Source organism: Oncorhynchus masou, chromosome 20 (assembly GCF_036934945.1).
Source record: "Oncorhynchus masou masou isolate Uvic2021 chromosome 20, UVic_Omas_1.1, whole genome shotgun sequence".
NCBI lineage: Eukaryota > Metazoa > Chordata > Actinopteri > Salmoniformes > Salmonidae > Oncorhynchus > Oncorhynchus masou.
In genome coordinates this window covers 31,113,611-31,185,699 of record NC_088231.1, presented here as the reverse complement: position 1 = coordinate 31,185,699, position 72,089 = coordinate 31,113,611, and the positions used below count along the sequence as shown (strand labels likewise).

At 46.0% G+C, this 72,089-nt stretch overlaps 1 protein-coding gene across 2 annotated transcripts; it reads right to left on the bottom strand.

Annotated features, from left to right (window-relative positions):
* Positions 1-30,110: 30,110 nt before the first annotated feature.
* Positions 30,111-61,886, bottom strand: LOC135507252 (annexin A5-like). Of its 2 annotated transcripts, none has more exons than XM_064926849.1 (13): positions 61,649-61,886; positions 61,272-61,323; positions 54,551-54,635; positions 54,366-54,460; positions 54,033-54,146; positions 53,858-53,948; positions 53,677-53,756; positions 50,519-50,569; positions 46,458-46,551; positions 41,556-41,651; positions 35,805-35,863; positions 35,592-35,714; positions 30,111-30,505 (listed from the first exon to the last, which is right to left on the bottom strand). In XM_064926849.1, the coding sequence occupies exons 2-13, from the start codon at positions 61,272-61,274 to the stop codon at positions 30,443-30,445; spliced, it is 954 nt and encodes a 317-aa protein (XP_064782921.1). In that variant the 5' UTR covers positions 61,275-61,323; positions 61,649-61,886; the 3' UTR covers positions 30,111-30,442. The 2 variants fall into 2 exon arrangements, with proteins under 2 accessions (XP_064782921.1, XP_064782922.1); XM_064926850.1 differs by lacking the exon at positions 61,649-61,886 and adding an exon at positions 61,579-61,618.
* Positions 61,887-72,089: the final 10,203 nt, after the last annotated feature.

Here is a 72,089-nt window from a genome sequence, read left to right as displayed (position 1 = left end):
TAATGTAATGAACCTGTTGAGTCCCAGTACTAATGTGGTGTAGTCCCAGTCTACTAATGTAATGAACCTGTTGATAAAGTGGTGTAGTCCCAGTCTACTAATGTAATGAACCTGTTGACAGTATAAAGTGGTGTAGTCCCAGTCTACTAATGTAATGAACCTGTTGATAAAGTGGTGTAGTCCCAGTCTACTAATGTAATGAACCTGTTGATAAAGTGGTGTAGTCCCAGTCTACTAATGTAATGAACCTGTTGATAAAGTGGTGTAGTCCCAGTCTACTAATGTAATGAACCTGTTGACAGTATAAGTGGTGTAGTCCCAGTCTACTAATGTAATGAACCTGTTGATAAAGTGGTGTAGTCCCAGTCTACTAATGTAATGAACCTGTTGATAAAGTGGTGTAGTCCCAGTCTACTAATGTAATGAACCTGTTGACAGTATAAAGTGGTGTAGTCCCAGTCTACTAATGTAATGAACCTGTTGATAAAGTGGTGTAGTCCCAGTCTACTAATGTAATGAACCTGTTGACAGTATAAGTGGTGTAGTCCCAGTCTACTAATGTAATGAACCTGTTGACAGTATAAAGTGGTGTAGTCCCAGTCTACTAATGTAATGAACCTGTTGATAAAGTGGTGTAGTCCCAGTCTACTAATGTAATGAACCTGTTGATAAAAGTGGTGTAGTCCCAGTCTACTAATGTAATGAACCTGTTGATAAAGTGGTGTAGTCCCAGTCTACTAATGTAATGAACCTGTTGACAGTATAAAGTGGTGTAGTCCCAGTCTACTAATGTAATGAACCTGTTGATAAAGTGGTGTAGTCCCAGTCTACTAATGTAATGAACCTGTTGATAAAGTGGTGTAGTCCCAGTCTACTAATGTAATGAACCTGTTGTATAAAGTGGTGTAGTCCCAGTCTACTAATGTAATGAACCTGTTGACAGTATAAAGTGGTGTAGTCCCAGTCTACTAATGTAATGAACCTGTTGACAGTATAAAGTGGTGTAGTCCCAGTCTACTAATGTAATGAACCTGTTGATAAAAGTGGTGTAGTCCCAGTCTACTAATGTAATGAACCTGTTGATAAAGTGGTGTAGTCCCAGTCTACTAATGTAATGAACCTGTTGACAGTATAAAGTGGTGTAGTCCCAGTCTACTAATGTAATGAACCTGTTGACAGTAAAAGTGGTGTAGTCCCAGTCTACTAATGTAATGAACCTGTTGATAAAGTGGTGTAGTCCCAGTCTACTAATGTAATGAACCTGTTGACAGTATAAAGTGGTGTAGTGAGTCTACTAATGTAATGAACCTGTTGATAAAGTGGTGTAGTCCCAGTCTACTAATGTAATGAACCTGTTGACAGTATAAAGTGGTGTAGTCCCAGTCTACTAATGTAATGAACCTGTTGATAAAGTGGTGTAGTCCCAGTCTACTAATGTAATGAACCTGTTGACAGTATAAAGTGGTGTAGTCCCAGTCTACTAATGTAATGAACCTGTTGATAAAGTGGTGTAGTCCCAGTCTACTAATGTAATGAACCTGTTGACAGTAAAAGTGGTGTAGTCCCAGTCTACTAATGTAATGAACCTGTTGATAAAGTGGTGTAGTCCCAGTCTACTAATGTAATGAACCTGTTGACAGTATAAAGTGGTGTAGTCCCAGTCTACTAATGTAATGAACCTGTTGACAGTATAAAGTGGTGTAGTCCCAGTCTACTAATGTAATGAACCTGTTGACAGTATAAAGTGGTGTAGTCCCAGTCTACTAATGTAATGAACCTGTTGATAAAGTGGTGTAGTCCCAGTCTACTAATGTAATGAACCTGTTGACAGTATAAAGTGGTGTAGTCCCAGTCTACTAATGTAATGAACCTGTTGAATATAAAGTGGTGTAATCTACTAATGTAATGAACCTGTTGATAAAGTGGTGTAGTCCCAGTCTACTAATGTAATGAACCTGTTGATAAAGTGGTGTAGTCCCAGTCTACTAATGTAATGAACCTGTTGACAGTATAAAGTGGTGTAGTCCCAGTCTACTAATGTAATGAACCTGTTGATAAAGTGGTGTAGTCCCAGTCTACTAATGTAATGAACCTGTTGACAGTATAAAGTGGTGTAGTCCCAGTCTACTAATGTAATGAACCTGTTGACAGTATAAAGTGGTGTAGTCCCAGTCTACTAATGTAATGAACCTGTTGATAAAGTGGTGTAGTCCCAGTCTACTAATGTAATGAACCTGTTGACAGTATAAAGTGGTGTAGTCCCAGTCTACTAATGTAATGAACCTGTTGATAAAGTGGTGTAGTCCCAGTCTACTAATGTAATGAACCTGTTGACAGTATAAAGTGGTGTAGTCCCAGTCTACTAATGTAATGAACCTGTTGATAAAGTGGTGTAGTCCCAGTCTACTAATGTAATGAACCTGTTGACAGTATAAAGTGGTGTAGTCCCAGTCTACTAATGTAATGAACCTGTTGACAGTATAAAGTGGTGTAGTCCCAGTCTACTAATGTAATGAACCTGTTGATAAAGTGGTGTAGTCCCAGTCTACTAATGTAATGAACCTGTTGATAAAGTGGTGTAGTCCCAGTCTACTAATGTAATGAACCTGTTGACAGTATAAAGTGGTGTAGTCCCAGTCTACTAATGTAATGAACCTGTTGATAAAGTGGTGTAGTCCCAGTCTACTAATGTAATGAACCTGTTGACAGTATAAAGTGGTGTAGTCCCAGTCTACTAATGTAATGAACCTGTTGATAAAGTGGTGTAGTCCCAGTCTACTAATGTAATGAACCTGTTGATAAAGTGGTGTAGTCCCAGTCTACTAATGTAATGAACCTGTTGATAAAAGTGGTGTAGTCCCAGTCTACTAATGTAATGAACCTGTTGACAGTAAAGTGGTGTAGTCCCAGTCTACTAATGTAATGAACCTGTTGACAGTATAAAGTGGTGTAGTCCCAGTCTACTAATGTAATGAACCTGTTGACAGTATAAAGTGGTGTAGTCCCAGTCTACTAATGTAATGAACCTGTTGATAAAAGTGGTGTAGTCCCAGTCTACTAATGTAATGAACCTGTTGACAGTAAAGTGGTGTAGTCCCAGTCTACTAATGTAATGAACCTGTTGATAAAGTGGTGTAGTCCCAGTCTACTAATGTAATGAACCTGTTGACAGTATAAAGTGGTGTAGTCCCAGTCTACTAATGTAATGAACCTGTTGACAGTATAAAGTGGTGTAGTCCCAGTCTACTAATGTAATGAACCTGTTGATAAAAGTGGTGTAGTCCCAGTCTACTAATGTAATGAACCTGTTGACAGTATAAAGTGGTGTAGTCCCAGTCTACTAATGTAATGAACCTGTTGACAGTAAAGTGGTGTAGTCCCAGTCTACTAATGTAATGAACCTGTTGACAGTATAAAGTGGTGTAGTCCCAGTCTACTAATGTAATGAACCTGTTGATAAAGTGGTGTAGTCCCAGTCTACTAATGTAATGAACCTGTTGACAGTAAAAGTGGTGTAGTCCCAGTCTACTAATGTAATGAACCTGTTGACAGTATAAAGTGGTGTAGTCCCAGTCTACTAATGTAATGAACCTGTTGATAAAGTGGTGTAGTCCCAGTCTACTAATGTAATGAACCTGTTGACAGTATAAAGTGGTGTAGTCCCAGTCTACTAATGTAATGAACCTGTTGATAAAGTGGTGTAGTCCCAGTCTACTAATGTAATGAACCTGTTGATAAAGTGGTGTAGTCCCAGTCTACTAATGTAATGAACCTGTTGACAGTATAAAGTGGTGTAGTCCCAGTCTACTAATGTAATGAACCTGTTGATAAAGTGGTGTAGTCCCAGTCTACTAATGTAATGAACCTGTTGATATAAGTGGTGTAGTCCCAGTCTACTAATGTAATGAACCTGTTGACAGTATAAAGTGGTGTAGTCCCAGTCTACTAATGTAATGAACCTGTTGATAAAGTGGTGTAGTCCCAGTCTACTAATGTAATGAACCTGTTGACAGTATAAAGTGGTGTAGTCCCAGTCTACTAATGTAATGAACCTGTTGATATAAAGTGGTGTAGTCCCAGTCTACTAATGTAATGAACCTGTTGACAGTAAAAGTGGTGTAGTCCCAGTCTACTAATGTAATGAACCTGTTGACAGTATAAAGTGGTGTAGTCCCAGTCTACTAATGTAATGAACCTGTTGATAAAGTGGTGTAGTCCCAGTCTACTAATGTAATGAACCTGTTGACAGTATAAAGTGGTGTAGTCCCAGTCTACTAATGTAATGAACCTGTTGATAAAAGTGGTGTAGTCCCAGTCTACTAATGTAATGAACCTGTTGATAAAGTGGTGTAGTCCCAGTCTACTAATGTAATGAACCTGTTGACAGTATAAAGTGGTGTAGTCCCAGTCTACTAATGTAATGAACCTGTTGATAAAGTGGTGTAGTCCCAGTCTACTAATGTAATGAACCTGTTGATAAAGTGGTGTAGTCCCAGTCTACTAATGTAATGAACCTGTTGACAGTATAAAGTGGTGTAGTCCCAGTCTACTAATGTAATGAACCTGTTGATAAAGTGGTGTAGTCCCAGTCTACTAATGTAATGAACCTGTTGACAGTATAAAGTGGTGTAGTCCCAGTCTACTAATGTAATGAACCTGTTGATAAAGTGGTGTAGTCCCAGTCTACTAATGTAATGAACCTGTTGACAGTATAAAGTGGTGTAGTCCCAGTCTACTAATGTAATGAACCTGTTGATAAAGTGGTGTAGTCCCAGTCTACTAATGTAATGAACCTGTTGACAGTATAAAGTGGTGTAGTCCCAGTCTACTAATGTAATGAACCTGTTGACAGTATAAAGTGGTGTAGTCCCAGTCTACTAATGTAATGAACCTGTTGATAAAAGTGGTGTAGTCCCAGTCTACTAATGTAATGAACCTGTTGATAAAGTGGTGTAGTCCCAGTCTACTAATGTAATGAACCTGTTGACAGTATAAAGTGGTGTAGTCCCAGTCTACTAATGTAATGAACCTGTTGACAGTATAAAGTGGTGTAGTCCCAGTCTACTAATGTAATGAACCTGTTGATAAAGTGGTGTAGTCCCAGTCTACTAATGTAATGAACCTGTTGACAGTATAAAGTGGTGTAGTCCCAGTCTACTAATGTAATGAACCTGTTGATAAAGTGGTGTAGTCCCAGTCTACTAATGTAATGAACCTGTTGATAAAGTGGTGTAGTCCCAGTCTACTAATGTAATGAACCTGTTGACAGTATAAAGTGGTGTAGTCCCAGTCTACTAATGTAATGAACCTGTTGACAGTATAAAGTGGTGTAGTCCCAGTCTACTAATGTAATGAACCTGTTGATAAAGTGGTGTAGTCCCAGTCTACTAATGTAATGAACCTGTTGACAGTATAAAGTGGTGTAGTCCCAGTCTACTAATGTAATGAACCTGTTGACAGTATAAAGTGGTGTAGTCCCAGTCTACTAATGTAATGAACCTGTTGACAGTATAAAGTGGTGTAGTCCCAGTCTACTAATGTAATGAACCTGTTGATAAAGTGGTGTAGTCCCAGTCTACTAATGTAATGAACCTGTTGACAGTATAAAGTGGTGTAGTCCCAGTCTACTAATGTAATGAACCTGTTGACAGTATAAAGTGGTGTAGTCCCAGTCTACTAATGTAATGAACCTGTTGATAAAGTGGTGTAGTCCCAGTCTACTAATGTAATGAACCTGTTGATATAAAGTGGTGTAGTCCCAGTCTACTAATGTAATGAACCTGTTGACAGTATAAAGTGGTGTAGTCCCAGTCTACTAATGTAATGAACCTGTTGACAGTATAAAGTGGTGTAGTCCCAGTCTACTAATGTAATGAACCTGTTGATAAAGTGGTGTAGTCCCAGTCTACTAATGTAATGAACCTGTTGATAAAGTGGTGTAGTCCCAGTCTACTAATGTAATGAACCTGTTGACAGTATAAAGTGGTGTAGTCCCAGTCTACTAATGTAATGAACCTGTTGATAAAGTGGTGTAGTCCCAGTCTACTAATGTAATGAACCTGTTGACAGTATAAAGTGGTGTAGTCCCAGTCTACTAATGTAATGAACCTGTTGATAAAGTGGTGTAGTCCCAGTCTACTAATGTAATGAACCTGTTGACAGTAAAGTGGTGTAGTCCCAGTCTACTAATGTAATGAACCTGTTGACAGTATAAAGTGGTGTAGTCCCAGTCTACTAATGTAATGAACCTGTTGATAAAGTGGTGTAGTCCCAGTCTACTAATGTAATGAACCTGTTGATAAAGTGGTGTAGTTCCAGTCTACTAATGTAATGAACCTGTTGACAGTATAAAGTGGTGTAGTCCCAGTCTACTAATGTAATGAACCTGATAAAGTGGTGTAGTCCCAGTCTACTAATGTTGAACCTGTTGTATAAAGTGGTGTAGTCCCAGTCTACTAATGTAATGAACCTGTTGACAGTAAAAGTGGTGTAGTCCCAGTCTACTAATGTAATGAACCTGTTGACAGTATAAAGTGGTGTAGTCCCAGTCTACTAATGTAATGAACCTGTTGAATGTAAAAAGTGGTGTAGTCCCAGTCTACTAATGTAATGAACCTGTTGATAAAGTGGTGTAGTCCCAGTCTACTAATGTAATGAACCTGTTGACAGTATAAAGTGGTGTAGTCCCAGTCTACTAATGTAATGAACCTGTTGACAGTATAAGTGGTGTAGTCCCAGTCTACTAATGTAATGAACCTGTTGATAAAGTGGTGTAGTCCCAGTCTACTAATGTAATGAACCTGTTGATATAAAGTGGTGTAGTCCCAGTCTACTAATGTAATGAACCTGTTGATAAAAGTGGTGTAGTCCCAGTCTACTAATGTAATGAACCTGTTGACAGTATAAAGTGGTGTAGTCCCAGTCTACTAATGTAATGAACCTGTTGACAGTATAAAGTGGTGTAGTCCCAGTCTACTAATGTAATGAACCTGTTGACAGTATAAAGTGGTGTAGTCCCAGTCTACTAATGTAATGAACCTGTTGACAGTATAAAGTGGTGTAGTCCCAGTCTACTAATGTAATGAACCTGTTGATAAAGTGGTGTAGTCCCAGTCTACTAATGTAATGAACCTGTTGACATAAAGTGGTGTAGTCCCAGTCTACTAATGTAATGAACCTGTTGACAGTATAAAGTGGTGTAGTCCCAGTCTACTAATGTAATGAACCTGTTGACAGTAAAGTGGTGTAGTCCCAGTCTACTAATGTAATGAACCTGTTGACAGTATAAAGTGGTGTAGTCCCAGTCTACTAATGTAATGAACCTGTTGACAGTATAAAGTGGTGTAGTCCCAGTCTACTAATGTAATGAACCTGTTGATAAAAGTGGTGTAGTCCCAGTCTACTAATGTAATGAACCTGTTGACAGTATAAAGTGGTGTAGTCCCAGTCTACTAATGTAATGAACCTGTTGACAGTATAAAGTGGTGTAGTCCCAGTCTACTAATGTAATGAACCTGTTGACAGTATAAAGTGGTGTAGTCCCAGTCTACTAATGTAATGAACCTGTTGATAAAGTGGTGTAGTCCCAGTCTACTAATGTAATGAACCTTTGACAGTATAAAGTGGTGTAGTCCCAGTCTACTAATGTAATGAACCTGTTGATAAAGTGGTGTAGTCCCAGTCTACTAATGTAATGAACCTGTTGACAGTAAAAGTGGTGTAGTCCCAGTCTACTAATGTAATGAACCTGTTGATAAAGTGGTGTAGTCCCAGTCTACTAATGTAATGAACCTGTTGACAGTATAAAGTGGTGTAGTCCCAGTCTACTAATGTAATGAACCTGTTGACAGTATAAAGTGGTGTAGTCCCAGTCTACTAATGTAATGAACCTGTTGATAAAGTGGTGTAGTCCCAGTCTACTAATGTAATGAACCTGTTGACAGTATAATGTAATGAACCTGGTGTAGTCCCAGTCTACTAATGTAATGAACCTGTTGACAGTATAAAGTGGTGTAGTCCCAGTCTACTAATGTAATGAACCTGTTGACAGTATAAAGTGGTGTGGTGTAGTCCCAGTCTACTAATGTAATGAACCTGTTGATAAAGTGGTGTAGTCCCAGTCTACTAATGTAATGAACCTGTTGACAGTATAAAGTGGTGTAGTCCCAGTCTACTAATGTAATGAACCTGTTGATAAAGTGGTGTAGTCCCAGTCTACTAATGTAATGAACCTGTTGACAGTATAAAGTGGTGTAGTCCCAGTCTACTAATGTAATGAACCTGTTGACAGTATAAAGTGGTGTAGTCCCAGTCTACTAATGTAATGAACCTGTTGATAAAGTGGTGTAGTCCCAGTCTACTAATGTAATGAACCTGTTGATAAAGTGGTGTAGTCCCAGTCTACTAATGTAATGAACCTGTTGACAGTATAAAGTGGTGTAGTCCCAGTCTACTAATGTAATGAACCTGTTGACAGTAAAAGTGGTGTAGTCCCAGTCTACTAATGTAATGAACCTGTTGATAAAGTGGTGTAGTCCCAGTCTACTAATGTAATGAACCTGTTGATAAAGTGGTGTAGTCCCAGTCTACTAATGTAATGAACCTGTTGACAGTATAAAGTGGTGTAGTCCCAGTCTACTAATGTAATGAACCTGTTGACAGTATAAAGTGGTGTAGTCCCAGTCTACTAATGTAATGAACCTGTTGACAGTAAAGTGGTGTAGTCCCAGTCTACTAATGTAATGAACCTGTTGACAGTATAAAGTGGTGTAGTCCCAGTCTACTAATGTAATGAACCTGTTGATAAAGTGGTGTAGTCCCAGTCTACTAATGTAATGAACCTGTTGACAGTATAAAGTGGTGTAGTCCCAGTCTACTAATGTAATGAACCTGTTGACAGTATAAAGTGGTGTAGTCCCAGTCTACTAATGTAATGAACCTGTTGACAGTATAAAGTGGTGTAGTCCCAGTCTACTAATGTAATGAACCTGTTGATAAAAGTGGTGTAGTCCCAGTCTACTAATGTAATGAACCTGTTGATAAAGTGGTGTAGTCCCAGTCTACTAATGTAATGAACCTGTTACAGTATAAAGTGGTGTAGTCCCAGTCTACTAATGTAATGAACCTGTTGATAAAGTGGTGTAGTCCCAGTCTACTAATGTAATGAACCTGTTGACAGTATAAAGTGGTGTAGTCCCAGTCTACTAATGTAATGAACCTGTTGATAAAGTGGTGTAGTCCCAGTCTACTAATGTAATGAACCTGTTGAGTGTAGTCCCAGTCTACTAATGTAATGAACCTGTTGATAAAGTGGTGTAGTCCCAGTCTACTAATGTAATGAACCTGTTGACAGTATAAAGTGGTGTAGTCCCAGTCTACTAATGTAATGAACCTGTTGATAAAGTGGTGTAGTCCCAGTCTACTAATGTAATGAACCTGTTGACAGTATAAAGTGGTGTAGTCCCAGTCTACTAATGTAATGAACCTGTTGACAGTATAAAGTGGTGTAGTCCCAGTCTACTAATGTAATGAACCTGTTGATAAAGTGGTGTAGTCCCAGTCTACTAATGTAATGAACCTGTTGACAGTATAAAGTGGTGTAGTCCCAGTCTACTAATGTAATGAACCTGTTGATAAAAGTGGTGTAGTCCCAGTCTACTAATGTAATGAACCTGTTGACAGTATAAAGTGGTGTAGTCCCAGTCTACTAATGTAATGAACCTGTTGACAGTATAAAGTGGTGTAGTCCCAGTCTACTAATGTAATGAACCTGTTGATAAAGTGGTGTAGTCCCAGTCTACTAATGTAATGAACCTGTTGACAGTATAAAGTGGTGTAGTCCCAGTCTACTAATGTAATGAACCTGTTGATAAAAGTGGTGTAGTCCCAGTCTACTAATGTAATGAACCTGTTGACAGTATAAAGTGGTGTAGTCCCAGTCTACTAATGTAATGAACCTGTTGACAGTATAAAGTGGTGTAGTCCCAGTCTACTAATGTAATGAACCTGTTGATAAAGTGGTGTAGTCCCAGTCTACTAATGTAATGAACCTGTTGATAAAGTGGTGTAGTCCCAGTCTACTAATGTAATGAACCTGTTGATAAAGTGGTGTAGTCCCAGTCTACTAATGTAATGAACCTGTTGATAAAGTGGTGTAGTCCCAGTCTACTAATGTAATGAACCTGTTGATAAAGTGGTGTAGTCCCAGTCTACTAATGTAATGAACCTGTTGATAAAGTGGTGTAGTCCCAGTCTACTAATGTAATGAACCTGTTGATAAAGTGGTGTAGTCCCAGTCTACTAATGTAATGAACCTGTTGATAAAGTGGTGTAGTTCCAGTCTACTAATGTAATGAACCTGTTGACAGTATAAAGTGGTGTAGTCCCAGTCTACTAATGTAATGAACCTGTTGATAAAGTGGTGTAGTCCCTGTCTACACTACGGGTCGATGTGGCAGGAAGCGTCTGTCAGAGAACATCTGATTAATGACATCAGTAAACACACTATCTACTGTTTACTCAAACTAGCAGTGTCCGGTTTACAACTTCTCCCTCCCCGCTCTCTGTGTGTGTGTGTACGTACGTGTGTGTGTGTGTGTGTGTGTGTGTGTGTGTGTGTGTGTGTGTGTGTGTGTGTGTGAGAGAGTTTATCTATTTCACTTGCTTTGGCGATGTAAACATGTGTTCCCATGCCAATAAAGCCCCTTGAATTGAATTGAGAGGAAGGGAGGGAGGGAGGGAGAGGGAGAGAGAGAGCAGAAGAGGGGGGGAGAGAGGAGGAAGAGAGGGAGGGGAGGAGCGAGAGGAGGAAGAGAGGGAGGGGGAGGAGAGAGAGGAGGAAGAGAGGGAGGGGGAGGAGAGGGAGGAGAGGGGGGGGAGGAGCGAGAGGAGGAAGAGAGGGAGGGGGAGGAGAGAGAGGAGGAAGAGAGGGAGGGGGAGGAGAGAGAGGAGGAAGAGAGGGAGGGGGAGGAGCGAGAGGAGGAAGAGAGGGAGGGGGAGGAGAGAGAGGAGGAAGAGAGGGAGGGGGAGGGGAGAGGAGGAGGAGAGAGGGAGGAGGAGAGGAGGAGGAAGGAGAGAGAGGAGGAAGAGGGGAGGGGAGGAGGCAGAGCCCCACCCTGTCTGAAGAAAGGCCCACACACATGACTCATACTGACTTCCCCAAATACAGCCCCTCTGCTCCACACACAGAGACACTGTGGTTTTCTAGAAATGAAGAGGGCTGGTTTTCATTAGAAGGCCTCCAACTGTCTGAAGCAGTGTGGTTTTCTAGAAACTAGAGTTGTCTTTCATCAGAAGCATTACAAAATATTTGTGAGAAAATCATCAGAAGAGTTGAAAATGCACTGGGAACCCACATTGACTTGGACTTAACTGGGACGGGAACCCATTTAACTTGGATTTAAACGGGATGGGAACCCATTTAAACTTGGAATTAAACGGGATGGGAACCCATTTCACTTGGATTTAAACGGGATGGGAATCCATTTCACTTGGATTTAACCGGGATGGGAACACATTTCACTTGGATTTAACCGGGATGGGAACACATTTCACTTGGATTTAACCGGGATGGGAACACATTTAAGTGGGATGGGAACCCATTTAACTGGAATGGGAACCCATTTAACTGGAATGGGAACCCATTTAACTGGAATGGGAACCCATTTAACTTGGATTTAACTGGGAAGGGAACCCATTTAACTTGGATTTAACCGGGATGGGAACACATTTAAGTGGGATGGGAACCCATTTAACTGCTGGATGGGAACCCATTTAACTTGGATTTAACTGGATGGGAACCCATTTAACTGGGGAACAACATTTAACTGGATTTAACTGGGGTGGGAACCCATTTAACTGGTATGGGAACACATTTAACTGGGATGGGAACCAATTTAACTGGGATGGGATAACCCATTTAACTTGGATGGGAACCCACATTGACTTGGACTTAACTGGGATGGGAACCCTACTGGTCTAGTGTAATAACCTATTCTATAATGAACTCCCTCCATTCTCCTGGTCTAGTGTAATAACCTACTGGTCTAGTGTAGTAACCTACTGGTCTAGTGTAATAACCCACTGGTCTAGTGTAATAAAACTACTGGTCTAGTGTAATAACCTACTCTATAATGATCTCCCTCCATTATACTGGTCAGTGTAATAACCTACTGGTCTAGTGTAATAACCTGCTGGTCTAGTGTAATAACCTACTGGTCTAGTGTAATAACCTACTCTATAATGATCTCCCCCCATTCACCTGATCTAGTGTAATAACCTATTGGTCTAGTGTAATAACCTACTGGTCTAATGTAATAACCTACTGTTCTAGTGTAATAACCTATTCTATAATGATCTCCCTCCATTCTACTGGTCTAGTGTAATAACCAACTGGTCTAGTGTAATAACCTATTCTATAATGATCTCCCTCCATTCTACTGGTCTAGTGTAATAACCTACTGGTCTAGTGTAATAACCTATTGATCAAGTGTAATAACTTATTCTATAATGATCTCCCTCCATTCTACTGGTCTAGTGTAATAACCTACTGGTCTAGTGTAATAACCTACTGGTCTAATGTAATAACCTATTGGTCTAGTGTAATAACCTACTGGTCTATAGTGTAATAACCTACTGGTCTAGTGTAATAACCTACTGGTCTAGTGTAATAACCTATTCTATAATGATCTCCTTCATTCTACTGGTCGAGTGTAATAACCTATTCTATAATGATCTCCCTTCATTCTACTGGTCTAGTGTAATAACTTACTGGTCTAGTGTAATAACCTACTGATCTAGTGTAATAACCTATTCTATAATGATCTCCCTCCATTCTACTGGTCTAGTATAATAACCTATTGGTCTAGTGTAATAACCTACTGGTCTAGAGTGTAATAACCTACTGGTCTAGTGTAATAACCTACTGGTCTAGTGTAATAACCTACTGGTCTAGAGTGTAATAGCCTACTGGTCTAGTGTAATAACCTACTGGTCTAGTGTAATAACCTACTCTATAATGATCTCCTCCATTCTACTGGTCTAGTGTAATAACCTACTGGTCTAGTGTAATAACCTACTGGTCTAGAGTGTAATAACCTACTGGTCTAGTGTAATAACCTATTCTATAATGATCTCCCTCCATTCTACTGGTCTAGTGTAATAACCTACTGGTCTAGTGTAATAACATATTGGTCTAGTGTAATAACTTATTCTATAATGATCTCCCTCCATTCTACTGGTCTAGTATAATAACCTACTGGTCTAGTGTAATAACCTACTGGTCTAGTGTAATAACCTACTCTATAATGATCTCCCTCCATTCTACTGGTCTAGTGTAATAACATATTGTTCTAGTGTAATAACCTACTGGTCTAGTGTAATAACCTATTCTATAATGATCTCCCTCCATTATACTGGTCTAGTGTAATAACCTACTGGTCTAGTGTAATAACATATTGGTCGAGTGTAATAGCTTATTCTATAATGATCTCCCTCCATTCTACTGGTCTAGTATAATAACCTATTGGTCTAGTGTAATAACCTACTGGTCTAGTGTAATAACCTACTCTATAATGATCTCCCTCCATTCTACTGGTCTAGTGTAATAACATATTGTTCTAGTGTAATAACCTACTGGTCTAGTGTAATAACTTACTGGTCTAGTGTAATAACCTATTGGCATAGTGTAATAACCTACTGGTCTAGTGTAATAACCTATTCTATAATGATCTCCCTTCATTCTACTAGTCTAGTGGAATAACCTACTGGTCTAGTGTAATAACCTACTGGTCTAGAGTGTAATAACCTACTGGTCTAGTGTAATAACCTACTGGTCTAGTGTAATAACCTACTGGTCTAGAGTGTAATAACCTACTGGTCTAGTGTAATAACCTACTGGTCTAGTGTAATAACCTACTGGTCTAGTGTAATAACCTACTCTATAATGATCTCCCTTCATTCTACTAGTCTAGTGGAATAACCTACTGGTCTAGTGTAATAACCTACTGGTCTAGAGTGTAATAACCTACTGGTCTAGTGTAATAACCTACTGGTCTAGTGTAATAACCTACTGGTCTAGAGTGTAATAACCTACTGGTCTAGTGTAATAACCTACTGGTCTAGTGTAATAACCTACTGGTCTAGTGTAATAACCTACTCTATAATGATCTCCCTCAATTCTACTGGTCTTTTGTAATAACCTACTGGTCTAGTGTAATAACCTACTGGTCTAGTGTAATAACCTACTCTATAATGATCTCCCTCAATTCTACTGGTCTAGTGTAATAACCTACTGGTCTAGTGTAATAACCTACTGGTCTAGAGTGTAATAACCTACTGGTCTAGTGTAATAACCTGCTGGTCTAGTGTAATAACCTGCTGGTCTAGTGTAATAACCTACTGGTCTAGTGTAATAACCTATTCTATAATGACCTCCCTCCATTATACTGGTCTAGTGTAATAACCTACTGGTCTAGAGTGTAATAACCTACTGGTCTAGAGTGTAATAACCTACTGGTCTAGTGTAATAACCTACTGGTCTAGTGTAATAACCTACTGGTCTAGTGTAATAACCTACTGGTCTAGTGTAATAACCTATTCTATAATGACCTCCCTCCATGCTACCGGTCTATTGTTCTGTGTTGATATTGTCTATTGTTCTGTGTTGATATTGTCTATTGTTCTGTGTTGATATTGTCTATTGTTCTGTGTTGATATTGTCTATTGTTCTGTGTTGATATTGTCTATTGCTCTGTGTTGATATTGTCTATTGTTCTGTGTTCATGTTGATTATTTAATGACAGTCTTCTGGGTTGTGCTGCTGATAGCGTGTCACATTACAGGGAGAAAACCTACTGGAAAGTAAAACGTGAACATTTTAATAATCCTCCAGGTGGGGCAGTGAAAGGTTCCACTGTAGAGGGGTCTTCAGTGAAGTCAACTTACCATTGTGGTAGATTGGTGCCTGTTGGTTTAGTTAGGAGGAGGTGGAGGGGGAGGTGTCTGAAAAGAGAAACAGACTTAGAATCACATCCCGACCAGCCAAACGCTTCAAAACGCAGTCAAAACGTGTTCCACTTTTAAAGTCATGAAAAAAAAACTGCATGTTTCCATTCATACAACTGTTATAGAATATGTTCTTCTGTTCTGCAACACCCACAGCTCACCCACAGCTCACCCACAGCTCACCCACTGCTCACCCACTGCTCACCCACTGCTCACCCACAGCTCACCCACAGCTCACCCACAGCTCAACCACAGCTCACCCACAGCTCACCCACAGCTCACCCACAGCTCACTCACAGCTCACCCACAGCTCACTCACAGCTCACTCACAGCTCACTCACAGCTCACCCACAGCTCACTCACAGCTCACCCACAGCTCACCCACAGCTCACTCACAGCTCACTCACAGCTCACCCACAGCTCACTCACAGCTCACCCACAGCTCACCCACAACTATCTTCTTATCCACAGCTCACCCATAACTATCTTCTTATCCACAGCTCACCCATAACTATCTTCTTACCCACAGCTCACCCACAACTATCGTCTTATCCACAGCTCACCCATAACTATCTTCTTATCCACAGCTCACCCATAACTATCTTCTTATCCACAGCTCACCCACAGCTCACCCATAACTATCTTCTTATCCACAGCTCACCCATAACTATCTTCTTATCCACAGCTCACCCAATAACTATCTTCTTATCCACAGCTCACCCATAACTATCTTCTTATCCACAGCTCACCCATAACTATCTTCTTATCCACAGCTCACCCATAACTATCTTCTTATCCACAGCTCACCCATAACTATCTTCTTATCCACAGCTCACCCATAACTATCTTCTTATCCACAGCTCACCCACAGCTCACCCATAACTATCTTCTTATCCACAGCTCACCCATAACTATCTTCTTATCCACAGCTCACCCATAACTATCTTCTTATCCACAGCTCACCCATAACTATCTTCTTACCCACAGCTCACCCATAACTATCTTCTTACCCACAGCTCACCCATAACTATCTTCTTATCCACAGCTCACCCATAACTATCTTCTTATCCACAGCTCACCCATAACTATCTTCTTATCCACAGCTCACCCATAACTATCTTCTTATCCACAGCTCACCCATAACTATCTTCTTATCCACAGCTCACCCATAACTATCTTCTCATCCACAGCTCACCCATAACTATCTTCTTATCCACAGCTCACCCATAACTATCTTCTCATCCACAGCTCACCCATAATTATCTTCTTATCCACAGCTCACCCACAGCTCACCCATAACTATCTTCTTATCCACAGCTCACCCATAACTATCTTCTTATCCACAGCTCACCCATAACTATCTTCTTATCCACAGCTCACCCACAGCTCACCCATAACTATCTTCTTATCCACAGCTCACCCACAGCTCACCCATAACTATCTTCTTACCCACAGCTCACCCATAACTATCTTCTTACCCACAGCTCACCCATAACTATCTTCTTATCCACAGCTCACCCATAACTATCTTCTTATCCACAGCTCACCCATAACTATCTTCTTATCCACAGCTCACCCATAACTATCTTCTTATCCACAGCTCACCCACAGCTCACCCATAACTATCTTCTTATCCACAGCTCACCCATAACTATCTTCTTATCCACAGCTCACCCATAACTATCTTCTTATCCACAGCTCACCCATAACTATCTTCTTATCCACAGCTCACCCACAGCTCACCCATAACTATCTTCTTACCCACAGCTCACCCATAACTATCTTCTTACCCACAGCTCACCCATAACTATCTTCTTATCCACAGCTCACCCATAACTATCTTCTTATCCACAGCTCACCCATAACTATCTTCTTATCCACAGCTCACCCATAACTATCTTCTTATCCACAGCTCACCCATAACTATCTTCTTATCCACAGTCACCACGCTGTCTGTGTGGGTGGACCATTTCAGTTTGTCAGTGATGTGTACACCAAGGAACTTAAAACTTTCCCCCTTCTCCACTGCTGTCCCGTCGATGTGGATAGGGGGGTGCTCCCTCTGCTGTTTCCTGAAGTCCACGATCAGCTCCTTTATTTTGTTGACGTTGAGTGAGAGATTATTTTCCCTGGAACCACGCTCCGAGGGCCCTCACCTCCCCCCTGTAGGCCGTCTCGTCGTTGTTGGTAATCAAGCCTACTACTGTTGTGTCGTTTGCAAACTTGATGATTGAGTTGGAGGCGTGCATGGCCACGCAGTCGTGGGTGAACAGAGAGTACAGGAGAGGGCTGAGAACGCACCCTTGTGGGGCCCCTTTGTTGAAGATCAGCGAAGTGGAGATGTTGTTTCCTACCTTCTCCACCTGGGGGCGGCCCGTCAGGAAGTCCAGGACCCAGTTGCACAGGGCGGGGTCAAGACCCAGGGTCTCGAACGTAATGATGAGCTTGGAGGGTACTTTGGTGTTGAATGCTAAGCTATAGTCAATGAACAGCATTCTTACATAGGTATTCCTCTTGTCCAGATGGGATAGGGCAGTGTGCAGTGTGATGGCGATTGCATCGTCTGTGGACCTATTGGGGCGGTAAGCACATTGAAGTGGGTCTAAGGTTTCAGGTAAGGTAGAGGACATATGATCTTTGACTAGCCTCTCTAAGCACTTCATGATGACAGAAGTGAGTACGACAGGACGATAGTCAATTATTTCAGTTACCTTTGCTTTCTTAGGTACAGGAACAATAGCGGACATCTTGAAACAAGTGGGGACAGCAGACTGGGACAGGGAGAGATTGAATATGTCCATAAACACACTCCAGCCAGCTGGTCTGCTCATGCTCTGAGGACACGGCTAGGGATGCCGTCCTTGCGAGAGTTAACACGGTTAAATGTCCTACTCACGTCGGCCACGGAGAAGGAGAGCCCACAGTCCTTGGTAATTGTGTCCTTGAAACTGTAGAATTCCATTCATTCTTCTGTAGACCTCTCAATGGCCAATACTTAGAATCTGTAGACCTCTCAATGACCAATACTTAGAATCTGTAGACCTCTCAATGGCCAATACTTAGAATCTGTAGACCTCTCAATGACCAATACTTAGAATCTGTAGACCTCTCAATGGCCAATACTTAGAATCTGTAGACCTCTCAATGACCAATACTTAGAATCTGTAGACCTCTCAATGACCAATACTTAGAATCTGTAGACCTCTCAATGGCCAATACTTAGAATCTGTAGACCTCTCAATGGCCAATACTTAGAATCTGTACACCTCTCAATGACCAATACTTAGAATCTGTAGACCTCTCAATGGCCAATACTTAGAATCTGTAACCCAGGGTTTATATCCATCATTGGCAGGACCCATCTGCCTTCAGTTTGAGTTACTTAATGAGAGGGGGCGCTGACCGAGCCTGCAACGTCACTTCCTGGAGAAGCTACGTTATGTTTCCATGGCTGTATTTAGACAGGCAGCCCAATCAATACTTTTTTTCACTAATTGGTCTTTCGACCAATCAGATCAGCTCTGAAAGAGATCCGATGTGATTGGTCAAAGGACCGATTAATGGGGGGAAAAAAAGATCGGAATTGGACTTCCTGTGTAAACGTGGCCCATGAGACGCCATCTTAAACGACTTCATTTAGCTTCAATGCACTAACAAGTCTTCCCATAGGAATGAATGGTGGCATGCTATCTATGGGTTTGTCCAGTCATTTTATAGTCATTGGGTGCGTTTGCGTGTTAAGGCTGAAGCAGCCGACTGTAGATGCGCTAACAAGTCTTCCCATAGGAATGAATGGTGGCATGCTATCTATGGGTTTCATTGTAGAGTCATTGGGGGCGTTTGCGTGTTCAGGCTGAAGCAGCCGACTGTAGACGCGCAAACAAGTCTTCCCATAGGAATGAATGGTGTCATGTTATCTATGGGTTTCATTGTAGAGTCATTGGGTGCGTTTGCGTGTTCAGGCTGAAGCAGCCGACTGTAGATGAAAGTCGAGGAGGGAAGTCGGGGGAGGTGCCACAGCTGAAATCAGACACTGAGGTAGTTTTCCAACAGCAAGGCTCAGGTCAACATGTTTATAATGTTCTTTATCATATCTAAAACATGTCTCCAGCCTCCATATCTCACTAACTGATATCATGTGTTCATTGGTCAATCAATTAGTGAGAGAGCCTCAAACATCACATTCATGTGTATATATATATCCACTGGACACATGAATCACAGCAAAGTCGGTTCCTGTTTCAGTCACGTCTTCGGTGATGTTAGCTTGAGTTGTAAAAAAAAAAAAATATTGGTTGACAATAGATCCTCCCACAATGCAGGCGATGATTGGTTGACAATAGATCCTCCCACAATGCAGGCGATGATTGGTTGACAATAGATCCTCCCACAATGCAGGCGATGATTGGTTGACAATAGATCCTCCCACAATGCAGGCGATGATTGGTTGACAATAGATCCTCCCACAATGCAGGCGATAATTGTTGACAATAGATCCTCCCACAATGCAGGCGATGATTGGTTGACAATAGATCCTCCCACAGTGCAGGCGATGATTGGTTGACAATAGATCCTCCCACAGTGCAGGCGATGATTGGTTGACAATAGATCCTCCCACAGTGCAGGCGATGATTGGTTGACAATAGATCCTCCCACAGTGTAGGCGATGATTGGTTGACAATAGATCCTCCCACAATGCAGGCGATGATTGGTTGACAATAGATCCTCCCACAGTGCAGGCGATGATTGGTTGACAATAGATCCTCCCACAGTGTAGGCGATGATTGGTTGACAATAGATCCTCCCACAATACAGGCGATGATTAGTTGACAATAGATCCTCCCACAATACAGGCGATGGTTGGTTGACAATAGATCCTCCCACAATACAGGCGATGATTGGTTGACAATAGATCCTCCCACAGTGCAGGCATGATTGGTTGACAATAGATCCTCCCACAGTGCAGGCGATGATTGGTTGACAATAGATCCTCCCAGTACAGGCGATGATTGGTTGACAATAGATCCTCCCACAATGCAGGCGATGGTTGGTTGACAATAGATCCTCCCACAATACAGGCGATGATTGGTTGACAATAGATCCTCCCACAGTGCAGGCGATGATTGGTTGACAATAGATCCTCCCACAGTGCAGGCGATGATTGGTTGACAATAGATCCTCCCACAGTGCAGGCGATGATTGGTTGACAATAGATCCTCCCACAATACAGGCGATGATTGGTTGACAATAGATCCTCCCACAGTGCAGGCGATGATTGGTTGACAATAGATCCTCCCACAGTGCAGGCGATGATTGGTTGATTCCTGTTTCAGTCATATACATGCGTGGGTCAAACAAAACACCCTAATGATTGGTTGACAATAGATCCTCCCACAATGCAGGCGATGATTGGTTGACAATAGATCCTCCCACAATGCAGGCGATGATTGGTTGACAATAGATCCTCCCACAATGCAGGCGATGATTGGTTGACAATAGATCCTCCCACAATGCAGGCGATGATTGGTTGACAATAGATCCTCCCACAATGCAGGCGATGATTGTTTGACAATAGATCCTCCCACAATGCAGGCGATGATTGGTTGACAATAGATCCTCCCACAATGCAGGCGATGATTGGTTGACAAAAGATCCTCCCACAATGCAGGCGATAATTGTTGACAATAGATCCTCCCACAATGCAGGCGATGATTGGTTGACAATAGATCCTCCCACAGTGCAGGCGATGATTGGTTGACAATAGATCCTCCCACAGTGCAGGCGATGATTGGTTGACAATAGATCCTCCCACAGTGCAGGCGATGATTGGTTGACAATAGATCCTCCCACAGTGCAGGCGATGATTGGTTGACAATAGATCCTCCCACAGTGTTCAGGCGATGATTGGTTGACAATAGATCCTCCCACAGTGCAGGCGATGATTGGTTGACAATAGATCCTCCCACAGTGCAGGCGATGATTGGTTGACAATAGATCCTCCCACAGTGTAGGCGATGATTGGTTGACAATAGATCCTCCCACAATACAGGCGATGATTGGTTGACAATAGATCCTCCCACAATACAGGCGATGATTGGTTGACAATAGATCCTCCCACAATGCAGGCGATGGTTGGTTGACAATAGATCCTCCCACAATACAGGCGATGATTGGTTGACAATAGATCCTCCCACAGTGCAGGCGATGATTGGTTGACAATAGATCCTCCCACAATGCAGGTGATGATTGGTTGACAATATATCCTCCCACAGTGCAGGCGATGATTGGTTGACAATAGATCCTCCCACAGTGCAGGCGATGATTGGTTGACAATAGATCCTCCCACAATACAGGCGATGATTGGTTGACAATAGATCCTCCCACAGTGCAGGCGATGATTGGTTGACAATAGATCCTCCCACAGTGCAGGCGATGATTGGTTGACAATAGATCCTCCCACAGTGCAGGCGATGATTGGTTGATTCCTGTTTCAGTCATATATATGCGTGGGTCAAACAAAAACACCCTAATGATTGGTTGACAATAGATCCTCCCACAATGCAGCGATGATTGGTTGACAATAGATCCTCCCACAATGCAGCGATGATTGGTTGACAATAGATCCTCCCACAGTGCAGGCGATGATTGGTTGACAATAGATCCTCCCACAATGCAGGCAATGATTGGTTGACAATAGATCCTCCCACAATGCAGTGATGATTGGTTGACAATAGATCCTCCCACAATGCAGCGATGATTGGTTGACAATAGATCCTCCCACAATGCAGTGATGATTGGTTGACAATAGATCCTCCCACAATGCAGCGATGATTGGTTGACAATAGATCTCCCACAATGCAGCGATGATTGGTTGACAATAGATCCTCCCACAATGCAGCGATGATTGGTTGACAATAGATCCTCCCACAATGCAGCGATGATTGGTTGACAATAGATCCTCCCACAATGCAGCGATGATTGGTTGACAATAGATCCTCCCACAATGCAGCGATGGCTTCAGGGTCAACTGCAGAAACTTGCAGCCGACTGCAGTCAGAACTTCATGATCTTTGATCACATGATGTCAAGTCACCGACTTGATAAAAGTGATCCGTTGGAACGCGCCTTTTAGCAAACTCCAAGCGGGCTGTCATGCCTTTTACTGAGGAGTGGCTTCCGTCTGGCCACTCTACCATAAAGGTCTGTAGAGATGGTTGTCCTTCTGGAAGGTTCGTCACCTCCCTGACCAAGGCCCTTCTCCCCCTACTGCCTCTGGTCTGGAGGACTCACTAAACAGAGAACATCCCTGGTCATCCCTACAGCCTCTGATCTGGGGGACTCACTAAACAGAGAACATCCCTGGTCATCCCTACAGCCTCTGATCTGGGGGACTCACTAAACAGAGAACATCCCTGGTCATCTCTACTGCCTCTGATCTGGAGGACTCACTAAACAGAGAACATCCCTGGTCATCCCTACTGCCTCTGATCTGGAGGACTCACTAAACAGAGAACATCCCTGGTCATCCCTACTGCCTCTGATCTGGAGGACTCACTAAACAGAGAACATCCCTGGTCATCCCTACAGCCTCTGATCTGGGGGACTCACTAAACAGAGAACATCCCTGGTCATCTCTACTGCCTCTGATCTGGAGGACTCACTAAACAGAGAACATCCCTGGTCATCCCTACTGCCTCTGATCTGGAGGACTCACTAAACAGAGAACATCCCTGGTCATCTCTACTGCCTCTGATCTGGAGGACTCACTAAACAGAGAACATCCCTGGTCATCTCTACTGCCTCTGATCTGGAGGACTCACTAAACAGAGAACATCCCTGGTCATCTCTACTGCCTCTGATCTGGAGGACTCACTAAACAGAGAACATCCCTGGTCATCCCTACAGCCTCTGATCTGGGGGACTCACTAAACAGAGAACATCCCTGGTCATCCCTACTGCCTCTGATCTGGAGGACTCACTAAACAGAGAACATCCCTGGTCATCCCTACTGCCTCTGATCTGGAGGACTCACTAAACAGAGAACATCCCTGGTCATCCCTACTGCCTCTGATCTGGAGGACTCACTAAACAGAGAACATCCCTGGTCATCCCTACTGCCTCTGGTCTGGAGGACTCACTAAACAGAGAACATCCCTGGTCATCCCTACTGCCTCTGATCTGGAGGACTCACTAAACAGAGAACATCCCTGGTCATCCCTACTGCCTCTGATCTGGAGGACTCACTAAACACAAATGCTTTGTTTGTAAATGATGTCTGAGTGTTGCACTGTGCCCCTGGCTATCCGTAAATAATAAAAATAATAAAAGTGTGCCGTCTGGTTGGCTTAATATAAGGAATTTTAAAATACTCATACTTTTACATTGACTTTTTATGCTTAAATATATTAAAAACCAAATACTTTTACTCAAGTAGTGTTTTACTGGGTGACTTTCACTTGAGTCATTTTCTGTTAATTTATCTTTACTTTTAGTCAACTATGAGAATTCAGTAGTTTTTCCACCGCTGGGAGACACGACAGTCAATAGGGCTTAAGGTCGTCAGCGTCTCAGTGTGTTTTAGCCCTGGGGTTACCAATGTAATGTAATCAGCGGCCAATGTTTACGCTCTTAAAATGGGGTTATGACAGTCTATTGCAAATCAGTCTGACAGTACTTCTGACAGTATTTTCAATCCTAAAGAAGTCTGGTTTGAAGTGACTGAAATGCATCCGAAATGTATTGGGAAGTTCAGAAGATTATCAGGAAATACGTTTGTCTGAACTTCTGTGTTGAAAAGATTCACAACGTCATTATCGACGATGTTATTTCCCCTCCAGTCTGATTTAGTGTCTGGTCGAGTCCACTCTGTTGTAGAAGACACATACTGTATGTGTTCCTGGCAGTCTTGTCGTTCAGTGATGGGGACATGGGGACAAAATATGTTTTTGTCGTTTAAACTGTTCCCGAAGATAGAGTCAGATTCGTAGGAAGAAAACGGAAAACCGCTTTGGTTATTAAAACCCGAATTTTGCCTACCGGAGGTTATTGAATGAACCAAGTTGAATTGTATTTATTTATCCCTAATCTGATAGTATTCTGGTGTATCTCACCGCTCACAGAATAAACATCAACTGTCTGATTCAGAAGACGAACCACTTTAACAACTCATAAACCCACTGATGTTGTCGGTTAATAAGAACGGTATAAACTTACCGGAGATCGAGTCTGCAACAGAGCTCAGTGAATGGAAACGGAGAAAGAGAAAGAGAGAAGGGAGGCTGAGAAAGAGTGGAAAAACGAGTTCCCTGAGCGAGAGTCGGGACTCCACCCTTTATGACTAAACAACTCACCGCACAGCGACTCGTCAGACTGGCTGAAGCAAACGGTTAGTAAATGTGTTGTCTGACTATAGTGCGCTTTAGGGACTGGCCGAGGAGTAGAGTTGATCCGAAACGGCTTTAGGGACTGGCCGAGGAGTAGGGTTGATCCGAAACGGCTGTGATATGTTGTCTGACTGTAGTGCGCTTTAGGGACTGGCCGTGGAGTAGGGTTGATCCGAAACGGCTGTGATATGTTGTCTGACTGTAGTGCGCTTTAGGGACTGGCCGTGGAGTAGGGTTGATCCGAAACTGCTTTAGGGACTGGCCGAGGAGTAGGGTTGATCCGAAACGGCTTTAGGGACTGGCCGAGGAGTAGGGTTGATCCGAAACGGCTTTAGGGACTGGCCGAGGAGTAGGGTTGATCCGAAACGGCTGTCAAGCACCGAGCTAACACAGGCTCGCTTGTTAGCTACTTCCAGACACATAATAAGAGACCACCATTTTACTCACCCCAGCAAATCAAATCACATCACATCATATTTTATTGGTCACATATAGTGGGGAGAACAAGTATTTGAGACACTACCGATTTTGCAGGTTTTCCTACTTACAAAGCATGTAGAGGTCTGTAATTTTTATCATAGGTACACTTCAACTGTGAGAGACTGAATCTAAAACGAAAATCCAGAAAATCACATCGTATGATTTTTAAGTAATTAATTTGCATTTTATTGCATGACATAAGTATTTGATACATCAGAAAAGCAGAACTTAATATTTGGTACAGAAACCTTTGTTTGCAATTACAGAGATCATACGTTTCCTGTAGTTCTTGACCAGGTTTGCACACACTGCAGCAGGGATTTTGGCCCACTCCTCCATACAGACCTTCTCCAGATCCTTCAGGTTTTGGGGCTGTCGCTGAGCAATACGGACTTTCAGCTCCCACCATAGATTTTCTATTGGGTTCAGGTCTGGAGACTGGCCACTCCAGGACCTTGAGATGCTTCTTACGGAGCCACTCCTTAGTTGCTTTGGCTGTGTGTTTCGGGTCATTGTCATGCTGGAAGACCCAGCCACGACCCATCTTCAATGCTCTTACTGAGGGAAGGAGGTTGTTGGCCAAGATCTCACAATACATGGCCCCATCCATCCTCCCCTCAATACGGTGTAGTCATCCTGTCCCCTTTGCAGAAAAGCATCCCCAAAGAATGATGTTTCCACCTCCATGCTTCACGGTTGGGATGGTGTTCTTGGGGTTATACTCAACCTTCTTCCTACAAACACGGCGAGTGGAGTTTAGACCAAAAAGCTCTATTTTTGTCTCATCAGACCACATGACCTTCCCCCATTCCTCCTCTGGATCATCCAGATGGTCATTGGCAAACTGCAGACGGGCCTGGACATGTGCTGGCTTGAGCAGGGGGACCTTGCGTGTGCTGCAGGATTTTAATCCATGACGGCGTAGTGTGTTACTAATGGTTTTCTTTGAGACTGTGGTCCCAGCTCTCTTCAGGTCATTGACTAGGTCCTGCCGTGTAGTTCTGGGCTGATCCCTCACCTTCCTCATGATCATTGATGCCCCACGAGGTGAGATATTGCATGGAGCCCCAGACCGAGGGTGATTGACCGTCATCTTGAACTTCTTCCATTTTCTAATAATTGTGCCAACAGTTGTTGCCTTCTCACCAAGCTGCTTGCCTATTGTCCTGTAGCCCATCCCAGCCTTGTGCAGGTCTACAATTGTATCCCTGATGTCCTTACACAGCTCTCTGGTCTTGGCCATTGTGGAGAGGTTGGAGTCTGTTTGATTGAATGTGTGGACAGGTGTCTTTTATACAGGTAACGAGTTCAAACAGGTGCAGTTAATACAGGTAATGAGTGGAGAACAGGAGGGATTCTTAAAGAAAAACGAACAGGTCTGTGAGAGCTGGAATTCTTACTGGTTGGTAGGTGATCAAATACTTATGTCATGCAATAAAATGCAAATTAATTACTTAAAAATCATAAAATGTGATTTTCTGGATTTTTGTTTTAGATTCCGTCTCTTACAGTTGAAGTGTACCTATGATAAAAAATTACAGACCTCTACATGCTTTGTAAGTAGAACAACCTGCAAAATCGTCAGTGTATCAAATACTTGTTTTCCCCACTGTACACATGGTTAGCAGATGTTATTGCGAGTGTAGTGAAATGCTTGTGCTTCTAGATCTGACAGTGCAGTAACATCTAACAAGTAATCTAACAAATTCCACACAAATACACAATACACAACAATACCTAATACACACACATCTAAAAGGGGTAAATGAGAATATGTACATATAAATATATGGTGAGCGATGGCCGAGCAAGATGCACTAGATGGTATAAAATACAGTATATACATATACTATATGTATGATACATATGATATGAGTAATATAAGATATGTAAACATTATTAAAGTGGCATTGTTTAAAGTGACTAGTGATCCATTTATTAAAGTGTCCAGTGATTGGGTCTCAATGTAGGCAGCAGCCTCTCTGAGTTAATGATTGCTGTTTAGCAGTCTGATGGCCTTGAGATAGAAGCTGTTTTTCAGTCTCTCAGTCAGTGTGCAGGCGATTGCATCGTCTGTGGACCTATTTGGGCGGTAAGCAAATGGAAGTGGGTCTAGGGTGTCAGGTAGGGTGGAGGTGATATGGTCCTTGACTAGTCTCTCAAAGCACTTCATGATGATGGAAGTGAGTGCTACGGGGCGGTAGTCGTTTAGCTCAGTTACCTTAGCTTTCTTGGGAACAGGAACAATGGTAGCCCTCTTGAAGCATGTCTGTCCCCACATGGTCTGCGCATGTGGAACAGTATAACTTTACGTCCCCTCGCCCCGACCCGGGGGGGGCGAACCAGGGACGCTCTGCACACATCCCACAGTCACCCTCTAAGCATCGTTACCCATCGCTCCACAAAAGCCACGGCCCTTGCAGAGCAAGGGGGAACCACTACTTCAAGGTCTCAGAGCAAGGGGAACCACTACTTCAAGGTCTCAGAGCGAGGGGAACCACTACTTCAAGGTCTCAGAGCAAGGGGAACCACTACTTCAAGGTCTCAGAGCGAGGGGAACCACTACTTCAAGGTCTCAGAGCGAGGGGAACCACTACTTCAAGGTCTCAGAGCAAGGGGAACCACTACTTGACCAGGTGGCGAATCGCATCTCTGCATGTCTGGCAGACATATCAGTGTGGATGACGGATCACCACCTCAAGCTGAACCTCGGCAAGACGGAGCTGCTCTTCCTCCCGGGGAAGGACTGCCCGTTCCATGACCTCGCCATCACGGTTGACAACTCCGTTGTGTCGTCCTCCCAGAGCGCTAAGAACCTTGGCGTGATCCTGGACAACACCCTGTCGTTCTCAACCAACATCATGGCGGTGGCCCGTTCCTGTAGGTTCATGCTCTACAACATCCGCAGAGTACGACCCTGCCTCACACAGGAAGCGGCGCAGGTCCTAATCCAGGCACTTGTCATCTCCCGTCTGGATTACTGCAACTCGCTGTTGGCTGGGCTCCCTGCCTGTGCCTTTAAACCCCTACAACTCATCCAGAACGCCGCAGCCCGTCTGGTGTTCAACCTTCCCAAGTTCTCTCACGTCACCCGCTCCTCCGCTCTCTCCACTGGCTTCCAGTTGAAGCTCGCATCCGCTACAAGACCATGGTGCTTGCCTACGGAGCTGTGAGGGGAACGGCACCGCAGTACCTCCAGGCTCTGATCAGGCCCTACACCCAAGCAAGGGCACTGCGTTCATCCACCTCTGGCCTGCTCGCCTCCCTACCATTGAGGAAGTACAGTTCCCGCTCAGCCCAGTCAAAACTGTTCGCTGCTCTGGCCCCCCAATGGTGGAACAAACTCCCTCACGACGCCAGGACAGCGGAGTCAATCACCACCTTCCGGAGACACCTGAAACCCCACCTCTTCAAGGAATACCTAGGATAAGATAAGTAATCCTTCTCACACCCCCCCTTAATGATTTAGATGCACTATTGTAAAGTGGCTGTTCCACTGGATGTCAGAAGGTGAATTCACCAATTTGTAAGTCGCTCTGGATAAGAGCGTCTGCTAAATGACTTAAATGTAAATGTAAATGTACTTCAAGGTCTCAGAGCAAGGGGAACCACTACTTCAAGGTCTCAGAGCGAGGGGAACCACTACTTCAAGGTCTCAGAGCAAGGGGAACCACTACTTCAAGGTCTCAGAGCAAGGGGAACCACTACTTCAAGGTCTCAGAGCGAGTGACGTCACCGATTGAAACGCCACCAGCGCGCACCACTGCTAACTAGCCAGCCAGTTCGCATCGGCTCCACGTGCTGAGGACTCGGCTAGGGATGCCAAGACTGTGCAAAGCTGTCATCAAGGCAAAGGGTGACTATTTGAAGAATCTCAAATATAAAATATATTTTGATTTGGTTAACACTTTTTTGGTTACTACATGATTCCATACGTATCCTTTGTCTAGGCCAGGCTAATTGATTACCGGTATTTATCCTTTGTCTAGGCCAGGCTAATTGATTACCGGTATTTATCCTTTGTCTAGGCCAGGCTAATTGATTACCGGTATTTATCCTTTGTCTAGGCCAGGCTAATTGATTAGCGGTATTTATCCTTTGTCTAGGCCAGGCTAATTGATTAGCGGTATTTATCCTTTGTCTAGACCAGGCTAATTGATTAGCGGTGTTTATCCTTTGTCTAGACCAGGCTAATTGATTAGCGGTATTTATCCTTTGTCTAGGCCAGGCTAATTGATTAGCGGTATTTATCCTTTGTCTAGACCAGGCTAATTGATTACCAGTCTTTATCCTTTGTCTAGACCAGGCTAATTGATTAGCTGTATTTATCCTTTGTCAGACGAATCGAAGGTGTGAAAACCGATAATACTGTTTGTGTTGTGCCTTGCTAAGCGGATGAGCTAATTTCTCACACCTCACCCCCATTCGGCTACTAATTCACGCCAATCCTTCCATCATGTGACTGTGATGGAGACAGAGGGAACTCAGGAGCTTCAAGTCTGTCAGGGATAAAGTGAACGAACTCTTCAAACGCCAACAGCAAAATTAGCTTTATGCTGCAAAATAGCCTACTTAGAATTGGCTAAGCCTGAACAAATAAACTATTCTTGTGGAATCTGTTAGATATTAGGTTTTGTTGTGGAATTGTTTCGATATCACCTGTTAGACACTGCTGCACTGTTAATGATTTTTAATAGGTCGAAAAAAGTTGGTTGAAAACACACTTGCACTTACGAGCTGGCTCTCGAATGAGCCAGGTCTCTGCATACTTAGGGATATGGCTGGGGGATAAACTATCTGTTAAAATGCATATTGACCAACTTTGTAAACGTCAACAACAAAATCAAGCTAGACTTCCTCTATAGAAACAGGAAATGTTTGTCCTCTACAAATAGAAGACAAAGTGTGCAAAGCTACTTTTATGTCTGTTACAGATTATGGGGATATTATTTACATGCTACAGCATCACGTCTCACTACACACACACACAGACAGACAGACACGTCCCACTACACAGACAGACAGACAGACACGTCCCACTACACAGACAGACAGACAGACACGTCCCACTACACAGACAGACAGACAGACACGTCTCACTACACAGACAGACAGACACGTCTCACTACACAGACAGACAGGTCTCACTACACACACAGACACGTCTCAATACACAGACAGACACGTCTCACTACACAGACAGACACGTCTCACTACACAGACAGACACGTCTCACTACAAACCTGCTGTCAAAATGTTTATTATGTCTTCAGTGTTGCCTTACAAACAGTAAAAACATGAACAGTCTTTAGTTGTTATATAACTGATAGTAAAACATGACTTGCAGCATTATTATGACTGTAGTGATGTAGATATGAAGCAGAGTGAAGCTTTAAGGATGTTAGCTACAGATACACACAGGATTAAACCCATCATAACCTATCACAGTGCTGCACCGTGGCCAGCAGAGCTCTCCTATTGGGTTACACAGGACTCAGAGAGTGATTGACAGCTAGAGGGGCCATTCAGAGAGGAGGTCTCTCCAGGTATCGCTCCTTCAGGGATCATCACCACGGTTACGCGTCGTCACCGCCACAGAGAAGGAGGAGGGCCTTACGGTAGTCACCAGAGGTATCTCCCTGGAACACACACATACAGAAGCAGACCATTATGTGAAGTCCATAGAGAGGCTGGGAAGAGGTAGGAGAGGCTGGGTAGAGGTAGGAGTGGCTGGGTAGAGGTAGGAGAGGCTGGGTAGAGGTAGGAGTGGCTGGGTAGAGGTAGGAGTGGCTGGGTAGAGGTAGGAGAGGCTGGGTAGAGGTAGGAGAGGCTGGGTAGAGGTAGGAGTGGCTGGGTAGAGGTAGGAGTGGCTGGGTAGAGGTAGGAGAGGCTGGGTAGAGGTAGGAGAGGCTGGGAAGAGGTAGGAGAGGCTGGGTAGAGGTAGGAGTGGCTGGGTAGAGGTAGGAGTGGCTGGGTAGAGGTAGAAGAGGCTGGGTAGAGGTAGGAGAGGCTGGGTAGAGGTAGGAGAGGCTGGGTAGAGGTAGGAGAGGCTGGGTAGAGGTAGGAGAGGCTGGGTAGAGGTAGGAGAGGCTGGGTAGAGGTAGGAGAGGCTGGGTAGAGGTAGGAGAGGCTGGGTAGAGGTAGGAGAGGCTGGGTAGAGGTAGGAGAGGCTGGGTAGAGGTAGGAGAGGCTGGGTAGAGGTAGGAGAGGCTGGGTAGAGGTAGGAGAGGCTGGGTAGAGGTAGGAGAGGCTGGGAAGAGGTAGAAGAGGCTGGGTAGAGGTAGGAGAGGCTGGGTAGAGGTAGGAGAGGCTGGGTAGAGGTAGGAGAGGCTGGGTAGAGGTAGGAGAGGCTGGGTAGAGGTAGGAGTGGCAGAGAGAGATACAGGTACAGTGAGAGGGAGAGAGAGAGAGAAAGACTGTCTGATCAGAAACTAGAAGTTTTGGTTTTCCCCAGGCATAACGGGACCCATGTCATCCAAAAAGTTGACTCAAGTTTGCCAAAAAGCACCTGGAAGCACGTGGAAGCACGTGGAAGCACGTGGGTGATCATCAAGACTCTTGGAGGAATGTAACAGATGAGTAACTTTTTGGGATGACATGGGTCCCATTATGCCTGGGGAAACCCAAACAGTGCATTCAACAGTAAGAACCTCACACCAACGGTCCAGCATGGTGGTGGTAGAGTGATGGTTTGGGGATGCTTTGCTGAAGAGCAGCAAGACAAATGATCCACACACAATCAAGTCTACATGAAAATGGTTCAAAAGCATGATGTTTTGGAATGGCCTAGTCAAAGTCCAGACCGAATCCCAACTGGGGTGTTGTGGCAGGACTCGAAACGAGCAGTTCATGCTTGAAAACCCCAAAATGTTGCAGAGTTAAAGCAATTCTGCATGCAAGAGTGGGCCAAAATTCCTCCACAGCGAAGTGAGATACTGATCAACAACTACAGGAAGTGTTTGGTTGGAGTCACTGCAGCTAAAGGTGGACTGATCAACAACTACAGGAAGTGTTTGGTTGGAGTCACTGCAGCTATAGGTGGACTGATCAACAACTACAGGAAGTGTTTGGTTGGAGTCACTGCAGCTATAGGTGGACTGATCAACAACTACAGGAAGTGTTTGGTTGGAGTCACTGCAGCTATAGGTGGACTGATCAACAACTACAGGAAGTGTTTGGTTGGAGTCACTGCAGCTATAGGTGGACTGATCAACAACTACAGGAAGTGTTTGGTTGGAGTCATTGCAGCTATAGGTGGACTGATCAACAACTACAGGAAGTGTTTGGTTGGAGTCATTGCAGCTAAAGGTGGACTGATCAACTACAGGAAGTGTTTGGTTGGAGTCATTGCAGCTAAAGGTGGACTGATCAACTACAGGAAGTGTTTGGTTGGAGTCACTGCAGCTATAGATGGACTGATCAACTACAGGAAGTGTTTGGTTGGAGTCACTGCAGCTATTGGTGGACTGATCAACTACAGGAAGTGTTTGGTTGGAGTCACTGCAGCTATAGATGGACTGATCAACTACAGGAAGTGTTTGGTTGGAGTCACTGCAGCTATTGGTGGACTGATCAACTACAGGAAGTGTTTGGTTGGAGTCATGGCAGCTAAAGGTGGACTGATCAACTACAGGAAGTGTTTGGTTGGAGTCACTGCAGTTATAGGTGGACTGATCAACTACAGGAAGTGGTTGGTTGGAGTCATGGCAGCTATAGGTGGACTGATCAACAGCTACAGGAAGTGTTTGGTTGGAGTCACTGCAGCTAAAGGTGGACTGATCAACAACTACAGGAAGTGTTTGGTTGGAGTCATGGCAGTTATTGGTGGACTGATCAACTACAGGAAGTGTTTGGTTGGAGTCACTGCAGCTATAGGTGGACTGATCAACTACAGGAAGTGTTTGGTTGGAGTCACTGCAGCTAAAGGTGGACTGATCAACTACAGGAAGTGTTTGGTTGGAGTCACTGCAGTTATAGGTGGACTGATCAACTACAGGAAGTGGTTGGTTGGAGTCATGGCAGCTAAAGGTGGACTGATCAACTACAGGAAGTGTTTGGTTGGAGTCACTGCAGTTATAGGTGGACTGATCAACTACAGGAAGTGGTTGGTTGGAGTCATGGCAGCTATAGGTGGACTGATCAACAGCTACAGGAAGTGTTTGGTTGGAGTCACTGCAGCTAAAGGTGGACTGATCAACAACTACAGGAAGTGTTTGGTTGGAGTCACTGCAGCTAAAGGTGGACTGATCAACAACTACAGGAAGTGGTTGGTTGGAGTCATGGCAGTTATTGGTGGACTGATCAACAACTACAGGAAGTGTTTGGTTGGAGTCATTGCAGCTATAGGTGGACTGATCAACTACAGGAAGTGTTTGGTTGGAGTCATTGCAGCTAAAGGTGGACTGATCAACTACAGGAAGTGTTTGGTTGGAGTCATTGCAGTTATAGGTGGACTGATCAACTACAGGAAGTGTTTGGTTGGAGTCATGGCAGCTATAGGTGGACTGATCAACAACTACAGGAAGTGTTTGGTTGGAGTCATTGCAGCTATAGGTGGACTGATCAACTACAGGAAGTGTTTGGTTGGAGTCATGGCAGTTATTGGTGGCACACCCAGTTATTGAGTGTAAATTACTTTTTCACACGGGAGCGTTGGGTGTTGCATAAATGTGTTTATCAACAATATGCTAAATAAGAGAAAATCAGAAAGGATGCAACTAGTTCTGTTTTTGTAAATGTGATTTCAGTTTTTAAATTTGTTTATACATTTGCAAGCATCTCTAAAAACCTGTCTTTGCTTTGTCATTATGGGCTATTGTGTGTAGGTTGATGAGGGGAAACACTATTGAATCCATTTAAGAATAAGGTTGTAACATAACAACATGTGGGAGAGAATCAAGGGGTCTGAATACTTCGCCCTGTATATAGTCAATGGTAGGCTTCGAGGGGACTCCTATGGTAAGTACACCCATAGCTCATCTCTGGGCATCTCATCTCTCTCATCTGTAGACTACCTTATCACTGACCTCAACCCAGAGTCTCTCAGAGCGTTCACAGTCAGCCCACTGACACCCCTATCAGATCACAGCAAAATCACAGTCTACTTGAACAGAGCTATACTCAATCATGAGGCACCAAAGCCAAAGGAACTGAGTAACATTAAGAAATACTATAGATGGAAGGAAAGTAGTGTGGAAATTTACCAAAAGACAATTAGACAACAACAATAATGAGAGAGAGATTCAGTATATACCTGTATAGCAGAGTGCAGAGACAGAGAGAGATTCAGTATATACCTGTATAGCAGAGTGCAGAGACAGAGACAGAGAGAGATTCAGTATATACCTGTATAGCAGAGTGCAGAGACAGAGACAGAGAGAGATTCAGTATATACCTGTATAGCAGAGTGCAGAGACAGAGAGAGATTCAGTATATACCTGTATAGCAGAGTGCAGAGACAGAGAGAGAGAGAGATTCAGTATATACCTGTATAGCAGAGTGCAGAGACAGAGACAGAGAGAGATTCAGTATATACCTGTATAGCAGAGTGCAGAGACAGAGAGAGATTCAGTATATACCTGTATAGCAGAGTGCAGAGACAGAGAGAGATTCAGTATATACCTGTATAGCAGAGTGCAGAGACAGAGAGAGATTCAGTATATACCTGTATAGCAGAGTGCAGAGACAGAGAGAGATTCAGTATATACCTGTATAGCAGAGTGCAGAGACAGAGACAGAGAGAGATTCAGTATATACCTGTATAGCAGAGTGCAGAGACAGAGAGAGATTCAGTATATACCTGTATAGCAGAGTGCAGAGACAGAGAGAGATTCAGTATATACCTGTATAGCAGAGTGCAGAGACAGAGAGAGATTCAGTATATACCTGTATAGCAGAGACAGAGACAGAGAGATTCAGTATATACCTGTATAGCAGAGTACAGAGACAGAGAGAGATTCAGTATATACCTGTATAGCAGAGTGCAGAGACAGAGAGAGATTCAGTATATACCTGTATAGCAGAGTGCAGAGACAGAGAGAGATTCAGTATATACCTGTATAGCAGAGTGCAGAGACAGAGAGAGATTCAGTATATACCTGTATAGCAGAGTGCAGAGACAGAGAGAGATTCAGTATATACCTGTATAGCAGAGTGCAGAGACAGAGACAGAGAGAGATTCAGTATATACCTGTATAGCAGAGTGCAGAGACAGAGAGAGATTCAGTATATACCTGTATAGCAGAGTGCAGAGACAGAGACAGAGAGAGATTCAGTATATACCTGTATAGCAGAGTACAGAGACAGAGAGAGATTCAGTATATACCTGTATAGCAGAGTGCAGAGACAGAGAGAGATTCAGTATATACCTGTATAGCAGAGACAGAGACAGAGAGATTCAGTATATACCTGTATAGCAGAGTACAGAGACAGAGAGAGATTCAGTATATACCTGTATAGCAGAGTGCAGAGACAGAGAGAGATTCAGTATATACCTGTATAGCAGAGTGCAGAGACAGAGACAGAGAGAGATTCAGTATATACCTGTATAGCAGAGTACAGAGACAGAGAGAGATTCAGTATATACCTGTATAGCAGAGACAGAGACAGAGACAGAGAGAGATTCAGTATATACCTGTATAGCAGAGTGCAGAGACAGAGACAGAGAGAGATTCAGTATATACCTGTATAGCAGAGTGCAGAGACAGAGAGAGATTCAGTATATACCTGTATAGCAGAGTGCAGAGACTTGGTGAAGAGGCGTCTGTAATCAGCTCTGATATCCAACATGTCCACCTCACTACGACTCACCATCACTCTGATTAAGGTCTGGTCGTCAGTTCCACCGCCCTACACACACACACACACACACACAGTTCTAAAAACACATATCCAATATAGAATGATCTTCTTCCTCGTATGGAGAAAATAGATTCTTACCGACATCGAATAGTACAGAGTCTCTGCAAAGTAGGCTGGGATGCTCCTAGCACACTTTACTACAGAGGAGAGAGAGAGATGGAGGAAGAGAGGACAGAGAGACAGAGAGAGAGAGAGGGTGGAGGAAGAGAGGACAGAGAGAGAGAGAGGTGGAGGAAGAGAGGACAGAGAGACAGAGAGAGAGAGAGGTGGAGGAAGAGAGGACAGAGAGAGAGAGAGAGGTGGAGGAAGAGAGGACACAGAGAGAGAGAGAGATGGAGGAAGAGAGAAAGAGAGAGATGAAGGAAGAGAGAGAGAGAGAGAGAGATAGATGGAGGAAGAGAAGACACAGAGAGAGAGAGAGATGGAGGAAGAGAGAGAGAGAGAGATGAAGGAAGAGAGAGAGAGAGAGAGAGATAGATGGAGGAAGAGAAGACACAGAGAGAGAGAGAGAGATGGAGGAAGAGAGAGAGAGAGAGATGGGTGGAAGTGAGAGAGAGAGAGAGATAGATGGAGGAAGAGAAGACACAGAGAGAGAGAGAGAGATGGTGGAAGAGAGAGAGAGAGAGATGGAGGAAGAGAGAGAGAGAGAGACAGAGAGACAGAGAGACAGAGATGGAGGAAGAGAGACAGAGATGGAGGTAGAGAGAAAGAGATGGAGGAAGAGAGGACAGAGAGAGAGATTATTTCACTTTATATATTATCTACCTCACTTGCTTTGGCAATGTTAACACATGTTTCCCATGGCAATAAAGCCCTTGAATTGAATTGAATTGAGAGAGAGAGAGGAGAGGGGGAGAGTGAGATTAATATTGGTGGTGGTGGTGTGGGTAGTAGTAGTGGTAGTAGTAGTGGTGTGGTGTGGGTAGTAGTAGTAGTGGTGTGGTGTGGGTAGTAGTAGTGGTAGTAGTAGTGGTGTGGTGTGGTGTGGGTAGTAGTAGTGGTAGTAGTAGTGGTGTGGTGTGGTGTGGTAGTAGTAGTGGTAGTAGTAGTGTGGTGTGGTGTGGTGTGGGTAGTAGTAGTGGTAGTGGTGTGGTGTGGGTAGTAGTAGTGGTAGTGGTGTGGTGTGGTGTGGGTAGTAGTAGTGGTGTGGTGTGGGTAGTGGTAGTGGTGTGGTGTGGGTAGTAGTAGTGGTAGTAGTAGTGGTGTGGTGTGGTGTGGTGTGGGTAGTAGTAGTGGTAGTGGTGTGGTGTGGGTAGTAGTAGTGGTAGTGGTGTGGTGTGGGTAGTAGTAGTAGTAGTAGTGGTGTGGTGTGGTGTGGGTAGTAGTAGTGGTGTGGGTAGTAGTAGTGGTAGTAGTAGTGGTGTGGGTAGTAGTACTGGTAGTAGTAGTGGTGTGGTGTGGTGTGGGTAGTAGTAGTGGTAGTAGTAGTGGTGTGGTGTGGTGTGGGTAGTAGTAGTGGTGTGGTGTGGGTAGTAGTAGTGGTGTGGTGTGGTGTGGGTAGTAGTAGTGGTAGTAGTAGTGGTGTGGTGTGGGTAGTAGTAATGGTGTGGTGTGGTGTGGGTAGTAGTAGTGGTAGTGGTGTGGTGTGGTGTGGGTAGTAGTAGTAGTAGTGGTGTGGTGTGGGTAGTAGTAGTAGTAGTGGTGTGGTGTGGTGTGGGTAGTAGTAGTGGTAGTAGTGGTGGTGTGGTGTGGTGTGGGTAGTAGTAGTAGTAGTAGTGGTGGTGTGGTGTGGTGTGGGTAGTAGTAGTGGTGTGGTGTGGTGTGGGTAGTAGTAGTGGTGTGGTGTGGTGTGGGTAGTAGTAGTGGTGTGGTGTGGTGTGGGTAGTAGTAGTAGTAGTGGTGTGGTGTGGGTAGTAGTAGTGGTAGTGGTGTGGTGTGGGTAGTAGTAGTGGTAGTAGTAGTGGTGTGGTGTGGTGTGGGTAGTAGTAGTGGTAGTAGTAGTGGTGTGGTGTGGGTAGTAGTAGTGGTAGTAGTAGTGGTGTGGTGTGGGTAGTAGTAGTGGTGTGGTGTGGGTAGTAGTAGTGGTAGTAGTAGTGGTGTGGGTAGTAGTAGTGGTAGTGTGTGTGGTGTGGGTAGTAGTAGTGGTAGTAGTAGTGGTGTGGTGTGGTGTGTAGTAGTAGTGGTGTGGTGTGGTGTGGGTAGTAGTAGTGGTAGTAGTAGTGGTGTGGTGTGGGTAGTAGTGGTAGTGGTAGTGGTGTGGTGTGGGTAGTAGTAGTGGTAGTAGTAGTGGTGTGGTGTGGGTAGTAGTAGTGGTGTGGTGTGGTGTGGTGTGGGTAGTAGTAGTGGTAGTAGTAGTGGTGTGGGTAGTAGTAGTGGTAGTAGTAGTGGTGTGGTGTGGGTAGTAGTAGTGGTAGTAGTAGTGGTGTGGTGTGGTGTGGTGTGGGTAGTAGTAGTGGTAGTAGTAGTGGTGTGGTGTGGGTAGTAGTAGTGGTAGTAGTAGTGGTGGTGTGGTGTGGGTAGTAGTAGTGGTAGTAGTAGTGGTGGTGTGGTGTGGTGTGGGTAGTAGTAGTGGTAGTAGTGGTGTGGTGTGGGTAGTAGTAGTGGTAGTAGTAGTGGTGTGGTGTGGTGTGGGTAGTAGTAGTGGTAGTGTGTGGTGTGGGTAGTAGTAGTGGTAGTAGTGTGGTGTGGGTAGTAGTAGTGGTAGTAGTAGTGGTGTGGTGTGGGTAGTAGTAGTGGTAGTAGTAGTGGTGTGGTGTGGTGTGGGTAGTAGTAGTGGTAGTAGTAGTGGTGTGGTGTGGTGTGGGTAGTAGTAGTGGTAGTAGTAGTGGTGTGGTGTGGTGTGGGTAGTAGTAGTGGTAGTAGTAGTGGTGTGGTGTGGGTAGTAGTAGTGGTAGTAGTAGTGGTGGTGTGGTGTGGGTAGTAGTAGTGGTAGTAGTAGTGGTGGTGTGGTGTGGGTAGTAGTAGTGGTAGTAGTAGTGGTGGTGTGGTGTGGTGTGGGTAGTAGTAGTGGTAGTAGTGGTGTGGTGTGGGTAGTAGTAGTGGTAGTAGTAGTAGTGGTGTGGTGTGGGTAGTAGTAGTGGTGTGGTGTGGTGTGGGTAGTAGTAGTGGTAGTAGTAGTGGTGTGGTGTGGTGTGGGTAGTAGTAGTAGTGGTGTGGTGTGGTGTGGTTAGTAGTAGTGGTAGTAGTAGTGGTGTGGTGTGGTGTGGGTAGTAGTAGTGGTAGTGGTGTGGTGTGGGTAGTAGTAGTGGTAGTGGTGTGGGTAGTAGTAGTAGTAGTGGTGTGGTGTGGGTAGTAGTAGTGGTAGTAGTAGTGGTGTGGTGTGGTGTGGGTAGTAGTAGTAGTGGTGTGGTGTGGTGTGGGTAGTAGTAGTAGTGGTGTGGTGTGGTGTGGGTAGTAGTAGTGGTAGTAGTAGTGGTGTGGTGTGGGTAGTAGTAGTGGTAGTGGTGTGGTGTGGTGTGGGTAGTAGTAGTGGTAGTGGTGTGGTGTGGGTAGTAGTAGTGGTAGTAGTAGTGGTGTGGGTAGTAGTAGTGGTAGTGGTGTGGTGTGGTGTGGGTAGTAGTAGTGGTAGTAGTAGTGGTGTGGGTAGTAGTAGTGGTAGTAGTAGTGGTGTGGTGTGGGTAGTAGTAGTGGTAGTAGTAGTGGTGTGGTGTGGGTAGTAGTAGTGGTAGTAGTAGTGGTGTGGTGTGGTGGGTAGTAGTAGTGGTAGTAGTAGTGGTGTGGTGTGGTGTGGGTAGTAGTAGTGGTAGTAGTAGTGGTGTGGTGTGGTGTGGGTAGTAGTAGTGGTAGTAGTAGTGGTGTGGTGTGGTGTGGGTAGTAGTAGTGGTAGTAGTAGTGGTGTGGTGTGGGTAGTAGTAGTGGTAGTGGTAGTGGTGTGGTGTGGGTAGTAGTAGTGGTGTGGTGTGGGTAGTAGTAGTGGTAGTGGTGTGGTGTGGGTAGTAGTAGTGGTGTGGTGTGGGTAGTGGTGTGGTGTGGGTAGTGGTGTGGTGTGGGTAGTAGTAGTGGTAGTAGTAGTGGTGTGGTGTGGTGTGGGTAGTAGTAGTGGTAGTAGTAGTGGTGTGGTGTGGTGTGGGTAGTAGTAGTGGTGTGGTGTGGTGTGGTGTGGGTAGTAGTAGTGGTGTGGTGTGGTGTGGTGTGGGTAGTAGTAGTGGTAGTAGTAGTGGTGTGGTGTGGTGTGGGTAGTAGTAGTGGTAGTAGTAGTGGTGTGGTGTGGTGTGGTGTGGGTAGTAGTAGTGGTAGTGGTGTGGTGTGGGTAGTAGTAGTGGTAGTGGTGTGGGTAGTAGTAGTGGTGTGGGTAGTAGTAGTGGTAGTAGTAGTGGTGTGGTGTGGGTAGTAGTAGTGGTGTGGTGTGGGTAGTAGTAGTGGTGTGGTGTGGGTAGTAGTAGTGGTGTGGTGTGGGTAGTAGTAGTGGTGTGGTGTGGGTAGTAGTAGTGGTGTGGTGTGGGTAGTAGTAGTGGTGTGGGTGTGGGTAGTAGTAGTGGTGTGGTGTGGGTAGTAGTAGTGGTGTGGTGTGGGTAGTAGTAGTGGTGTGGTGTGGGTAGTAGTAGTGGTGTGGTGTGGGTAGTAGTAGTGGTGTGGTGTGGGTAGTAGTAGTGGTGTGGTGTGGTGTGGGTAGTAGTAGTGGTAGTGGTGTGGTGTGGGTAGTAGTAGTGGTAGTAGTAGTGGTGTGGTGTGGGTAGTAGTAGTGGTAGTAGTAGTGGTGTGGTGTGGGTAGTAGTAGTAGTGGTGTGGTGTGGTGTGGGTAGTAGTAGTAGTAGTGGTGTGGTGTGGTGTGGGTAGTAGTAGTGGTAGTAGTAGTGGTGTGGTGTGGTGTGGGTAGTAGTAGTGGTAGTAGTAGTGGTGTGGTGTGGTGTGGGTAGTAGTAGTGGTGTGGTGTGGTGTGGGTAGTAGTAGTGGTAGTAGTAGTGGTGTGGGTAGTAGTAGTGGTAGTAGTAGTGGTGTGGTGTGGTGTGGTTAGTAGTAGTGGTAGTAGTAGTGGTGTGGTGTGGGTAGTAGTAGTGGTAGTGGTGTGGTGTGGGTAGTAGTAGTGGTAGTAGTAGTGGTTTGGTGTGGTGTGGTGTGGGTAGTAGTAATGGTAGTAGTAGTGGTGTGGTGTGGTGTGGGTAGTAGTAGTGGTAGTGGTGTGGTGTGGGTAGTAGTAGTGGTAGTGGTGTAGTAGTGGTGTGGGTAGTAGTAGTGGTAGTAGTAGTGGTGTGGTGTGGTGTGGGTAGTAGTAGTGGTGTGGGTAGTAGTAGTGGTAGTAGTGTGGTGTGGTGTGGGTAGTAGTAGTGGTAGTAGTAGTGGTGTGGTGTGGGTAGTAGTAGTGGTAGTAGTAGTGGTGTGGTGTGGGTAGTAGTAGTGGTAGTAGTAGTGGTGTGGTGTGGGTAGTAGTAGTGGTAGTAGTAGTGGTGGTGTGGTGTGGGTAGTAGTAGTGGTAGTAGTGGTGTGGTGTGGGTAGTAGTAGTGGTAGTAGTAGTGGTGTGTGTAGTAGTAGTGGTAGTAGTAGTGGTGTGGTGTGGTGTGGGTAGTAGTAGTGGTAGTAGTAGTGGTGTGGTGTGGGTAGTAGTAGTAGTAGTGGTGTGGTGTGGTGTGGGTAGTAGTAGTGGTAGTAGTAGTGGTGTGGGTAGTAGTAGTGGTAGTGGTGTGGGTAGTAGTAGTGGTGTGGTGTGGTGTGGTGTGGGTAGTAGTAGTGGTAGTAGTAGTGGTGTGGTGTGGTGTGGTGTGGGTAGTAGTAGTGGTAGTAGTAGTGGTGTGGGTAGTAGTAGTGGTAGTAGTAGTGGTGTGGTGTGGTGTGGGTAGTAGTAGTGGTAGTAGTAGTGGTGTGGTGTGGGTAGTAGTAGTGGTAGTAGTAGTGGTGTGGGTAGTAGTAGTAGTAGTGTGGTGTGGTGTGGTGTGGTGTGGTGTGTGTCTTACCCACGGCCAGTAGCAGGTCTCTCAGTCCTCCAGAGGTCTCTCTCTGAATACTCTCTTCCATCTCATACCCTGCCAGCTTCATGTACGCAGCAAACACTGACACACACACACACACACACACACACACACACACACACACACACACACGTCAATGTCACAGAAAGTGTGTGTTGATACCATTTATATACACAGATCTCCCTCCCTCACACACCCCTCTCCACAGGTGTCCACCCCCCCACCCCACTCTCTCCTCAGGTGTCCACCCCCCCCACCTCTCCTCAGGTGTTCACCCCCCCACCCCACTCTCTCCTCAGGTGTTCACCCCCCCCCCCCCCCCTCCTCAGGTGTTCACCCCCCACCCCACTCTCTCCTCAGGTGTTCACCCCTCACCAGGTGTCCACCCCCCCCCCCCCACCTCTCCTCAGGTGTTCACCCCCCCCCCCCACCTCTCCTCAGGTGTTCACCCCCCACCCCACTCTCTCCTCAGGTGTTCACCCCCCACCCCACTCTCTCCTCAGGTGTCCACCCCCCCCCCCCCCACCTCTCCTCAGGTGTTCACCCCCCCCCCCCCCACCTCTCCTCAGGTGTTCACCCCCCACCCCACTCTCTCCTCAGGTGTTCACCCCCCACCCCACTCTCTCCTCAGGTGTCCACCCCCCCCCCCCCACCTCTCCTCAGGTGTTCACCCCCCCCCCACCTCTCCTCAGGTGTTCACCCCCCACCCCACTCTCTCCTCAGGTGTTCACCCCCCCCCCACTCTCTCCTCAGGTGTTCACCCCCCCCCCCCCACCTCTCCTCAGGTGTTCACCCCCCACCCCACTCTCTCCTCAGGTGTCCACCCCCCCCCCCCCCCCACCTCTCCCTCAGGTGTTCACCCCCCACCCCACTCTCTCCTCAGTCGTGTTCACCCCCCCACCTCTCCTCAGGTGTTCACCCCCCCCCCACCTCTCCTCAGGTGTTCACCCCCCACCCCACTCTCTCCTCAGGTGTTCACCCCCCCCCCCACCTCTCCTCAGGTGTTCACCCCCCCACCCCACTCTCTCCTCAGGTGTCCACCCCCCCCCCCCCCCCACCTCTCCTCAGGTGTTCACCCCCCACCCCACTTCTCCTCAGGTGTTCACCCCCCCACCTCTCCTCAGGTGTTCACCCCCCCACCTCTCCTCAGGTGTTCACCCCCCACCCCACTCTCTCCTCAGGTGTCCACCCCCCCCCCCCCCCACCTCTCCTCAGGTGTTCACCCCCCCACCCCACTCTCTCCTCAGGTCTTCTCCCCCCACCTCTCCTCAGGTGTTCACCCCCCCACCTCTCCTCAGGTGTTCACCCCCCACCCCACTCTCTCCTCAGGTGTTCACCCCCCCCCCCCCTCTCCTCAGGTGTTCACCCCCCCCCCCCCTCCACCCCCCCCACCTCTCCTCAGGTTTCACCCCCCACCCCACTCTCTCCTCAGGTGTCCACCCCCCCCCCCCCCCCACCTCTCCTCAGGTGTTCACCCCCCACCCCACTCTCTCCTCAGGTGTTCACCCCCACCTCTCCTCAGGTGTTCACCCCCCCCCCACCTCTCCTCAGGTGTTCACCCCCACCCCACTCTCTCCTCAGGTGTCCACCCCCCCCCCCCACCTCTCCTCAGGTGTTCACCCCCCACCCCACTCTCTCCTCAGGTCTTCTCCCCCCCTCTCCTCAGGTGTTCACCCCCCCCCCCACCTCTCCTCAGGTGTTCACCCCCCACCCCACTCTCTCCTCAGGTGTTCACCCCCCCCCCCACCCACCTCCCTCAGGTGTTCACCCCCCCCCCCCCACCTCTCCTCAGGTGTTCACCCCCACCCCACTCTCTCCTCAGGTGTCCACCCCCCCCCCCCACCTCTCCTCAGGTGTTCACCCCCCCCCCCATCTCTCCTCAGGTGTTCACCCCCCACCCCACTCTCTCCTCAGGTGTTCACCCCCCCCCCCCCCCCACCTCTCCTCAGGTGTTCACCCCCCCACCCCACTCTCCCTCAGGTGTCCACCCCCCCCCCCCCCACCTCTCCTCAGGTGTTCACCCCCCACCCCACTCTCTCCTCAGGTGTTCACCCCCCCCCCCCCACCTCTCCTCAGGTGTTCACCCCCCACCCCACTCTCTCCTCAGGTGTCCACCCCCCCACCTCTCCTCAGGTGTTCACCCCCCACCCCACTCTCTCCTCAGGTGTTCCCCCCCCACCTCTCCTCAGGTGTTCACCCCCCACCTCTCTTCAGGTGTTCACCCCCCACCCCACTCTCTCCTCAGGTGTTCACCCCCCCCCCCACCTCTCCTCAGGTGTTCACCCCCCACCCCACTCTCTCCTCAGGTGTTCACCCCCCCCCCCCCACCTCTCCTCAGGTGTTCACCCCCCCACCCCACTCTCTCCTCAGGTGTTCACCCCCACCAGGTGTCCACCCCCCCCACCTCTCCTCAGGTGTTCACCCCCCCCACCACCCTCTCCTCAGGTGTTCACCCCCCCACCCCACTCTCTCCTCAGGTGTTCACCCCCCCACCTCTCCTCAGGTGTTCACCCCCCACCCCACTCTCTCCTCAGGTGTCCACCCCCCCCCCCCACCTCTCCTCAGGTGTTCACCCCCCACCCCACTCTCTCCTCAGGTGTTCACCCCCCCCCCCCCCCACCTCTCCTCAGGTGTTCACCCCCCCCCCACTCTCTCCTCAGGTGTTCACCCCCCCCCCACCTCTCCCTCAGGTGTTCACCCCCCCCCCCCCCACCTCTCCTCAGGTGTTCACCCCCCCCCCACCTCTCCTCAGGTGTTCACCCCCCCCCCCCCACCTCTCCTCAGGTGTTCACCCCCCCACCCCACTCTCTCCTCAGGTGTTCACCCCCCCCCCCCCACCTCTCCTCAGGTGTTCACCCCCCACCCCACTCTCTCCTCAGGTGTCCACCCCCACCTCTCCTCAGGTGTTCACCCCCCACCCCACTCTCTCCTCAGGTGTTCCCCCCCACCTCTCCTCAGGTGTTCACCCCCCCCACCTCTCCTCAGGTGTTCACCCCCCCACCCCACTCTCTCCTCAGGTGTTCACCCCCCCCCCCCACCTCTCCTCAGGTGTTCACCCCCCCCCCACTCTCTCCTCAGGTGTCCACCCCCCCCCCCACCTCTCCTCAGGTGTTCACCCCCCACCCCACTCCCCTCAGGTGTTCCCCCCCACCTCTCCTCAGGTGTTCCCCCCCACCCCACTCTCCTCAGGTGTTCACTCAGGTGTTCACCCCCCACCCCACTCTCTCCTCAGGTGTTCACCCCCCCCCCCCCACCTCTCCTCAGGTGTTCACCCCCCACCCCACTCTCTCCTCAGGTGTTCACCCCCCCCCCCCCCCCCACCTCTCCTCAGGTGTTCACCCCCCCCCCACCTGGTCTCCTCAGGTGTTCACCCCCAGGTGTCCACCCCACCTCTCCTCAGGTGTTCACCCCCCCCCCACCTCTCCTCAGGTGTTCACCCCCCACCCCACCTCTCCTCAGGTGTGTCTCCTCAGGTGTTCACCCCCCCACCCCACTCTCTCCTCAGGTGTTCCCCCCCCCCCCCACCCCACCTCTCCTCAGGTGTGTGGTCACCCCCCCCCCCACCTCTCCTCAGGTGTTCACCCCCCCCCCCCAGGGTGTTCCCCCCCCCACTCTCCTCAGGTGTTCACCCCCCCCCCCCACCTCTCCTCAGGTGTTCACCCCCCCCCCACCTCTCCTCAGGTGTTCACCCCCCCCCCCCCCCACCTCTCCTCAGGTGTTCACCCCCCCCCCCCCCACCTCTCCTCAGGTGTTCACCCCCCCCCCCCCCACCTCTCCTCAGGTGTTCACCCCCCCCCCCCCTCTCCTCAGGTGTTCCCCCCCCCCCACCTCCCTCAGGTGTTCACCCCCCCCCCCCCCCCCACCTCTCCTCAGGTGTTCACCCCCCCACCTCTCCTCAGGTGTTCACCCCCCACCTCTCCTCAGGTGTTCACCCCCCCCCCCACCTCTCCTCAGGTGTTCACCCCCCCCCCCACCTCTCCTCAGGTGTTCACCCCCCCCCCCCCCCCACCTCTCCTCAGGTGTTCACCCCCCACCTCTCCTCAGGTGTTCATCCACCCCCCCCACCTCCTCCTCAGGTGTTCATCCCCCCCCCACACCTCTCCTCAGGTGTTCATCCCCCCCCCCCCCACCTCTCCTCAGGTGTTCACCCCCCCCCACCTCTCCTCAGGTGTTCACCCCCCCCCCACCTCTCCTCAGGTGTTCATCCCCCCCCCCACCTCTCCTCAGGTGTTCACCCCCCCCCCACCTCTCCTCAGGTGTTCATCCCCCCCCCCCCTCCTCTCCTCAGGTGTTCACCCCCCCCCCCCTCAGGTGTTCACCCCCCCCACCTCTCCTCAGGTGTTCATCCCCCCCCCCCCACCTCTCCTCAGGTGTTCACCCCCCCCCCCACCTCTCCTCAGGTGTTCATCCCCCCACCTCTCCTCAGGTGTTCACCCCCCCCCCACCTCTCCTCAGGTGTTCATCCCCCCCCCCACCTCTCCTCAGGTGTTCACCCCCCCCCACCTCTCCTCAGGTGTTCACCCCCCCCCCACCTCTCCTCAGGTGTTCACCCCCCCCCCCCCACCTCTCCTCAGGTGTTCATCCCCCCCCCACCTCTCCTCAGGTGTTCACCCCCCCCCCCCCCCTCTCCTCAGGTGTTCATCCCCCCACCTCTCCTCAGGTGTTCACCCCCCCCCCACCTCTCCTCAGGTGTTCACCCCCCCCCCCACCTCTCCCTCAGGTGTTCACCCCCCCCCCCACCTCTCCTCAGGTGTTCATCCCCCCCCCACCTCTCCTCAGGTGTTCATCCCCCCCCCCCACCTCTCCTCAGGTGTTCACCCCCCCCCCCCCACCTCTCCTCAGGTGTTCACCCCCCCCCCACCTCTCCACAGGTGTCCACCCCCCCACCTCTCCTCAGGTGTTCAGTGCTCCTGTTCCCCAGGATGGTGATGAACTGGTCTTCGTCGGTCCCATAATTCTTCTCTCCTGCAGTGAACAAAGTCTACACACACACACACACACACACACACACACACAGTCAAAGAACTGACATGCTGTATGAAGCTCTACAGCTGTTGTTGTCACAATACACAAATGTTTGGTCTCTAAATAACCTGTTAGTTTAGAAACCCAGTTCTCACAATACCCCATAAAAAATTCTGTCAATAAGTATTCAACTCCTAAATAAGTTCAGGAGCAAAAATATGTTTAACATCACATGATAAGTGTCATGGACTCTGTGTGCAATACTAGTGTTTAACATGCTATTTTAATGACTGCCTCATCTCCACACATACAGAGAATTGTAAGGTCCCTCAAGCGAGTAGATCATTTCAAGCACAGATTCAACCACAAAAAAAACACAAAAACCAGAGAGGTTTTCCAATGCCTTGCAAAGAAGGGCTCCGATTGGTAGATGGGTAAAAATGTTGTTTTTTTTAAAGCAGATGCTGAAAATCCCTTTGAGCATGGTGAAGTTATTAATTACACTTTGGATGGTGTATCAATACACCCAGTCACTACAAAGATACAGGCGTCCTTCCTAACTCAGTTGCCGGAGAGGAAAGAAACCTCTCAGAGATTTAACCATGAGACCAATGGTGACTTTAAAACAGTTACAGAGTTTAATGGCTGTGATAGAACTGAGGATGGATCAACAACATTGTAGTTACTCCACAATACTGACCTAAATGACAGAGTGAAAAGGAGGAAGTCTGTACAGAATAAAAATATTCCAAAACATGCATCCTGTTTGCAACAAGGCACTTAAGTAAAACTGCAAAAAAAAAAAAAAATCACAAATAAATTAACTTTTTGTCATGAATACAAAGCGTTATGTTTGGGGCAAAAGCAACACAACACATCACTGAGTACCACTCTTCATATTTCCAAGCATGGTGGTGGCTGCATCATGTTAAGGGTCTGCTTGTCATCGGCAAAGACTAGGGAGTTTTTAGGATAAAAATAAATGGAATACATCTAAGCACAGGCAAAATCCTTGAGGAAAACCTGGTTCAGTCTGCTTTCCAACAGACACTGGGACATTAATTCACCTTTCAGCAGGACAAGAACCTAAAACACAAGGCCAAATCTACACTGGAGATGCTTACCAAGAAGACAGTGAATGTTCCGGAGTGGCCTAGATAGAGTTTCAATCCAAAGTAAGTCCATGGCAAGACTTGAAAATGATTGTCTAGCAATAATCAACAACCAACTTGTCAGTGCTTGAATAAGTTTTTAAAGAATAAATGGGCAAATATTGTACAATCCCTTACTCAGGTGTGAGTTGTACCCAGAAATATTAACAGCGGTATTTGCTGCCAAAGGTGTTTCTAACAGGGGGGGCTGAATAATTATCTCAGGGGGCTGAATAATTATCTAATCAAGATATAGTGCCTTCGGAAAGTATTCAGACCCTTGACTTTTACACATTTTGTTACTTTACAGCCTTATTCTAAAATATATTAAATAAAAAAAGTAAGCAATCTAGACACAATACCCCATAATGACATCACAATACCCCATAATGACATCACAATACCCCATAATGACATCACAATACCCCATAATGACATCACAATACCCCATAATGACAAAGCGAAAAAACAGTTTAGAAATGTTTATTACAAATAAAAAACAGAAATACATTATTTACATACGTATTCAGACCCTTTATATGAGACTCGAAATTGAACTCAGGTGCATCCTGTTTCCATCATGCTTGAGATGTTTCTACAACTGGATTTGAATCAACCTGTGGTAAATTCCATTGATTGGACATGATTTGGAAAGGCACACACCTGTCTATATAAGGTATCACAGTTGACAGTGCATGTCAGAGCAAAAACCAAGCCATGAGGTCGAAGGAATCGTCCGTAGAGCTCCAAGACAGGATTGTGTCGAGGCACAGATCTGGGGAAGGGTACCAAAACATTTCTGCAGCATTGAAGGTCCCCAAGAACACAGTGGCCTCCAGCATTCTTAAATGGAAGACGTTTGGAACCACCAAGACTCTTCCTAGTGCTGGCCACCTGGCCAAACTGAGCTATCAGGGGACAAGGGCCTTGGTCAGGGAGGTGACCAAGCACATGATGGTCACTCTGACAGAGCTCCAGAGTTCCTCTGTGGAGGTGAGAGAACCTTCCAGAAGGACAACCATCTCTACAGGTCTTCATGGTAGAGTGGCCAGACAGAAGCCACTCCTCAGTAAAAGGGACATGACAGCCCGCTTGGAGTTTGCCAAAAGACACCTAAAGGACTCTGACCATGAGAAACAAGATTCTCTGGTTTGATGAAACCAAGATTGAACTCTTTGGCCTGAATGCCAAGCGTCACATCTGGAGGAAACCTGACACCATCTCTACGGTGAAGCATGGTGGTGGTGGCAGCATCATGCTGTGGGGATGTTATCAGTGGCAGGGACTGGGAGACTAGTCAGGATTGAGGCAAAGAATAACGGAGTAAAGTACAGTGATCCTTGATGAAAACCTGCTCCAGAGCGCTCAGGACCTCAGACTGGGGTGAAGGTTCACCTTCCAACAGGACAACGACCCTAAGCACACAGCCAAGACAACGCAGGAGTGGCTTCGGGTCAAGTCTCTGAATGTCCTTGAGTGGCCCAGCCAGAGCCCGGACTTGAACCCGATGGAACATCTCTGGAGAGACCTGAAAATAGCTGTGCAGCAACGCTCCCCATCCAACCTGACAGAGCTTGAGAGGATCTGCAGAGAAAAATGGGATAAACTCCCATAATACAGGTTTGCAAAGTTGACTCGAGGCTGTAATCGCTGCCAAAGGTGCTTAAATAAAGTACTGAGTAAAGGAGTCTGAATACTTGTGTAAATGTGATGTGCCCATTATTTTTTATACATTTGCAAAAATGTCTAAAAACCTGTTTTTGCTTTGTCATTATGGGGTATTGTGATGTCATTATGGGGTATTGTGATGTCATTATGGGGTACTGTGTGTAGATTGATGAGGGGAAAAACAATAAGGCTGTAAGGTAACAAAATGTGGAAAAAGTCCAGATGTATGAATACTTTCCTAATTTTCTGTACTAGTGTTTTATATTTCATACTTTTTTTTTATAAAATGTTTGAATTTTTCTTCCACTGACATTAAAGATTGTTGAAAAAAAAGACAATTAAATCCATTTCAATCCCACTTGGTAAAAACAAAATGCTGGAAAAAGTCAAGGGATGTGGATACGATCTGAAGGCACTGGGATATTGTCTTGATTTTCAAAATAAGTTTAACTTTGTGGACTTCTTTAAGACCAAAATATGGAAGGCTTTTTCTAAGGCCTACTTTTCCTTTAGACTGTTGTATTGAGCTGGTATGAAACCTGTTGTATTGAACTGGTATGAAACCTGTTGTATTGAACTGGTATGAAACCTGTTGTATTGAGCTGGTATGAAACCTGTTGTATTGAGCTGGTATGAAACCTGTTGTATTGAACTGGTATGAAACCTGTTGTATTGAACTGGTATGAAACCTGTTGTATTGAACTGGTATGAAACCTGTTGTATTGAACTGGTATGAAACCTGTTGTATTGAACTGGTATGAAACCTGTTGTATTGAACTGTCCTACTGATACTACTAAACCTTCATTGGAGTTTTGCTGATTTTCTTTCTGGATTTTGGTTGGATTCTGTATACCACCACCTGTTGTAAATACACATCATTCTGTACACGACAGTCCTCCAATATGACCACTAGATGGCAGCATTCAACACTGGGTATCACTATCAACACACCAACACACACACACTTACACAAGGGGTGGCTGTGTGGGGAGTGTTATTCTACACACACATAACCGTCACACACAGACACTTTGTCACACACCCCTGAGCAGAAAACAAGTCAAAGAAGTCAGTGTGACTGAGCAGTAAATCTGATTACGATCACATATTTCAGAGATAGACATGTGATTCTCTCTCACACACACACTCACACTCTCTCTTACCTGTGCGTCAGCCTCTATGTTCCCCTCCTGTACCCCCTGCTGTCTGCTGGCCTGAGAGGAGAGAGAGCACATCTGTCAGATCTATGTCCTACACATCTATATCCCACATGTCAGATCTATGTCCTACACATCTACAGTACCAGGCAAAAGTTTGGACACACCTACTCACTCAAAGTGTTAAACAAATCAAAATAGATTTCATATTTGAGATTCTTCAAAGTAGCCACCATTTGCCTTCATGACAGCTTTGCACACTCTTGATATTCTCTCAACCAGCTTCATGAGGTAGTCACCTGGAATGCATTTGAATTAACAGGTGTGCCTTTTAAAAGTTAATTTGTGGAATTCCTTTCCTTTTTAATGTGTTTGAGCCAATCAGTTGTGTTGTGACAAGGTAGGGGGTAAACAGAAGATAATCCTATTTGGTAAAAGACCAAGTCCATATTATGGCAAGAACAGCTCAAATAAGCAAAGAGAAACGACAGTCAATACGGAAAATTTCAAGTGCAGTCGCAAAAACCATCAATCGCTATGATGAAACTGTCTCTCATGAGGACCAGCACAGGAAAGGAAGACCCAGAGTTACCTCTACTGCAGAGGATAAGTTCATTAGAGTTACCTGTCTCTCATGAGGACCGCCACAGGAAAGGAAGACCCAGAGTTACCTCTGCTGCAGAGGACAAGTTCATTAGAGTTACCAGCCTCAGATTGCAGCCCAAATAAATGCTTCACAGAGTTGACGTAACAGACATCTCAACATCAAATGTTTAGAGGAGACTGCGTGAATCAGGCCTTCATGGTCTAATTGCAGCAAAGAAACCACTACTAAAGGACACCAATAAGAAGAGACTTGATTGGGCCAAGAAACACGAGCAATGGACATTAGACCGGTGGAAATCTGTCCTTTGGTCTGAGGAGTTCAAATTTGAGATTTTTGGATCCAAGCGCTTTTTGAGAGGCAGATAAGGTGAACGGATTATCTCCATGGTTCCCACCGTGAAGCATGGAGGAGGTGATGTGGGGGTTGCTTTGCTGGTGACACGATCTTTGATTTATTTAGAATTCAAGGGACTCTTAACCAGCATGGCTACCACAGCATCCTGCAGCGATACGCCATCCCATCTGGTTTGCGTTTAGTGGGACTATCATTTGTTTTTCAACAGGACAATGACCCAAAACACCTCCAGGCTGTGTAAGGGCTATATTACCAGGAAGGAAAATTATGGAGTGCTGCATCAGATGACCTGGCCTCCACAATCACCCGACCTCAACCCAAATGAGATTGAAAAGCATTCCAGGTGAAGCTGGTTGAGAGAATGCCAAGAGTGTGCAAAGCTGTCATGAAGGCAAATGGTGGCTACTTTGAAGAATCTCAAATATATTTATTTGTTTAGTTTTTAGTTACTACATGATTCCATATGTGTTATTTCATCGTTCTGATGTCTTCACTATTATTCTACAATGTAGAAATTAGTAAAAAATTAAGAAAAACCCTTGAATGAGTAGGTGTCCAAACTTTTGGCTAGTACAGATCAATGTCCCACACATCTATACAGTGCCTTGCGAAAGTATTCGGCCCCCTTGAACTTTGCGACCTTTTGCGACATTTCAGGATTCAAACATAAAGATATAAAACTGTATTTTTTGTGAAGAATCAACAACAAGTGGGACACAATCATGAAGTGGAACGACATTTATTGGATATTTCAAACTTTTATAACAAATCAAAAACTGAAAAATTGGGCGTGCAAAATTATTCAGCCCCTTTACTTTCAGTGCAGCAAACTCTCTCCAGAAGTTCAGTGAGGATCTCTGAATGATCCAATGTTGATCAAAATGACTATTGATGATAAATACAATCCACCTGTGTGTAATCAAGTCTCCGTATAAATGCACCTGCACTGTGATAGTCTCAGAGGTCCGTTAAAAGCGCAGAGAGCATCATGAAGAACAAGGAACACACCAGGCAGGTCCGAGATACTGTTGTGAAGAAGTTTAAAGCCGGATTTGGATACAAAAAGATTTCCCAAGCTTTAAACATCCCAAGGAGCACTGTGCAAGCGATAATATTGAAATGGAAGGAGTATCAGACCACTGCAAATCTACCAAGACCTGGCCGTCCCTCTAAACTTTCAGCTCATACAAGGAGAAGACTGATCAGAGATGCAGCCAAGAGGCCCATGATCACTCTGGATGAACTGCAGAGATCTACAGCTGAGGTGGGAGACTCTGTCCATAGGACAACAATCAATCGTATATTGCACAAATCTGGCCTTTATGGAAGAGTGGCAAGAAGAAAGCCATTTCTTAAAGATATCCATAAAAAGTGTTGTTTAAAGTTTGCCACAAGCCACCTGGGAGACACACTAAACATGTGGAAGAAGGTGCTCTGGTCAGATGAAACCAAAATTGAACTTTTTGGCAACAATGCAAAACGTTATGTTTGGCGTAAAAGCAACACAGCTCATCACCCTGACCACACCATCCCCACTGTCAAACATGGTGGTGGCAGCATCATGGTTTGGGCCTGCTTTACTTCAGCAGGGACAGGGAAGATGGTTAAAATTGATGGGAAGATGGATGGAGCCAAATACAGGACCATTCTGGAAGAATACCTGATGGAGTCTGCAAAAGACCTGAGACTGGGACGGAGATTTGTCTTCCAACAAGACAATGATCCAAAACATAAAGCAAAATCTACAATGGAATGGTTCAAAAATAAACATATCCAGGTGTTAGAATGTTCACAAATGCCCTCCATCCAACCTCACTGAGTTCGAGCTGTTTTGCAAGGAGGAATGGGAAAAAATGTCAGTCTCTCGATGTGCAAAACTGATAGAGACAAACCCCAAGCGACTTACAGCTGAAATCGCAGCAAAAGGTGGCGCTACAAAGTATTAATTTAAGGGGGCTGAATAATTTTGCACGCCCAATTTTTCAGTTTTTGATTTGTTAAAAAAGTTTGAAATATCCAATAAATGTCGTTCCACTTCATGATTGTGTCCCACTTATTGTTGATTCTTCACAAAATACAGTTTTATATCTTTATGTTTGAAGCCTGAAATGTGGCAAAAGGTCGCAAAGTTCAAGGGGGCCGAATACTTTCGCAAGGCACTGTATATACCAGATCTATGTTCCCCTGACCTCTGACCCCTCACCTGTAGCAGGATGACCAGCAGTCTGCTGAAGTGACCTGACGTGTCCCCTGTTACATCCTCCTCTAGGTCTGCATCAAACTCTGGAACACGAACACACACACACACACACACACACATACACAATTAGTGAGTCAGTGTGTGTGTGTTACCCTGGTGATAGGCAGCAGTGTGTGTGTGTTACCCTGGCGATAGGCAGCAGTGATGTCCTTAATCTGCTGGGCCGTTCTAGAAGACAGGATCTCAATCAGCACCTTCTCATCGGTCCCCGCCCCCTACACCGTGACATCAACACACAGTCACTATGACATCACACCGTCACTCACAGGATATGACATCACTAGTTCTGGGTAAAATACCTTGATGGCGTTCCGTAGTGATGTCACATCGTAGAGGATGGGCGGAGTCATTAGAGCCACTACCAGAGTCTCAAACGTTCCCCCCAGTTCACCCTGCAGATCACCTACCAGGTCCTGGAGAGAGGAGGATGAGGAGGAGGGAGGGAGGGGGAGAGAGAGAGAGAGCCAGAGAGAGAGGGGGGAGGTGAGAGAGAGGGGGAGGTGAGAGAGAGGGGGGAGGTGAGAGAGAGGGGGGAGGTGAGAGAGAGGGGGGAGGAGTTAATTGTTGTATTGTGGTTGTATTGTATTGTGGTTATGGTTATGGTTATATTGTGGTTGTGGTTGTGTTCTGACCTTGCCATGCAGGGTCTTGTATGCAGCTTTGATCTGCTGTCTCTGGCTGTTGCTACGAGACGTCAACAACTTCATGATGGAATCCTCATCGGTTCCTATAGTAACAACAAACACCATAGTCAAATCTTTGGTGCCATGGTTACTCCCTCACTTTGCCTCACATTCAGACCACACACACCACTGACCCAGTCCCTTCATGGCCTTGTAGAGTGTCTCTGCATCTTGGTTGGCGTTGAAGTTTCCACTGGCTCTCACACTGCCTCGACCAGCCTATCAGAGAACAGACACATAGGAGGACTGTGGGTAAAGTATTTCAGGGTAGACCAGAGAGGACTGTGGGTAATGTATACTGAACAAATATATAAAAACGCAGTTCATAAAGAAATCAGTCAATTGAAATAAATAAATTAAGTCCTAATCTATGGATTTCACATGACTGGGAATACTTATATATATAATATATAATACACACACACACACGACTGGCTCCTCCCCTCAGCTAACAGGAGAAGTGTGTGTGAGGTAGTGCAGTCTAAGGTCAGTGTTGTTAGCTGACGCTGGTGGTTTTGGGAACATTGTTGTTTAGGGAGGGGAACACAACAGAGTCCAGGATTCTGTCTGTCAGAGCCCAAAAACATCCTCCACACACAGCAGCTGATTGGATTGTATTGGAGAGGCTAGTGGGACAAACAGGAGAGGTGCAGAGCAGCCAGACAGGAAGGACCCAAAACAACATCCTCCACACACAGCAGCTGATTGGATTGTATTGGAGAGGCTAGTGGGACAAACAGGAGAGGTGCAGAGCAGCCAGACAGGAAGGAACCAAAACAACATCCTCCACACACAGCAGCTGATTGGATTGTATTGGAGAGGCTAGTGGGACCAACAGGAGAGGTGCAGAGCAGCCAGACAGGAAGGAACCAAAACAACAGCCCCAGTTCATATTGTTTATAATTCAGGCCATTCAGAAACTATTCAGACCCCGTGACTTTCCCTCATGCCGTTACGTTTCTAAAACGGATGACATTAAAATCTCCACACACAGTACTCCGTAATGAAAAAACAAAAACAGGTTTTTAGGAATTTGTGCAAATGTAATATAAATAAACAGAAATACCCAGTGGTGTAAAGTACTTAAGTCATTTGAGTATCTTTACTATTTATATTTTTGACAACTTTTACTTTCCTAAAGAAAGTAATATACTTTTTACTCCTTCCATTGTCCCTGACACCCAAAAGTACTAGTTACATTTTGAATGATCAGCAACGTCAGCACAACAAGCTTCATGAAATGGGTTTCCATGGCCGAGCAGCCGCACACAAGCTTTAGATCACCATTCGCAACGCTAAGCATCGGCTGGAGGGTGTAAAGCTCACCGCCGTTGGACTCCAGCAGTAGAAACCCGTTCTCTGGAGTGATGAATCACGTTTCACCATCTGGCAGTTCGACGGACGAATCTGGGTTTGGAGGATACCAGGAGAATGCTATCTGCCTGAAGGCAAATGCATATTGCCAACTGTAAAGTTTGGTGGAGGAGGAATAATGGTCTGGGGCCCCTTATTTCCAGTGAAGGGGAATCTTAACACTACAGCATACAATGACATTCTAGATGATTCTGTGCTTCCAACTTTGTGGCAGCAGTTTGGGGAAGGCCCTTTCCTGTTTCACCATGACAACGCTCCAGTGCACAATGCGAGGTCCATACAGAAATGTTTTTTTTAAAGATCGGTGTGGAAGAACTTGGCCTGCAGAGAGTCCTGACCTCAACCCTATCAAACACCTTTGGGATGAATTGGCACGATGACTGCGAGCCAGGCCTAATCACCCAACATCAGTGCTCAACCTCACTAATGCTCTTGTGGCTGAATGGAAGCAAGTCCCCACAGCAATGTTCCTACATCTAGTGGAAAGCCTTCCCAGAAGGGTGGAGGCTGTTATAGCAGCAATGTTCCTACATCTAGTGGAAAGCCTTCCCAGAGGAGTGGAGGATGTTATAGCAGCAATGTTCCTACATCTAGTGGAAAGTCTTCCCAGAAGAGTGGAGGCTGTTATAGCAGTAATGTTCCAACATCTAGTGGAAAGCCTTCCCAGAAGAGTGGAGACTGTTATAGCAGCAATGTTCCAACATCTAGTGGAAAGCCTTCCCAGAAGAGTGGAGGCTGTTATAGCAGCAATGTTCCAACATCTAGTGGAAAGCCTTCCCAGAAGAGTGGAGTAAATATTTGTAAGCATATGTTTTCCATGCCAATAAAGCTCTTAAATCGAATTGGAGAGGAGAGAGAGGGGCCATAGAGGGGGAAAGAGAGAGAGAGACCGAGAGAGAGAGAGATAAGACCATCCCTTGGGACCATCACGTGAGGTTCTGTTATGTAAAATGCAAATAAATCATCATGTGACCTCGCCAGACATTGACTCATCTTTGATTTAACTTTACTAGACCAGCACCATTGTGACAAGTGATTTAACTTTACTAGACCAGCACCATTGTGACAAGTGACAGGTCTGGATGAGATGTAATAAGAGATTGGAGCACCGTTTGGTATTTCATTAGGATGCCCATCAGCTGTTGTAAAAGCAGTAGCTGCTCTTCCTGGGGTCCAACACAGAACACAATACAGAACAATAATACACAAGAACAGCTTAAGGACGGAACTACATGTAAAAACAGCAGACTACATATCAATACATGCAAACTATCTGGGTCCAATAGGGGAGAGGTGTGGCCTACATATCAATAGATTCAAACTATCTGGATCCAATAGGGGAAGAGGTGTGGCCTACATATCAATACACACACTGCCTGGGTCCAATAGGGGAGAGGTGTGGCCTACATATCAATACATGCAAACTATCTGGGTCCAATAGGGGAAGAGGTGTGGCCTACATATCAATACATGCAAACTACCTGGGTCCAATAGGGGAAGAGGTGTGGCCTACATATCAATACATGCAAACTATCTGGGTCCAATAGGGGAGAGGTGTGACCTACATATCAATACACACACACACTATCTGGGTCCAATAGGGGAGAGGTGTGGCCTACATATCAATACACACACACACTATATGGGTCCAATAGGGGAAGAGGTGTGGCCTACATATCAATACATGCAAACTACCTGGGTCCAATAGGGGAGAGGTGTGGCCTACATATCAATACATGCAAACTATCTGGGTCCAATAGGGGAAGAGGTGTGGCCTACATATCAATACATGCAAACTATCTGGATCCAATAGGGGAAGAGGTGTGGCCTACATATCAATACACACACACACAATATCTGGGTCCAATAGGGGAAGAGGCGTGGCCTACATATCAATACATGCAAACTATCTGGATCCAATAGGGGAAGAGGTGTGGCCTACATATCAATACACACACACTATCTGGGTCCAATAGGGGAGAGGTGTGGCCTACATATCAATACATGCAAACTACCTGGGTCCAATAGGGGAAGTGGTGTGGCCTACATATCAATACATGCAAACTACCTGGGTCCAATAGGGGAAGAGGCGTTGTGTCGTGAGGTGTGGCTTTATCTGTTTTCTGAAACCAGGTTTGCTGTTTATTTGAGCAATATGAGATGGAAGGAAGTTCCATGCTATAATGGCTCCATATAATACTGTATGCTTTATTGAAATTGTTCTGGATTTGGAGACTGAAAAGACCCCTGGTGGCACGTCTGGTGTGTGTCATAGCGGTGTGTAAGTTGACTATGCAAACAATTTGGGATTTCCAACACATTAATGTTTCTTATAAAAAGAAGAAGTGATGCAGTCAGTTTCTCCTCAACTCTTAGCCAAGAGAGACTGGCAGCATAGTATTTATATCAGCCCTCTGATTACAATGAAGAGCAAGAGGTGTCACTCTGTTCTGGGCCAGCTGCAGCTTATCTAGGTCTTTCCTTGCAGAACTGGACCACGCAACTGGACAATAATAAAGTCTAGTTTTGTCTTGAGTATGCAGAACTTGCTATTTGGAGTGTGGTGTCGAAAAAGCTGAGTCTCTCCCCATCTCTACAACCATTGAATCTATATGTTTTTTGTCTCCGTAACTTGTTAAACAGCCAAACCATTCATTACCAGATTCAGTTGAGGTCTAGAACTTAAGGAATGATTTGTACCAAATACAATGCTCTTAGTTTTAGAGATGTTCAGGACCAGTTTATTACTGGCCACCCATTCCAAAACAGACTCTTTGTTAAGGGTTTTAGTGACTTCATTAGCTGTGGTGATGTGTATATGGTTGAATCATCAGCATACATGGACACGCGGGCTTTGTTTAATGGCAGTGGCAGGTCATTGGTAACAATAGAAAAGAGTAGAGGGCCTGGAGAGCTGCCCTGCGGAACGCCACACTTTACATGTGGCATTCCGCATCACCTGCTAAGTGAGAGGGGGGGGCCACTACGCCCCTGCTAAGTGAGGGGGGGCCAGTCCTCCAGCAGCTCTACACCCCTGAACAGTAAACACACTATCTACTGTTTACTGCTCCACACTGTCCGTTTGGTACTCCATCCTGTGTGTACTCAGAGAGAGAGAGAGTGAGAGAGACAGAGCGACAGGAGGAAGAGAGGGAGGGGGAGGAGGAAGAGAGGGAGGAGGCAGAGCCCCACCCTGTCTGAAGAAAGGCCCACACACATGACTCATACTGACTTCCCCAAATACAGCCCCTCTGCTCCACACACAGAGACACTGTGGTTTTCTAGAAATGAAGAGGGCTGGTTTTCATTAGAAGGTTTCCAACTGTTGACTCCCATTCGACTCCCGCCATTCCTTATGTTTTGTACAGCTCATCACTTTATTTGATTACCAGCTGTTGTCAAATACGTGATACGGAAAATATAGTGAATTTTGCTAGCTCAAACGCTGAAATGAGTCTGCTGTCTAAGTACGTACACTGAACAAAAATATAAATCTATTTTGACTGATTTTACTGAGTTAGAGTTCATAGAAGGAAATCAATCAATTGAAATACCATTCTCCCAGATGCTGTGTTAAACACCTCTACAACACTGCTCTGTGTTCAACAAGCTTTCTCTGCCCTTAACCTTGTTCAGAACACCTCCAAAACAACGGTCATGTGGTTTGGTAAGAATGCCCCTCTCCCCACAGGTGTGATTACTACCTCTGAGGGTTTAGAGCTGGAGGTAATCACATGGTACACTGTCCAGCCATCTCTTCGTTCAAAGACTCAATCATGGGCACTCTTACTGACAGTTGTGGCTTCTTGCCCTTTGTGCTGTTGTCTCTGCCCGATAATGTTTGTATCATGGTTTGTGCTGCTACCATGTTGTCGTCGTGTTGTGCTGCTACCATGTTGTTGTGCTGCTACCATGTTGTTGTGCTGCTACCATGTTGTTGTCGTGTTGTGCTGCTACCATGTTGTTGTTGTGTTGTGCTGCTACAACGTTGTGTTGTCAGGTGTTGCTGCCTTGCTATGTTTTCTCTTTGTGTAGTGTTCTGGTGTCTCTTTGTGTAGTGTTCTGGTGTCTCTCGTCGTGATGTGTGTTTTGTCCAATAGTTGTTTTGTTTTTAATCCCAGGCCCCTGTGGTTAGAGTGTAGAGGAGGCAGGTAGCCTAGTGGTTAGAGTGTAGAGGAGGCAGGTAGCCTAGTGGTTAGAGCATTGGGCCAGTAACTGAAAGGTTGCTAGATCGAGTGCCCGAGCTGACAAGGCAGTTAACCCACTGTTCCCCAGAACAAGGCAGTTAACCCACTGTTCCCCTGAACAAGGCAGTTAACCCACTGTTCCCCTGAACAAGGCAGTTAACCCACTGTTCCCCTGAACAAGGCAGTTAACCCACTGTTCCCCTGAACAAGGCAGTTAACCCACTGTTCCCCTGAACAAGGCAGTTAACCCACTGTTCCCCTGAACAAGGCAGTTAACCCACTGTTCCCCTGAACAAGGCAGTTAACCCACTGTCCCCCTGAACAAGGCAGTTAACCCACTGTCCCCCTGAACAAGGCAGTTAACCCACTGTCCCCCTGAACAAGGCAGTTAACCCACTGTCCCCCTGAACAAGGCAGTTAACCCACTGTTCCCCTGAACAAGGCAGTTAACCCACTGTTCCCCTGAACAAGGCAGTTAACCCACTGTTCCCCTGAACAAGGCAGTTAACCCACTGTTCCCCTGAACAAGGCAGTTAACCCACTGTTCCCCTGAACAAGGCAGTTAACACACTGTTCCCCTGAACAAGGCAGTTAACCCACTGTTCCCCTGAACAAGGCAGTTAACCCACTGTTCCCCTGAACAAGGCAGTTAACACACTGTTCCCCTGAACAAGGCAGTTAACACACTGTTCCCCTGAACAAGGCAGTTAACACACTAGGCCGTCATTGAAAATAAGAAACTCATGAAACACGGGACCAACACTTTGCATGTTGGTTTCATACATTTGTATTGATTGTAGCAAGCTAGTATGGAGATTCGGGACAGAGACAGTATCTTCAGCATCAACACCATTTTTCAGTGTTAGGCAATAGATTAACAACGTTTTTAAAGCTAAACATGACACATATCTTTTGGGAGAAACTCACCCGGGATGAATGAAACACTTATATGGGAGTATAGTCTCAAATGATCTCCCTTCCTTCTGCAGTTATACAGTGTAACAACCTATTCTAGATCCCATGTGTTCCATACTGGGTTCTACACTGTGTATTGTTCTGGGATAAGGTGTAATGATTATTTAAAGACTGTCGCCTGGGGCGGTGCCGCGGATGCGGTGTCCATTATAGACAGAGATAGAAAGTTAAACATTAACATAGTAATGGAATCATACAGTTCTCTTTTAGCGACAGCGAAACATTTCCGTTTATTCATCTGAAGTGGCTTTTAGTGAAGTTAAATTGGACATTATAATACCAGCATTATAAAGTTGTCTCGTTAATTAAGTTAACTTACCATTCTGATAGATAGCTGATAGTTGGTTTGATTCGAAGAAAGATCGTTCTGTCTGAAGAGAAACACAGAACAGAATCACTGACTAATTTACAAGCCAAAAGCTTCAAACGCCTCAAAAACTTTTCCACGTTTAAAGTCATGGAAAATAGTCACAGATTCATAAAACAGACGGAGTTAGAGAATATAAGGTATTCTCTTTTGCAACAGCCACAGCTCGCCATTATCTGCTAAAATCCTGTTGTATCTCTCCGCATCCGTGTTGATAAATGATCCCAACTACAATCACAGTCCAGGTTAAACACATCACCTGGTTCAGCAGAATAACCTCGTCAACAACTCTTCAACTAACGATCTGATGTCGAGCGGTGGAAACTTACCGGAGGAGGTCTGCACCGGAGCTCGCAGTAAAGAGAGGGCGAGAAAGAGAGAGGAACCGGTAGAAAGAGTGGAAAAACGAGTCCGCTGCGAGTGAACAGAGACACACCCTGTATGACTAAACAGCTCGGGTTCAGCGCCTCGGTAGACCGGGAGATGACGTGTTTAATCCCAAAACTATTTACACGATTTCAACGTCGTAGTGGTGAAGCAAACGGGTTGTGGACTTGTCCGCGGTGTAAAACCATCTCATTCAAAACAAACACACGGATAAACAACTTCATCAACCAGCTGCTAGTGATGACAGTGGAGGATGGTGTGTTCAATCTGTCTCCATAGAAACCGTGCAGGTTTACCTGAACAGGTGACAAGAGGTGGAGGAGAGGAGGAGGGAAAGCGGGGGTTTCTTTATTTTTAATATTTTCTACATGGTAGAATAATAGCAAAGACATCATAACTATTAAATAACACACATGGAATCATGTAGAAATCAAAACAGTCGCGCAGAGACCGACATGGCCTTGCGTGCTCGTAGTGAACATTTTACAGCTTCCTTCAATGCGCTGTGCTCTCCTGACGCCAAATAATCAACACTTCTCAGTATTAATTCAATGGATTGTGGTCAGTAAACCCATGGAATATGGTGTCAATAATAATATCAAAATATATGAACAAGTAGAAATTACAAGTGCATAACTACAGCGCAATTTTCCATGAAGAAAAATGTTGGCAAAAGTATTTGTATCATTATTCTGTTGCAATGTTTTTATAACCATAAACCATGTCCAATATTTGATTGGCAATAAAAAAAAAGGTTAATGTTGACGTTGATCACGTTACTGCCAACAAATGTGATCTAGTCATGCTACCACACTGTGCAGTTCTAAGACAATCCACAGGGTGGCAGCCTAGACCACAAATTCATGTTTTGCATGAAATAATAATTGAGTTAAAGTGCAATATAGCAGGATTGGGATTTTAGGCTGCCCTCCTGTGGATTATGTTGGAACTGCGTCAATATAAATGAGCAGTAGGTATTATAACAGTGGAGTGGAGGGGGGAATTTATAACAGTGGAGTGGAGGGGGGAACTTATAACAGTGGAGTGGAGGGGGGAACTTATAACAGTGGAGTGGAGGGGGGAACTTATAACAGTGGAGTGGAGGGGGGAACTTATAACAGTGGAGTGGAGGGGGGAACTTATAACAGTGGAGTGGAGGGGGGAACTTATAACAGTGGAGTGGAGGGGGGAACTTATAACAGTGGAGTGGAGGGGGGACACAGATCCTTTTTGCAAATATTATGTACAAACTCAGGCACCAAACACGTTGAAAACCAACTTTATAATGTTTGTGGTAATAAATCACAGATTCCACAGTCAATTAGCTACAGGACAATATTTATACCTATTTAACTAAACAAATACACCCCCTCCAACCCCTTAGTAGTAACAACACTTCACAGTTTTACACACATGTACAGACCAGCATACAGTCCTTTCCCAACTAAATAATTCACAACGTTTGCAAGTTATATTACACAGTAGCAGGATGTTAGTCCATTCAGTGGCCGTCATTCAGGACAGGTGGGCAGATCCCATCTGTTTTCAGCCCCACTTGTTCAGCTATAAAAAATATCAATATAAATGTTGTTGTTTTGGTGCCGGTTTTGCAGGTAATTTAGGCATTAATACGTGTCACATATCAGTTTGCAAACAATGTAAAAATATTTCTGTTAATAAAGCTGCATACAAACATGGTTTGTTTTTGTTTTCTTGAGTAAAGCAGCTCCAAAATGCAGGGGTTTCAGCCTCGCTCAGTGCTTTCTGTGCTTAACTGCGTTGCAAAGCAATCACTAGCCTGCTATTCAGTGGAGAGGGTGTGTGGTCCAAGTCTGGGTTTAAGGGTTTCTTTGCCAAGCTTAAAATAATAATAATTTGGGCACTGTACTGCAGCGCTAGCTGTGCCACCGGAGACCCTGGGTTCGTGCCCAGGCTCTGTCGTAACCGGCCGCGACCGGGAGGTCCGTGGGACGAAGCAGAATTGGCCCAGCGTCGTCCCGGTTAGGGAGGGCTTGGCCGGTAGGGATATCCTTGTCTCATCGCGCACCAGCGACTCCTGTGGTGTTTCCTCCAACACATTGGTGCGGCTTCCGGGTGCGCGGGTTGTATTTCGGAGGACACATGCCGGGAGAAAAAGGGGTCAAATTAAAAATATATATATAAATAAATAATAATAATAATAATCATTCAACATCATGGGCCATAAAAGGTTGAATACATTGGCCATGCTGTCAATCCAACTGGAAACTCGGAACTGGGAAATCTCAGACTTCAGAGAGTTCAAGACAACTGGGAACTGGGAAATCTCAGACTTCAGGGAGTTCAAGACAACTGGGAACTGGGAAATCTCAGACTTCAGGTAGTTCAAGACAACTGGGAACTGGGAAATCTCAGACTTCAGGGAGTTCAAGACAACTGGGAACTGGGAAATCTCAGACTTCAGGGAGTTCAAGACAACTGGGAACTGGGAAATCTCAGACTTCAGAGAGTTCAAGACAACTGGGAACGGGAAATCTCAGACTTCAGGGAGTTCAAGACAACTGGGAACGGGGAAATCTCAGACTTCAGGGAGTTCAAGACAACTGGGAACGGGAAATCTCAGACTTCAGGGAGTTCAAGACAACTGGGAACTGGGAAATCTCAGACTTCAGGGAGTTCAAGACAACTGGGAACTGGGAAATCTCAGACTTCAGGGAGTTCAAGACAACTGGGAACTCAGAAAACAACCAGCTGGGAAACTATGGTCATCCAGCTTCAAAGTCGGGAGCTTGGGCCTCTTTCTAGAGCTCCGACCTCCGACCTCCCTGACATCATCACGATTCAACCTTGTTTCTTCAGAGTTCCCAGTTGTAGATAGTTAAATTGACTGTGTCCGTCCTAACTCGCTCATTAATGTCTTCATCTAAATGACGGATGGCCTCTTATCCGCTCGCCGTCCCCTTATGCCATAGTTTGTACATCTCCATTGTCAGTAGAAACTACATTTGTTTAAGCAAGTCAGTCATATCAGCTATGTTTTTTTTAAAGGCAGTAAATGAGACTGAATGAACTGCTTGGCTGCCAGACAAGGATCTGCTGATAACCAGGTATAGCAGTGGTAAGGTGTTGGGACTCTGCTGATAACCAGGTGTAGCAGTGGTAAGGTGTTGGGACTCTGCTGATAACCAGGTGTAGCAGTGGTAAGGTGTTGGGACTCTGCTGATAACCAGGTGTAACAGTGGTAAGGTGTTGGGACTCTGATGATAACCAGGTGTAGTGGTGTTAAGGTGTTGGGACTCTGCTGATAACCAGGTGTAGCAGTGGTAAGGTGTTGGGACTCTGCTGATAACCAGGTGTAGCAGTGGTAAGGTGTTGGGACTCTGCTGATAGCCAGGTGTAGTGGTGTTAAGGTGTTGGGACTCTGCTGATAACCAGGTGTAGCAGTGGTAAGGTGTTGGGACTCTGCTGATAGCCAGGTGTAGTGGTGTTAAGGTGTTGGGACTCTGCTGATAACCAGGTGTAGCAGTGGTAAGGTGTTGGGACTCTGCTGATAACCAGGTGTAACAGTGGTAAGGTGTTGGGACTCTGCTGATAACCAGGTGTAGCAGTGGTAAGGTGTTGGGACTCTGCTGATAGACAGGTGTAACAGTGGTAAGGTGTTGGGACTCTGCTGATAACCAGGTGTAACAGTGGTAAGGTGTTGGGACTCTGCTGATAACCAGGTGTAACAGTGGTAAGGTGTTGGGACTCTGCTGATAGCCAGGTGTAACAGTGGTAAGGTGTTGGGACTCTGCTGATAACCAGGTGTAACAGTGGTAAGGTGTTGGGACTCTGCTGATAGCCAGGTGTAGTGGTGTTAAGGTGTTGGGACTCTGCTGATAGCCAGGTGTAACAGTGGTAAGGTGTTGGGACTCTGCTGATAGCCAGGTGTAACAGTGGTAAGGTGTTGGGACTCTGCTGATAACCAGGTGTAGCAGTGGTAAGGTGTTGGGACTCTGCTGATAGCCAGGTGTAGCAGTGGTAAGGTGTTGGGACTCTGCTGATAGCCAGGTGTAGTGGTGTTAAGGTGTTGGGTCTCTGCTGATAACCAGGTGTAGCAGTGGTAAGGTGTTGGGACTCTGCTGATAACCAGGTGTAACAGTGGTAAGGTGTTGGGACTCTGCTGATAACCAGGTGTAACAGTGGTAAGGTGTTGGGACTCTGCTGATAACCAGGTGTAGCAGTGGTAAGGTGTTGGGACTCTGCTGATAACCAGGTGTAACAGTGGTAAGGTGTTGGGACTCTGCTGATAGCCAGGTGTAGTGGTGTTAAGGTGTTGGGACTCTGCTGATAACCAGGTGTAACAGTGGTAAGGTGTTGGGACTCTGCTGATAGCCAGGTGTAGTGGTGTTAAGGTGTTGGGACTCTGCTGATAGCCAGGTGTAGCAGTGGTAAGGTGTTGGGACTCTGCTGATAACCAGGTGTAACAGTGGTAAGGTGTTGGGTCTCTGCTGATAACCAGGTGTAGCAGTGGTAAGGTGTTGGGACTCTGCTGATAACCAGGTGTAACAGTGGTAAGGTGTTGGGACTCTGCTGATAACCAGGTGTAACAGTGGTAAGGTGTTGGGACTCTGCTGATAACCAGGTGTAGCAGTGGTAAGGTGTTGGGACTCTGCTGATAACCAGGTGTAACAGTGGTAAGGTGTTGGGACTCTGCTGATAGCCAGGTGTAGTGGTGTTAAGGTGTTGGGACTCTGCTGATAGCCAGGTGTAACAGTGGTAAGGTGTTGGGACTCTGCTGATAGCCAGGTGTAACAGTGGTAAGGTGTTGGGACTCTGCTGATAACCAGGTGTAGCAGTGGTAAGGTGTTGGGACTCTGCTGATAGCCAGGTGTAGCAGTGGTAAGGTGTTGGGACTCTGCTGATAGCCAGGTGTAGTGGTGTTAAGGTGTTGGGTCTCTGCTGATAACCAGGTGTAGCAGTGGTAAGGTGTTGGGACTCTGCTGATAACCAGGTGTAACAGTGGTAAGGTGTTGGGTCTCTGCTGATAACCAGGTGTAGCAGTGGTAGGGTGTTGGGACTCTGCTGTTGGGACAGCTTTATGCTGGCCCTAATAGCTTGTGGGCACCGTTTGTCACCGTTATAGTGCAATTCATGTAGTGTTGTGTTGTGGATTTGCTGGCATGCATTTAAAAAGTGTTTGGGAGGTTGTCCCACCAAGATGAACATACTAAAATTGCCACTGTCTTTCTCTCTCACTCTTCCTCTCTCTTTCTCTCTCTCTCTCTCTCTCTCTCTCTCTCTCTCTCTCTCTCTCTCTCTCTTTCTTTCTCTCTTCATCTCTTTCTCTCTCTTTCTCCCTCTCTCTCTCTCTTCCCCTCTCTCTCTTCCCCTCTCTCTCTCTCTCTCTCTCCCCCTTCTCCCTCTCCCTCTCTCTCACTCTCTCTCACTCTTCATCTCTTTCTCTCTCTCACTCTTCCTCTTTCTCTCTTCATCTCTTTCTCTCTCACTCTTCCTCTCTCTTTCTCTCTCTCTCTCTCTCTCTTCTTTCTTTCTTCATCTCTTTCTCTCTCTCTCTCCCTCTCTCTCTCTCTTCCCCTCTCTCTCTTCCCCTCTCTCTCTCTCTCGCTCTCTCTCTCTCGCTCTCCCTCCCTCCCTCCCCCTCCCTCCCTCCCTCCCTCCCTCCCATAATGTGTTTTTTCCAACAGCAAGTCTCAGATCAACGGGCCGTTTCGCCATAGATGAGTTAAAGACTTTAATGGAACGCAGACTGTGGGGGATGGAAAATGAACGCTGGATGGCCTCACATTCAACACGTCTGATCTAACATAGTCCATCATTATTTATATATTGTAACAGGCCCACTGTGTGGTTACGAAAGTCCCATTTTGATATATTTGGCTGTTTTCGCTGCATAACATTTAGAAGCTGTCCCCTTTCAGGTTTAGTAGAAGCTGTCTGCTAAATGCTAACTCCTGGTAGCTTAGCTAGCATGCAGAAATCGGTGGTGGTCCTAGTCAAAGTTGTTTTGCAGTTGATTGGTGATGATGACACGAACGTGTGTTGGGGTTGACATCCATACAGGACTTATACTCTGATTTTTACCTCAACATAGTGTGAAATACACATGTAAACAGTAGCCTAAATGAAGGCTAATTTAGCTGGGGGGTCAATTAAGAAATTGGGGATCTTTCCCCTGTGTGTTTCCATGGCGTTTCCATTGTTTTGGTCGAGTTCCGTTGACCTCTTGACCACATCTATTGTTTATTAAAAACTGGGTTGTTTGAGACCTGAATTCTGATTGGCTGAAAGCCGTGGTATATCAGACCGTATACCACAGGTATGACAAAACAGATATTTTTACTGGTAACCAGTTTATAATACCAATAAGGCACGTTGAGGGTTTGTGGGACATGACCCATATACCACGGCTAAGGGCTGTGTCCGGGTGTGTCCGCGCTGCGTCGTGCAGGAGAACAGCTCTTAGCCGTGGTATATTGGCCATATACCACACCTCCTCCTTATTGCTTAATTAAAGTTGTTCTTTATAGTATCTAAATAAACCCCCATATCACACCCTCACTAACATCATATGTGTGTTCATTGAATAATCAATTAGAGAGAGAGACTGATATCACATTCATTTTGTACTGTACATATCCACCAGATGAATCATTTCGTACTGTTCATATCCACCAGATGAATCATTTTGTACTGTTCATATCCACCAGATAAATCAATTTGTACTGTTCATATCCACCAGATGAATCATTTCGTACTGTTCATATCCACCAGATGAATCATTTCGTACTGTTCATATCCACCAGATGAATCATTTCGTACTGTTCATATCCACCAGATGAATCATTTCGTACTGTTCATATCCACCAGATGAATCATTTCGTACTGTTCATATCCACCAGATGAATCAATTTGTACTGTTCATATCCACCAGATGAATCATTTCGTACTGTTCATATCCACCAGATGAATCATTTCGTACTGTTCATATCCACTGGATGAATCATTTCGTACTGTTCATATCCACTGGATGAATCATGACCAAGTTGTTTCCTGTTTCAATCATGTCTTTGATCACGTTCGTGTGGGTCAAACAAAAAACACTGTAATGATGCAGATGATGATTGGTTGACGATAGAGCCTCCAACAATGCATGTGATGATTGGTTGACGATAGAGCCTCCAACAATGCATGTGATGATTGGTTGACGATAGAGCCTCCAACAATGCATGTGATGATTGGTTGACGATAGAGCCTCCAACAATGCATGTGATGATTGGTTGACGATAGAGCCTCCAACAATGCATGTGATGATTTGTTGACGATAGAGCCTCCAACAATGCAGGTGATGATTGGTTGACGATAGAGCCTCCAACAATGCAGGTGATGATTGGTTGACGTAGAGCCTCCAACAATGCAGGTGATGATTGGTTGATGATAGAGCCTCCAACAATGCAGGTGATGATTGGTTGACGATAGAGCCTCCAACAATGCAGGTGATGATTGGTTGACGATAGAGCCTCCAACAATGCATGTGATGATTGGTTAACGATAGAGCCTCCAACAATGCAGGTGATGATTGGTTGACGATAGAGCCTCCAACAATGCAGGTGATGATTGGTTGACGATAGAGCCTCCAACAATGCAGGTGATGATTGGTTGACGATAGAGCCTCCAACAATGCAGGTGATGATTGGTTGACGATAGAGCCTCTGTCACAAATAGTACCGACGTTGGCTCCCCTTCTGGTTCGGGTGGCGCTCGGCGGTCGTCGTCGCCGGTCTACTAGCTGCCACCGATCCTTTGTTCTGTGTTCGTTTGGTTTTGTCTAATTGGTTTCACCTGTTCCTTGTTTGGTTGTTAGGGTGGGGTTATTTAAATTGGTTTAGCCCGCTTCTGTTTGTGCGGGCTTGTTCTACTGTATTTGTGAAGGTTATTGAAGGTTGAAGGCGCTGTTCACTGAGGCGCTGGTGTTGGCGCATCCGGACCCTTCTTTGGCGTTCATAGTAGAGGTGGACGCATCCGAGGCTGGGGTTGGAGCAGTGCTCTCACAGCGCTCGGGTACGCCACCGAAGCTCCGCCCCTGTGCTTTTTTTTCGAAGAAGCTTGGGCCAGCGGAGCGGAATTATGATGTGGGGGACAGGGAGTTGTTGGCTATGGTTAAGGCTCTGAAGGTATGGAGACACTGGCTTGAGGGGGCTAAGCACCCTTTTCTCATCTGGACTGACCACCGTAACCTGGAGTACATCCGATCAGCTAGGAGACTGAATCCTCGTCAGGCAAGGTGGGCCATGTATTTCTCCAGATTTCGTTTTACAATCTCGTCAGGTTCCCTCAACACTAAGGCCGACGCGCTGTCCCGCCTCTATGACTCTGAGGACCGGTCCATCGATCCTACTCCCATCATTCCGGCGGCTAAGCTGGTGGCACCAGTAGTATGGGATGTGGACGCGGACATCGAGCGGGCGCTAAGGGTGGAACCTGCGCCTCCACAGTGTCTGGAGGGTCGTAGGTACGTGCCGCCGCTGTTCGTGATCAATTGATTCGATGGGCTCATAGTCTACCCTCGTTGGGTCACCCGGGTATTTCGAGGGCCAAGCTTCCTGCCATCCAGGACCTCTATACCAGGCGGTGTCAGAGGAAGGCCCAGTACATCACTGGGGCCAAGCTTCCTGCCATCCAGGACCTCTATACCAGGCGGTGTCAGAGGAAGGCCCTATAGAGGGTGGTACGTACGGCCCAGTACATCACTGGGGCCAAGCTTCCTGCCATCCAGGACCTCTATACCAGGCGATGTCAGAGGAAGGCCCTATAGAGGGTGGTACGTACGGCCCAGTACATCACTGGGGCCAAGCTTCCTGCCATCCAGGACCTCTATACCAGGCGATGTCAGAGGAAGGCACGAAAAATTGTCAAAGACTCCAGCCATCCTAGTCATAGACTGCCCTCTCTGCTACCACTCGGGAAGTGGTACCGGAGCGCCAAGTCTAGGTCCAAGAGGCTTCTAAATAGCTTATACCCCCAAGGCATAAGACTCCTGAACATCTAGTCAAATGGCTATGCAGACTATTTGCATTGCCCCCCTCTTTTACACTGCTGCTACTCTCTGTTATTTTCTATGCATAGTCACCTTAATAACTCTACCTACAGTACATGTACATATTACCTCCATTACCTTGTCTAACCGGTGCCCCTGACTCTGTACCGTAATACCCTGTATATAGCCTCCACATTGACTCTGTACCGTAATACCCTGTATATAGCCTCCACATTGACTCTGTACCGTAATACCCTGTATATAGTCTCCACATTGACTCAGTACCGTAATACCCTGTATATAGCCTCCACATTGACTCTGTACCGTAACACCCTGTATATAGCCTCCACATTGACTCTGTACCGGTACCCCCTGTATATAGCCTCCACATTGACTCTGTACCCTAATACCCTGTATATAGCCTCCACATTGACTCTGTACCGTAACACCCTGTATATAGCCTCCACATTGACTCTGTACCGTAATACCCTGTATATAGCCTCCACATTGACTCTGTACCGTAATACCCTGTATATAGCCTCCACATTGACTCTGTACTGTAATACCCTGTATATAGCCTCCACATTGACTCTGTACCGTAACACCCTGTATATAGCCTCCACATTGACTGTATATACAGGGTATTACCCTGACTCTGTACCATAATACCCTGTATATAGCCTCCACATTGACTCTGTACCATAATACCCTGTATATAGCCTCAACATTGACTCTGTACCGGTACCCCCTGTATATAGCCTCCACATTGACTCTGTACCGTAATACCCTGTATATAGCCTCCACATTGACTCTGTACCGTAATACCCTGTATATAGCCTCCACATTGGCTCTGTACCGTAATACCCTGTATATAGCCTCCACATTGACTCTGTACTGTAATACCCTGTATATAGCCTCCACATTGACTCTGTACCGTAATACCCTGTATATAGTCTCCACATTGACTCTGTACCCGGTACCCCTGTATATAGTCTCCACATTGACTCTGTACCGGTACCCCCTGTATATAGTCTCCACATTGACTCTGTACCGGTACCCCCTGTATATAGCCTCCACATTGACTCTCTACCTGTACCCCCTGTTTATAGTCTCCACATTGACTCTGTACCGGTACCCCCTGTACCGGTACCCCCAGCATTTCACTGTGAGGTCTACACCTGTTGTTTAAGGGCTGGTCAGTCTGCATTTCACTATGAGGTCTACACCTGTTGGTTAAGGGCTGGGCAGTCAGCATTTAACTGTGAGGTCTACACCTGTTGGTTAAGGGCTGGTCAGTCAGCATTTCACTGTGAGGTCTACACCTGTTGGTTCAGGGCTGGTCAGTTAGCATTTCACTGTGAGGTCTA

Bases quoted from the DNA above. Each gene is read 5' to 3' on its own strand.
- LOC135507252 (XM_064926849.1), bottom strand. The intron at 35,864-41,555 runs GTAAGACACACA...TCTCCTCTGTAG, and splicing joins AGACCTGCTACTGGCCGTGG to TAAAGTGTGCTAGGAGCATC. The intron at 30,506-35,591 runs GTATATACTGAA...TGTGTGTTCCAG, and splicing joins CTCTGCACTCTGCTATACAG to GGAGATACCTCTGGTGACTA.